Source organism: Quercus suber, unplaced genomic scaffold, assembly GCF_002906115.3.
Source record: "Quercus suber isolate HL8 unplaced genomic scaffold, Cork oak 2.0 scaffold_549, whole genome shotgun sequence".
Classification (NCBI taxonomy): domain Eukaryota; kingdom Viridiplantae; phylum Streptophyta; class Magnoliopsida; order Fagales; family Fagaceae; genus Quercus; species Quercus suber.
In genome coordinates this window covers 318,470-390,558 of record NW_027069997.1, presented here as the reverse complement: position 1 = coordinate 390,558, position 72,089 = coordinate 318,470, and the positions used below count along the sequence as shown (strand labels likewise).

Below are 72,089 nucleotides of genomic sequence, written 5' to 3'. Positions count from 1 at the left end.
TGTTCGAGGGATCTTTTCATGCGTGGGCCAGAGTTGATTGTATTCCTGGAGAGCTTCACAAGCCATGGAACTAATATGATCTAAAGGAGCCGTGTCTTCCTGCATGCGCAACTTGTTCCTACGCATCCAAATCAAGGATGACGTCCAAGCAAATAGAGGAAAGCAGGACCAGTCCTGTTGAGTGAGCTTAATAACTTCCAGAAAGCTAGAAACCGAGTTGGTGGCTTCTATTAAATCAGCAAAGCTGACCTTTTTCCCTTTTAGATTAAAGGTTTTACAATAGAGTCGCCACTTATTTAATTATTAGAATAAATAAGAAAACCAAAATTGAAAAATTGCTCATTTTATTAATCTGTAATTGAATTTACATTGATCATAGGAAAATTATGTGGCTTTGATCCTAGATACAATCTAAGATAAAGTACATGGCTTTATTTCCTAGTTACAATCTAAAAATTGAAATTTACAAGAATAAAACATTGGCCTATCAACCCTTGATCTAAGTGTGGAGGCTATGTTACAAGGTGGAAAGGTATTAGGCACCCAAAAACAATATCCAACACAGGCCCAAACTACAACAACAAAACTCAAATCTTACATAAAAACTTAAATCCAAAAAATTCAAAAAAAAAAAAAAATCCCAGCCAAACCCACAACAAAACCCAAATCTTACAACAAAACTCAAATCCAAAAAAATCATAGCAAACCAGTCACCACATCAGAAGTCACAACCACCCCCCACTGCAAATCGATCCATATCAAAAGTGGCTCTGGCCAATTCGGTTGATTCAAACACAAATTTAAAAGCTTTCGCACCAAGATTTTCCTAGATTTGTTTCAAGTTGGCTCAAGTTCAAACCCAGATCTAACGATTTTTAACCCAGATTTGGTTCGTGTCTCTGATCAGAGCACCGACAAACCACTGCCGAAAACCAGATGAAAACCACTGCCGTATATACTAAAAAAGGAACTCAGGCGATCTTGCTCGATGCCAGTCAAAGGAAAGTTGTCCCACAATGATTTAGTGGTACCTAATGATTCAACTGATGAACACCCCTGAGAGAAAGTGGGTCTGGTTGTAAAGAGAAGGGAAATCTGAGAAAGAAATTGTGGGACGAGAGAAAAGGGTAAAGTCTAAGGGAAAGAAAAATGACTTTGTCTTTGTCTTTGAGTTTTGTGTATGTTCCACAATTTTTAATGCCAGGCCAAAGTTTTTGTTGTGATTAAATTTTGTTGGATTTTGTGTATGTTCCACAATCATTACCAAATGCCTGGAAAGAAAAATTTGTGCTTGTGATTAAGTTTTTTGAATTTTTTGGATTTAAGTTTTGATGTAAGATTTGAGTTTTGTTGTTGTGGTTTGGGCCTGTGTTGGATATTGTTTTTGGTTTCAATTTCCTGTGATTTTTTAGATTTTTGGGTATGTTTTACATGTTCTTCATGTTCAAGATTTGAGTGAGAGTGTTTTGATCTGTTTGGGGTTTTGTTTTTTACATTTTCTGTGTTAGAGTAACGAAAAGTATAGAGGTGGGTTACGGTACAATAACGGTGAGAATCACTGTGGGCAAAGTGTCAGAATTGAAACCACGAGTAAACACATTGAATTAAAGGCAAACCACAGGTGGGTAAAGTGTAATTATCCTTTTATCTTTTTAACTATTTTATTAAATTTTGATTAATGTGAAAGTGTGCATCCAATTTTTTTTTTAAATAAAATATTTATTTCAACGATTATAAACTGTTGAAACTTATCTCAAGGTACCTTTTACCAATGGTTGGGTGCCTGTGGATAAAAGTAATAATCTATATTTATGTGTATATATTTCAATGGTTTATAATAATATTTTGACCTTTATTAATCGTTGATAAATGTGTTACACTTTTTTCAATGGTTATATAGGCTGTAGAAAAATATTCTCGACACAGTTTTTAATAACGGCTCTCTACAGTCATTCCAACCGTCAAAAATACTTTTTTTGACAATTTTTAGTACTCTTTTCGACGGTTTCAACCGTTGAAAATAACCAAATTTCTTGTAGTGAGGTCCACATGCATGTAACTCCTTAATCAATTCTTTTTTAATCTTCCATGTCACTTTATATTTATTTTTATTTTTTTCCCATTTTCTGGCCCCAGTCTTTGTCATTGTATCATGCAATTGAATACTCTCTCTTTCTTTTTCTTTTTTTTCTTTTTTTTTTTTAGAATTCTAATCATTTTTAACACACACACGGAAAAATAGGAGAACATAAAGAAACTAACAATGATATATATTCAAAAGAGTCTATGCAATTAAGTACTCCAATTTATCATAATAAGATTAAATACTCCAATTCTTTTTTAATCTTTCATGTCACTTTATTTTTTCATTTTCTATTTTATTTTATTTTTCATTTTCTACAGCTCCAGTCTTTGTCGTTGTATCATGCAATTGAATACTCCGATTTGTCATAATACGATTAATTGCACTCAGGCTTAAAATAAAATTTTAAAAAATTATTAATTGCAGTCCTACTCAACTTGGTTGCAGTTGGCTCCTAAAAAGAAAAGGAAAATAATGATTAATCTTATTTTATCTAAGAAGTTGGTATATATTCTAGAAACTGTCTATAATTAATCCCAGATACCCTAGTTTACACGGGGCCTAAAAGAAGTTTTGTTTTCTCTGACTAGGATATGAAGAAGAATAGGTAAAATTAAAATGAAACATTAAAATCAAAGAGAGACAGCTTTTTCTTTTTCTTTTAGTTTAAGCAACTCGGTCATAGGAGACGGCAAATACAATGTTGTATGATGGATTTTATTATTATATTTGTCTATCTAATTTGGTCGTAGTATTAACGTAAGGGAAAGTTTCTCCTTGTTTGTGATGGGCTGAAAATATCGAAGATCATTCGGATTTGAATATTATTCTTATAAGACGAATAGTCGACTCCTTTGGAAGTTTCTTTGCGCCTGTTTTAGTCTTTCTAGAAGGTGGATTTAGTTAATTTTGGAATGGGTTAAACAAAAAATTATGCATGTTTATAGAGTCATAATCTATAATGCAATTTAATAGTAAATTTGTCAAAATTTATGTCTAACTAAAAAAATATAGGGAAAATTTGTAGCCATTGCTACTAACTAGTTTGTAGGCAAACTTTATTAAATATTTGTTACTTAGTATATATATTTTATTGGGAGATATTTCAACTTTTTTTTTTTTAATGAACGAAAAATGAGTAGGGGATGACTTGAGTTGGTGTCTTCCATCTGGGCGCATATAATAACGCCTCTACCTGCTGGCTGAACATGTACGTTTTTTTTTTCTTTTTCTTTCTTTTCTTTCTCTTTTTGAAGTATCAAGATTTGCTGATTGAGCTAAGAAGCTCTTTAAAATATATTTTGTTTCAATATTTTTCATAACCATTCCTTTACTTTTTTTTTTTCCTTTTCCTTTTTTTTTTTTTTTTTTAGAATCTCGTAAAGAAAAATCCTTGGCGAAAATGAAAATTTATAAAAGCCAATTAGTTAAATAGTGTGAAGAATAAAGATAAATAATAATTGTAATACAAAGACGGAAAAAATATAAATTTAATTAGTTTAACTAATAAAAATTTTAATAGGTAAATAAAAATTTGAAAGTTTAATTCTGACGTACACTCAAAATTAGTTGACATTTTTATCTCAAACATTCCCAAGAAGAGTAGAGGACACGGTTCCTTCTCTTTATATTATGAACCAAACGCATACGTTCTCATTCACTTTCTTTTAACAGAGCCAAAGTCAATTCTTAAACCACTCCTGGGGCCCTCGCAACCTTAGATTTAAAAAGCTTAAAAACTCCATAGAAAGATAGACATAACCATCACTCTCTCTCAAATCCCCAGATGAAGGCATGCAATTACAATCTCTTTAATCACATTCTTATCCATTTTTCTTTCTTGGGTTATCATAAGCTCTAACACACAATTTTTTTTTTTTTTTGGATTAATTCAGAGAACAAACTTCATCATCATGAACATCAAAATCCAAGTTGTGTTCATCTTCATCACAGTTTGTCTCTTTGCCTGCTCCTCTGGTCTCCAGGTACACACGCATGTTTCCCTTTTTTTAGTTTTTCCCTTCAAATTCCCATTTTCAAGATTCATTCTTTTTATAAACCAAATATAGCAATACCAAGATAGAGTAAGTTGTGATGATGATGATTTTGATTTCCTTGCTGTACGTGCTGGTTCTCAAAACAGATTGGAGAGACTTGTTCAGCCAACACTCAATGTGACGCCGGCTTACTCTGCGAAACCTGCGCTGCAAATGGGACACCCGCTCCAGATGTGCTCGGATCCAACCACTCAGCCCCACATCAAAAGTTGGCTCTCTTTCTCTCTCTTCTTTTTTTTTTTTTTAACGATTAAAAATAGTACTAATATTACAGTTTTTTTTTTTTCTTAATTTTTTATGTTTTATGTTTTGTTTTGCATGTGGCATGTGGGTTTTGGTTTTTTTTTGAGAATGGGTTTTTGGTTTATGAATTTTATGATGAATATGAATAGGTGAAAGGTTTGGCATTTAACAACTATACCTGGCTGACCACACATAACTCGTACGCTCTCACGAGTGCAAAGTCGGCCACGGGTTCGACTCTAATCACTGAATTCAACCAGGAAGACACGGTTACCAATCAACTCAAAGTGAGTTTAGTTTCTCTATATATTAATTCATGTAATTTTCTAGCTCTGCATTTAGCTCACTTATTTTGATTGTTTTGTTTTTCCCAAACTCTAAAAATAAAATAGTTTCAAAGAAGCGTTTTTTTTTTTTTTAATTTAAATATAAAAAACTGTTTTTATAAAAAGGCAACTTAACAGCCTTTTCCCAATTAAAGATACCATCCATACTTAACTGATTGAAAATATGTTTGTTTTCTGACGTGGCACATGGTTATTGGCTGGAAGCCCAGACTTTTTCGTTGTTCTGGCCGGCTTGGCCAAAAATAGAACAGAAAGACTACAATGCCTCTGTTATAGTTTAGATTTAATTATGTTAGTAAATAGTAACATTTGTTTTGCTCTTGTGGATGGCTACCGCTACCATAGGAATAAAAAATCATTTGTCTCATTTTGAGTATTTCACTTCATACTTTAAATGGTTATTTTCTTATTTTAAGAATCTAAATTGCTCAAGGAATAAGATTGTGATCCAGTGTGTGTTGTTGTGTGAGTAACACCAAGTTACCAACTAGTCAATTAAAAATTAAACACACCAACTACCCACCAAAATCATGTAACTGCTTTCATTTAATTATGCTTGGTATCTTCTCAAAAAGAACAAAATTATGCTTGCTAAGAACTAAGAACCTACCAAATTATTTTAATGTTTAGGTTTGTGCTACAATTTATTTTGTTGTTTAGGTGAATTTTCAACTAACACGTGTGTACGCACTCTAATCCCCTTGTAGAATGGCGTTCGTGGGCTCATGCTAGATATGTATGACTTCGAGAATGACATCTGGTTATGTCACTCTATTAACGGCAAATGTTTCAATTTTACTGCATTTGTAAGTGCGTCTTGTAATGGTACTTAAATTACATTGTTCTTGCATTGTATACTTAATATTTGATACTTTGCTAAGGTTAATTTTTCCTCCTCTAATTGATTAATTGTGCACTTTGTTGATTTCCAGCAACCTGCCATTAACGTCCTCAAGAGATCCAAGTGTTTTTGGAGGCAAACCATCAGAGATTGTCACCATCTTTATTGAGGATTATGTGACATCTACACAGGGCTTGACAAAGATCTTTAATGCCTCTGGCCTGAGTAATTACTGGTTCCCAGTGTCCCGGATGCCCAAAAATGGCGGTGATTGGCCAACAGTGGATGATATGGTCCAGAAGAATCAGAGGTTGGTGTATTCACTTCAAAATCATCCAAGGAGGCCACTGAGGGCATTGCTTATCAGTGGAGATATGTTGTTGAAAATCAGTGTGAGTTTTACCTGTTAAAGTTGTTTACAGATGCTTACTGAAAAGAATGGTTAATGTCGCTTAGTTTTGTACCCTAAGCATTAGTTAGAATTTGAGCAATAGTGCTTAGTCAGGTAGATTAAGTTCTAAAAATCAAACATTCAGTAAGAGTATAATTTAATCTAGCATAAGGAAAAAAGAAACATCTTGTAAATTGCATATGGGAAAAAATCAGATGGTCCAAAATCATATAATTGTCCTCCTTTTTTTCCCTTTGGTTGATAGTTGATACTTGAGTTTGTTGCCAGTGTTTAAGTTTTAGCTTGCAAGCTAAATTAACATAGAATAGATATGTGCTTGCAAAGGTTTCCCTCTTAATAAAAATTTCTTGATTACTAGAGGGTAAGAATCAATTTTGATGGTGTACTTGAATTGCAGATGGAGATGATGGCATGAAAGCTGGTTCATGTCCAAAACGTGCTGAATCGCTACCCATGAACAATTAAATATATCCCTGGTTCTTCAGAATTATTTTCCTACCAGTCCAATGAATCCCAGTCTTGTGCAGATAATTCAGCTCCATTAATTAACATGACGGAAACTTGTTATCAAGCAGATGGCAAACGGTGGCCAAACTTCATTGCTGTAGATTTTTACCAGGTATTGGCTTATGTGGGGGTACATGCTTTCAATAAATCATATACCATAAACTAGCTTAGGAAAAGAACACATTTGAGGAATAATTTGCTAAATATATTGACTTCTTGTGGCAGAGGAGTGATGGTGGAGGAGCCCCTGAAGCTGTAGATGAAGCAAATGGTCATTTGACTTGTGGGTGTGACAACATTGCCTACTGCAAGGTTTGCAACCATTACTTTTTTCCTTAGTTTCTTCCATTTATCTTATACCATTACATGACTAGATAGATTAGCCTGTAGGGACTTTTCAAAAGATTGAATTTGAGGGGAGGCTAAAAGTTTAACCTGTGATTTGACCCTTGTTACATATGAGCAGGCAAATGCTACATTTGGAACGTGTGATGTACCTCCCATTTCTCCCCCTCCGCCTGCATCCGCGGTATCCGGAACACCAGGATCCACACAAAATCCAACTTCCAACGCTGCTTTCTTGGGTGGTAGACCATTGCAACTGCGGTGGTTGTTGGGGGCAATCTTGGCCTTATGGTTGTAAATTGCAATTTAGAGCATCTTGCTTGTTAACTATCCTCTCCTATTTTTTTGAACCACATGTGGGTAATTTTTGGATGAGATTGATGGCTCTTTCATTTGGGGTTTAGACTGAAAATGACATTAGAATTATATACGCACGGCACTACTTGTTCCCATCGTAATATACGTTGCTCAATTGAGTTTTTTTTTTTTTTTTTTTTTTTTTTTTTTTTTTTTTTTATATGCAGGACTTCATGTTCTTTTTTCTTTTTCTTCTTTTTAATCTAATCCTTTTTGTTGCGTATTTGACCCTCAAAAGCTAATCTCATGCGCAAAGTTGTCAAATATGCAGAATGGAGGAAAGTGGAGACATACTTTTATCCCCCAACGCACCTTTCTAAATTGTTCCTACTCTTTAGCCCATTTTGGTTTGGTACGCATCACAAGTTTCTAATCTTCACTTCTTTTACCATGATAATTTTCTTGGCAACCATAAGAGGATTTATAAAACCAAAATTATGTTTTTTTTTTTTTTTCTGGGATAAGATCCCTTCCATTTAAATCCTTAAATTCCCTACAATTTTTATTAACATGTAAAACTTGTGGCCTTTAAGAATCAAATAAATACCATATTTTTTATATCCTGCTAAAAATTGGAGGGAATTAGAGCGAATTAAGTTGAAGAAGTGGATCATTTATTGTCTAATAATTGTTTTAATTAATAGAACATTCTACACATTTCTTGACCAAATTGGTACTTTTAAGGTGAGAACTTTCTAAATTGTTTTTCTTATAAGCTAAGTACTTACTCAAAGCATTCACATTGGGTGATAAAACTCTAGAAAATGCAAAATGCATAACACCATTCACACAAATCCACTCCATCCCGTGAGGCATTTTGTATCTTAATTTTACAATTTGCTACAGTGTCATGTATAATTACATGACCACCTAAGGAACATGCAAATCGTTTTCATCTTTTTTATTCTCCATCATCCACTCTCTGTCTCTGCCCCTCTCCCTCCTTTCTTGCACTCTCTCTCCTCTTTTAATACTTTGCGAAACGCCAGCATTTCAGTTCTTGAGGTGGTCCTTGGCATCAATGAGTACTTTGTAGTAGTAGGTTCTTTTGATATGGCGTTGCATGTTGTTGTTGGTTGTTGGCATAGATGTGGATTATTGTTGGGTTGAGGTGGGTTTGGTTTTGGGTTTTGGTGCATAAACCAACCTAGGATTTCTAGCTAAGGGACTGAAGTATAAGTAAAAAATATGAAAATAACTCCAAACAAGTATTCATATGGTACTAAATAATAACAAACTATCAACCAAGACAAATACACAACTAACTCTCTCAGTCCCTCTCTAATTTTTTTTCTTTCTTTTTTTAGTTTGGTTTTTATTTTTATTTTTTTAAAATAAAATTTGTTATGTTTTGAACTGAGGATTTACATGGGTTTGGATTGGACTGGGTTGGGCACTTGGGCTAATGTTTTTGGAGAGGAGGGGGCCAAGCTACTTGGAAAAAGTGGCCTAAATATTTTTTTTTTTTTTTAGCTGAAAATATACCTACCATTTTTTTTTTCATAAGGCCAAGGGGACCCAAGCTCATTTTGGCCCACTCCTAGATCTGTCCCTGTTTTGGGGATAGCATTGGTGACTGATTTTGCAATGAGGCATGAGTTATTATTGGTGTGGGTAGAAAATGTATTAATCTAATGTGAGGGAATGCAAAATAAAGAATATAATGTAAGGTGTGTAGTAAAGGTGATCATGTAATATAGACAGTCGCTTTTTGATATATATATATATATATATATATATTCCATTTCTAATGAGAATGTTCTTATTATTTATGATTTTAGTTGTGGGTTTCAGTTAGCTCAACTGGTAAAATTTCTGATAGATAAATAAGAGATCTGGGGTTCAATCCTCGCCTAAACCCAAGAGCGATTGGTATCTTAAACCCAAAAAATTAAAAAAATCTATCATCAGAAGCGGACGCCTTAAATTGAAACTCTCTCAATATATATATATTTATATATGATTTTAGTTTATTTGACATAAACGTAGTGATTATTTGAGCCCAAATTGCTTGGCAAGTGTTTTAGAGCCAGATTTTTTAGTCCAGCATGAATTTGAAATAATCCTATTCTATGATTCAAGCACTTGCACAGATTAATTATATCAAGGATTCTTCCATTCCAGGTGAGAATTAGCATATCTAATAGGCCAAGAATGTATTGACCCCTTTGGTAACTTAATCAATTAATTTAGCCAAGTAAAATTAATTAGATTCAATTACATGCAATAAGCGTGGTAGCACAAACAAATCACCAACTAGTTAAATGCAGCGAAAAATAAATTTGACACATATAATTTGTTTACGAATGGGGAAAACCACTGAGACAAAACTCTATTAGGTGAATTTAGGTCATCACTCCTGAGAACCTATTATTATCAAAACAAGCAATTACAAGTAAAAGGAATCTCAGTACCTAATATCAACTTACAGTTGAACCCTTATCCTAATACTCAATTGAACTTGTAACGTAATGACAATCTCTCCTTTCAATGTACGGCTCCCAATACGGGACTAACACACCAATTTAAGGAAGATGTTGGCTGCAAAGTTCTTCAGTTCATCCAACAATGAAAATCAAGAAGCTCCTTGGTTATAAAACCTTTGGCGCAAAGACGCAGCAACTTCTACAATGAATATAATGAACTAGGGCAAATTCTATTTTCGCTCACAATTTGCATACATAATCAATTTGCCTTGAGTTGCGTCACTTTGCGTCTCTTTGATAACCCTTAATATAATTCTTATATATATTTAAGGTTGTGAGAAAAGAAATCCTACACAAACACACATGGATATGCTTGAAATCAGATCTAGAAATCTGAATTTCGTAATTCTTGACAAATATAGCTTCTGTCGAGTTATCTATCAATCTTTAATGAACAACACTTCTTCACTTGTTTCTTGGACAGATTTGCATGGCTTCAATACTAAATTTGAACTCTTGTTCCTTGAAGTAATAAACTCATCATAGATCTACCTAATTACAAGTAAAGTACATTTTGTCAAAAGAATAGCCAATTTATATAATATATGTCTCTGACAATATTCACATATGTCCTAACAATATCTACTATCATGTGTCGGGAAACTTGGGTCAGTACATAGATCAAAATTGCATCAATGAACATGTGCATGTGCCCGGTGGTCCAGACCCAGTGAGAGAGGAAATCCTAGTTTCTTTCTTAGGATGTGCGCTGTCCAAAGAATAACCTCTTTTCTCAATAACTTTTTGTTTTTTTTGTTTTTTTTTTTTTTCCTTCCTTTCTTTAGGTTCCATGAGATCTCACCCAAAAAAAATGTCATCATCATTGATATATCACTTACTAGATTGATTCACAAGAAAACCCTATTGATTTCAGTATCAGAGCAATTAGGACAGTGCCACATCAGTGCCCCTGCAAAGCTTTTTTTTTTTGTGTTTGCAAGTATTCACTCGATTAGTCAACCATTCAATCAAATGATTCATCACAAGTAGCTTCACCTTGTAGCTCTTGACAAGAAAACTACTGATTGGGATATTTCATTTATTCTCTTGTTAGTGGGTATAATAGGAATGAATGAAACGACTATGAGAGAATGTCCTTTCCACTCTGTTCATGAGTAAGCATTTCTCTCAAAAGTGGAAGACGCACTTCCTTTAATAACGTAGAGGTGAAATATCAATTATATTTATATTTGAGCGGGAAAAAATCTCAACAATAAAGAAAAGGGACATACACATCAATATCAATTCTTCTTTGCAGTCATGATCATTACATAGACCTATAGAAATTGAGGGCAAGTATAATCACATTTATGATATTCAAACCGTGAAAATTTTCCAAAGGGCCCATCTAGCTCTATGTTTAGGGTGTTAAAAGAGCTTTAAGACTCCTTGAAGTTTTTTAATCTATAAAATAATTCTAATCTAAATTTATATATGCTTTAGCATTAAAGCTCTTTTTTTTTTTTTTCTTTTTTTTTTATACAAAATAAAAATTTTACTCTAACTTAATCTAAGTATATATATATGTGAAACTCCTTCCTATAAACTTTAATCTCAGTCCTTGCCTCCCCCACACTCCACAAGCATAAGTGCTTGTGGAGTGAATATTGTACCAAAGATGTGCAGTGGTAGCATTAAAGCTCTTTAGTGTATCGTTACTGTATGGACTCAGTTTAGAAAGGTTCCCTAACAATACATTTCTAGAGAGTGGGACGAAGGGTTAGGCCCTAACAGACTAGCAACGGAACACAAGCCACTTTTCACCATTGAAGGGGAGTGAACCCAATTTACAACTAAGGGTAGCTCCTCGGCACTTGTCCGAGGAGGTTCCTCCCTCTTTGACTGCTTTGCTCGCCCTTCTTATATAGTTCTCCTCCTCATCTCCTATTCTTCCTTCTGTTGATTATCTATTTTCCTTCCCTCTAACCGTCCGTCCCATCAGAGGCCTTATCAGTACTCGAGTGATTCACAATGATCAATGTTACCCTATCAAGGGGTTACATCCCCATTAATGCGGTCAGGGGGGTTAGATGAGCGCATTTAGTGTGGAGGTGACAACCTGTTCTGGGCCTGTCCCCCACTTGAAATTAGCCTTGGTACGCCGGGGACAGGGATGTCCTCGGCGGGGTCCAAAAAAGCATAGGTCTTCATACACCAGCCTCAGACGATCATCCCTCCTCGGCATAGGTCTTGGGCCAAATGCAAGATGGGTCCAGGCTACCAGGCCTACGAGCCCCACAGTTACAATTTTTAATAGAATTAATAAATTACAAAATTCCATGTTTATTTTTCAAAATGAGTCCTGATGCCCACACATTGAAAGAGATGGAGAGAGTGTCCAATAAGTGCTAATAATATAGAGTAATACTAATAATAATTAAATAAACATTGTCATATACTTAAAATAATTGGATTTAATTATGACAATACAAACAATTTTAAAAAAAAAATTTACTCAATTTAATTACCAGATGGCTGTAAATCTTTTGAAACACTTTACCACTACAATTTGCCAAACATCTAAAATGTTGAAAAGCCTTTTAGTTATAACTCTTTATTACAAAATCTCTACAAATTAAAGTTTTACTTCCTATAGCAACCCAATGAGCCCTAAGCCTCGAGGAATCAACAAGATCTTGTGCATTGTGTAAGTATACAAGGGTGACTAAATCATACATAACTTGGTGCACCCTCATATGTACTTTATTCCACCCATAAAGAATTATTAGTTCCACAATATGGTTGTATTGTTTGGTGATGTTAGAATTAGAATTGTGACTTTATGGAAGGGTGCATAGGCACATCCATTTATAAATGGATTTAGCTTACCTCTAGTACTTTTTTAACTGAAATCTCATTTTGTTTTAATGAGAAATTGTCACATCACCCACAAACTAAATAAAAAAAATGGAAATTAAAATTCACTACCACTTGTCATTGTGTATTTAAAACAAAAGGAGACCTTTAGTTAAAAAAATACTAGAAGTAAATCAAACCCTTTATAAATAAGGTATACATCAAATCATTATTAATTAGACTATTTTATTTGTAATAATTATTTAAAATGAGATTTTTGTTCCCTTTTTGCTTAAGCATAAATAGAAGGGATCAAACCTTGGTACAAATCCCATAAAGGAGATGACGTGTCAAAGAGCCATTCTATTTGTAAAATAAGACCCAGAATTGGTCATTGACAGTCTTATGAATAAGGTAAATGTGAGATCATTATAGTCTTATGAATACAATTAAATGTCTTGGAAGATGTTTCTCCAAAAAAAAAAAAAAAAAAAAAGAGAGAAAGAGGAGGATGTCTTGGAAGATTGTCATTATAGTTGTATAAGTATTTCTTGAGATATTAATGAATATTTACCGATATATCATATAAATAGAAGAGTTTTATAACCCGCAATTTTCCTCCCTCACTTGTTGTAATTACTATCAAATAAATATATAAATAAATATTCAAATCAAGCCATTGATTTTGTAGCTTCATCCAGATAGTCCCTCATCAATACATTAGTAAAATAAATTCAAATTAGTTACTCCTCCCCTTGAACAAAAGAGAAATGTTATATTCATAACATTTTTACAACAAATCTTAAGTGGCGAATTATTATTGACTATTATAAGTTGACAAAAAGTAATTTAAATTGTGAATTCAAATTATAACTAATAATAATTTACTACTTATAATTTGTTGTGAAAGTGTTATAAAAATATTATGAATGTATCATTCTCTAAAATCTAAACAAAAAGTAAAGCAAAGCAAAGCAAAAAAAAAAAAACTTGTGTCCTTACATTGACCCACTGTGGGGCTGTAGCACATGTACCCAAAGACTCATAGTCGACCATTCCTGGACCCCTAAGGGCCCCAACCACCTACAAGCCGAAGACACAAATCCAAACTGACCCATTTCCGGAATGGGATCTTGAGTCCAACACCCAGAATCAAAAGACAGGAACTGCTTCCACGGTTCCACCCACGGAGGACAAGAGCATATGGGTCATGGGTGTAAGCATAGGATTCGTAGCCTGAATGATTCTTATTCACATGGAAGTGAGCAGGGTTGTGGCTTTGATGGTACCTGTTGTTCCACACTTTTGGGGGACAATACCCACTTTACTGACAAGAATTTGTTCAATAATAGGCGCTTCTTGCTACTTTCATCCATTTATTGCTATTAAAATTCACTGTTTTTGTTTAGATATTTTGTGGTACCTTTCTTTTTTTGGCTTACAACAAGACAGGTTTCGAACCCAACCAGGAATGCCATTGAGTCACAAGGCTCTTGGCATTTGTGGTACAATTTTTGGTGTAATAAGAATTTGAGGTTTAATTTAACTATAGACAACATGTGCAATCAACTATAAACAAGATCGGCATATCTTTACAGTTTGTCTTCTTGATGCTTACATCTTGCCTCATTTTGATGCACTACGCTTTCGCGTTCACTACTGTCTCCTGGTTCCATCACCTGCTTCTCTTTCAACATATCCTTTGCACTGTCACCATTTGCACGTCCTGCATCCCTTCCAGCTCTACGATCCTGAAACAGAACATGATCAGCAAATATCTACATGAAAGAAGTGGTAACATCAAATTGATATGTCTACTCTATTGACTAGAAAAACAAAGAAGTTGTTATATTCTTTGATATCTCATTCTAAAATTTACTCATTTCAAACTGACCTATAACTATAAAGGGTGGAGGAGATGAAAGGGAGTGATGTTAACCAGACCGTGAGGGATGGAGAGGGGGTAGAGAGAAATGAAATGCCATGAAAGGGAAATGGTAAACTAATTGTAGTATCATAAAGACCAAACCAAAGAAATGGAAGTTGTGGTAACAGTAATGGATTACAATTTCTGGTAAAAAGACCAAAAAAATAAAAAGGTATTAAAAATATACTGCCTCAGAAGTTATACATTAGCTGAAATTTATTAAATTATTGTTGCTGTTTGATCATATGCATTAGGAGTTATTGTTTCTGTTTGAGACATAAGAAGAGTTAACCAGCATTTAATACTTGTTTTTCAAACTAGATAATTGCTTACTAATTGTATAATTTATAGTGGTCCAAATGCCTTAAGCATCATTTCCTAATTACTCTGTTGAAAAATAGATTATTTGTTGAGAGGACTAATTGATGACATATAATATGATCTGATAAATTGTTTTTGAACAAATGAGAGTACATTGAACTTGAATTTTGAGCAGGACTGCGTACATACTTCTTTGAAGGGGGAGTCTTCAGCTTCCAGCATATGTATAACATGTCCCATTTTTGGCCGCTTCTGTGCATTGGGATCCACACAACGTAAACCAACAAGAAGAGCCCTCTTCAATGCCCTTGAAGTAGGCTTCTCAGGCAGCTTTGGATCCAATACTCCTTCTGCATTCCTGTTTGCGACCATCTTCTTAAGCCACTCAACTAAGTTGACCTGAAAATTCTAGGCTTTTTAGTTCAAAAAAGAAATCTAGACGAAAAATGATTTGAGTAATTCAAATATCTTCAAAGCAAATTGATATCAGTAATATTGTGCAAACCTCTTCTGGAGGTCGGCTATAATCAACCGGGTTCCTCCCAGTAATTATTTCCATTACAAGAATCCCAAAGCTGTACACGTCGCTTCTTTCATTAAGCATTCCCGTGCTTGCATATTCGGGAGCTACATAGCTACAAAAACAGAAACAAGATTGTCATTACCTCTTTTGCACACACAGAAACACAAACGCATAAAAATACACTTACACAGCCCTACATACCCAAATGTTCCCATGACACGAGTTGTAATGTAGCTGCTCTCTGAGCCTAGGAGCTTAGCAAGGCCAAAATCTGAAACCTTTGAATTCCACTGCTTGTCAAGTAAAATGTTGCTTGATTTTATATCTCGGTGAACAACTTTGGGTTCCAGCCCCTCATGAAGGTAAGTTAGCCTACATTATTAGTCCAGTTATGGTAAATAAGCATGCTTTAATCAAGCGACCAATAATTCAATGCCATGGATGAGATGCAGTGAAAGGAATGAATATCATAAAATAAAGCTCAAATGTGAGTGATTTGGATCATACCCTTTTGCTGTTCCAAGGATGATATTCATCCGAAGCTCCCAAGTAAGAGGGCTGCAAGGCCCTACATCCCCATGAAGCCATTGTTCCAAATTCCCATTGTTTACATACTCATATACAAGCATCCTATCATTTAAGGGAACAATCAATTATCTCTAAGGACTTAAAGATGATATATTTAACACCCTTTACAAAAGTAAATAATCAACTTAAAATCGTTTTCAATTGGGCATTAATAAACTCTAGCCAGCAAATGCAATAACATAGAACAAAGTCCAAAGAAGGAAGTTGAGGTAATTAGGCAAGAACAAAGTAAGTACCTATGAGCTCCTTCAGCACAGTAACCAAGCAATCTCACCAAATTCTTATGCCGAACCCGACCAATTGCCTCAACTTCAACCTTAAACTCCTTCTCAGCTTGTCCCCTACCAAATACCAAATATCTAATTCATCAATTCTTTAACACTAACCAATTGGTTTAATAATAATCTAACACGAATTAAACAGCAAGTTGCACCACAATTAATATCTCAAGAACAGAGTAAATTCTAATGGCAATAAATAAATAAACAAAAAGCTAGCAAGAAAGCACCTATTATTGAGCAAATTCTTGACAGCAATCTGACTATTGTCCTGCAAAACACCATGATATACAATCCCATACCCACCTTCACCAATTACATTATCGTCAGCAAAACCATTTGTGGCAGCCTCAAGCTCTCTCAGAGTATACCAATGCCCCCACCCCAAGTGTGAAACTTCAGGAACCACTATAGCTACCTGATCAACACCGCCACGAGCTTCCCCACTGCCATGCGAAGAAGAAGACCTGCAGAAACGCTCAGGGTAAGAAATCCTATGATCCTTCCCAATCTCAATGTGAATCCTTTGGTGGTACCCCATTGGGCTCTCTTCCTCTGGAGGTGGAAGCAGTGCTTGTCTTTCAACTATTCCGGAAACTGGGTTGGATTCGGGAAATGGGTCGGGTTCAAGTTGAGACCTTGTTGTTGGCTTCGGCTCTTGATGGTGGTTTCGACCGTGGTCGACTCTGATCTCCTGGATCTCTTTGGAGACAAGTGGGATTGTGGGTCTTCGAGAGTTCTTGGATTTGGAGCGCTTTGAGACCAGCCATAGAGAAATGAGGAAGAGAAGGAGCACAAACCCAGCTCCAACACAAACACCAAGAATCACCCACAGTTTAAGCCCGAAGATTGATGTCGGTTTGGAGAGCTGGTCGTTTGCTTTGTGATCAGACATTAAAATGTTATCCTTTTGTTTGTGTTTCAATGGAAGCTAAGATAATGAAGGTAGCTTTAACTTATAAATATACTAAATGCACTGCACAGTGCTCTGCACTGAGAGTGGAATCAGTTGGTGCACATACAGTTACATTAAAAAAAGGGCAAGAAAGAGTGAGAGAGATAGACAGAGAGTGAAAGAGAGAGAGAACAATGGACGGCATGGCAGCTGGCAATGATGGGACTTCTTAAGGGATCGTTTGGGAATACGTGGGACCTTTTTTGAAGAAAAGAAAATAGTTTATGTAAAGTATTCCATAAGCTTCGTCCAAAAAAATTTGTTAATTACTTTTCAATCAAAACATTTAGAGGGTGTTTGCATGCACTTAATAAATTGAAATATTGTGTTTGAAAATATGTGTAAAAATATGTATAAAGAAAAAAATATGTGAAAATATATGTAATATTATTTAAAAATTGAAAACATATATTTAAGTTGGTGTACCAAACAAGACCTGGTCGTATTACCTATTTTAGACTATATTTAATTAAAATATTAACTTTTTTTAATTGTTTATTTTTCTTCACAATAAATAATTATTATCCATTTTCTTCTTCTATTTATGCAAAACGTTGATAAAGAATAAAAAATTAAATGTAAAATAATTTGTACAAGTAAAAGTTATTATAGTAAAAATTATTGTCTTGTCTACCTTATAAAAATGTATAATTTATAAAATTACTCTTAAATAAATTTATTAGCTTTTTAAAAAATAATTATTCCTAATGAGGCGACTAAAAAGGTGCCCCAATTAATTTGATTTTTTTTTAAATATTAGTTATTTTCTTTTCAAATAGTTTTGAAAATAAAGTAAGGATATAATAGAAACATTAGTAAATTAATAATTTTTATTTTTAGACACAGGACAATATTTTGGAACATCTCAAAATGTAACAAAGGACAAATAAACTAGAATAAAGGTAGTATAAATTATATTTTTTTTAGAGAGTTTCAACATATGGCGTTCGCTTCTGATGATAGCTGTTTATCATTGGACCAAGACACCTATAAGTTTTTTGGTGTAGGCGGGGATTGAACTCCAGATCTTTTATATAACCATCAGAGACTTTACCAATTGAGCTAACTAGAACCCACAAAAAATAAAAAAATACCTATACTTTATCCATCCTTCTCCTACTCTTTTCTTACTTAAAAAAATTATAATAAAATAATTTTTTCTTAAAAAATAAATAAATAAAATAATAATAAAGTATGTTGTACATATGCTATAATTCTTGAAGTTTGTCTTATAGAGCATCTTCTTTGGCATCGTTGTCAGCAGAAACAAACACTTGTAGATGCTTTATAATGTTTGTTTTTTGGACTGAGATTGAAAAAGACCACTGACCTAGTAAAACCTTCAGCTACGCATTGGGTAAGGCCGGCGTGTGATTATGGGAAAAATAATGGCTATGTTTGGTTTAGTGAAAGGGGAGGGAAGAGAAGAGAAAGGAAACGAAAAAAGAGTGGGGAATGAAAGTATTTCTTCAAGTGTGTTTGGATATAAAGAGGAAGTGAAAGTAAAGATGTGAGATATTTTACATTTTTATCTTTTTAAATTATAAATTAATAAGGATATAAATGTCATTTCACAAAAATAAACAAGACCTTTTAAGGGTATAAGAGTAATTTTAAGAGGAAAAAAAAATAATGAATTCCACAAAAACTTTTTCCCTCCCATTCTTCCTTCTTTTTGTTTTCCTTTCTAACCAAACAAAGGGAAGTCTTTCATTTATTTTCTTTTCCTTCCTCTTCCATCAAACCAAACAAAGCCTAAAGGCTGCAAAATAGATGCATGAGGACCATGTATCAAACCACCAACCCAACTCAATTTAACTCAACCTGACATTTTGGGTCAATTTTCTTGAGTTGGGTTGAAATTTTCTTTTAAGGCTGTGTTTGGCAACTTGTAAAATGATTTTCGAGTGTAAAATATTTTCAGTTAAAAGTATTTTTGGTATTTGGTTCTCCAATGTAAAACATTTTCCAAAAAAAAAAAATGTCAAAAAATACCTATAATACAAGTAGATTTCTCAAACTACCTATACACATCACACATGCACATCCATTAATTCCAATCTCAAAATATTAACACACACACACATGTATATATATGTATATATATATATATATATCTCCAAGTTTTGTGTACATAACAATTACACATGTATCCACATACAAAAATCCCAGCACAACACAAAATAAAATCAACTACCACAGCTTTCATGGTCATTCACCCAAATTTAGATGTGTCATTTGACTGAGTTCATTGTTCTTCTGGACTTGGGATGTAACTGCATTTAGCATTTTTGGCATTCATCTTTGAAGGAGTACTAGAACTTGAGCAAGAATGAGTAGGATATGTGCAGGATGAAGATCCTTCGTGCACATTTCCACCATCAATCTACCAAAATTTCATAAAAGCAACTTCCACATCCCTTTTATTCTTGAATGTCCTGTGATTGGCTCTAGAAAATTGATGAACTTGGACATGGGCTTCTTCCCATGTGTCATACACACCAGGCACACGGCCAATGAATACCATATATGTCTTGCCCTTTAGGTGGTCAATAGGATAAACAATTTAAAATCCAAAATTGGCTTATGACATACATATTTGGCATAGGAAATTATTTGACATACCATTCAATCAAATGTGTAAGCAACAATATAATATACAAGAAACGTGCCTGCAATACAAGACACTGTGGAAAAGTTTAGCAATCCCAGCACAACACAAATACAGTACAAAATAATTGAACATCACAACTGCACAATAATTATACAACCAAATAGAACAAATATATCTCATTTGAACAAAAAATACCAAAATTCACAATTTTTGAAATGAGCAAGTATATAAATTTCAACCCAAGCAAATAAAACAAGACGTTACAAATATTCGTGGATATTCTTATATACTTATAGAAATTCATTTACATATTGATTGATCAATTCAATGGATCAGTTGTAATTTTCAATTTTTGATATACTAAAATAAATAAATCTCAACCCAAGAACAAATCATTGTTATTACCTCAACCAAATCATGAAAGCAACCAAAAAAAAAAAAAAAACTACCTTATAAATGGGAAAAACCCCATAAAAGCCTAGACCTCAATTAGAGGATGTGTGTCTTGAGGGAAAAGAAAGGAGGAAGATGGGTCGAGGGAGGAAGAGGAATGGGTCGAGAGGAAGAGGGATGGATTAAGGGAGTGAAAAGAGAAAGGAGGGAGAGAGAAATGCCGAAACTACCTTCACTGGAGGTGGGGCTTGCAAACACAACAGCAGGACCTTGGGTTAGGGGCTAGTTTTGGGCTTCACCGGCGGTACCTCCCTCATTCCTTCGGCTTGGGCTTGGTGTGAGTGATGAGAGTGTGAGTGAGTAGAGCATTTTTGTGAGGATTGGAAATGCTTTGAAGCTAATTTCAAAGTGTAAAATATTTTACACTTTAAGGGGGTATTTTATGGCCAACTGAATGGATTTTCAGTTTAACTGTAATTTCTTGAGATGCCAAACACCATCAATGGTATAAAACATTTTCCAAAGATCAATTACTATCGAATCGAACACAACCTAAGTCTTTGGTCGGATGGGTTGATAATTTTTTCAACCTATTTTACTCAACTTGACCCATCATGAATATAAATTTATTCTATTATTCTTATTTTAGAAATATAGTTTAATTGATTTTGGTATTTCAATGAATTTAGAAAATTTGAATATAATTTAAGCATATTATATAAATTGAAATAATTTATTGGAAAAAGTTTTTAAATAATTGATGAATGTCCTTTGTTTTACAAAGCATAAATATATATGCACAACCCACTGACCCAATCCAATCCAACCTGGCCAATGTGAGTTGAGTTGAGTTAAGAATTAAATATATATATATATATATATTAGGCAATTAAAGCAAATGTCAACTCCTTTGATAATTTTAATATTATTGACAAAAAAGATTATGTTTCAACATCATTTTTTTCTTCTTAGAAATATTTCATAATAATTAAAATATTGTTAATATGTAGATTGCAAAATTATTATTTATTATTATCATTCAAAGCAAAATTATTAAAAAGTCATTTTGTAGATTGCAGATTTGTGTGGGTGTGCAGATCTAATATTAATAGTGTAGCGCGTTGTTTTCCCATTCCCTTTTAAGAGGGATTTTTTCAAATAGTTTTTTTTTTTTTAATTAATTTTATTTGATTTTTTCAAATAGCTGAGAGAAGGGAAATTTAACCCTACAAGAATCTTGACCGGAGATTGTGTTAATTGCTCTGGATAAAGACCTCTGTACTTAATTTTGGTTTGAATGAAATGCTTTTTCAGATAGCAATAACATTAGCAATAATAAGCTGTATAAGATAGCAATAAAAATAACAACAACAACAACGTGTTATAAGCTGTATAGGGCTTTATTATTAGACAACGAATCAATAGCGAGTTTATTGAATGGTCATCTGGTAACTGCAACGAGTTGTTAAACTCAATGGTATTATTATATCTTCCCTATTAGCTGAATTTTGGTTCAAACCCACTAGGGGGAAAAAAAAAAACAGAATTATTAATATGTTGTGTTAAAAATGCATTGGTGTTAGATAATATATCCACGAAGGGATACACATCAAAAGGGTCATCAATTTGCACATCCATTATACCACAATATGAGATTCAATTCTAATAATCCATCCATATATAAGTAAGTCATGTGACTATGCCACTACAATTAATCATTAAACCTAACCTTGATTTTTGTCCATTTGTAATTATGATGGGCAGGGCATGAAGAGCTAGCTCTATAAGAAGATAAATGAGTGGGGGATGAAAAGCTAGTGGCTGCTATTTAAGAAGTAGCATTGACGTTTGACATTTGTTAATGATCATAGATGTCTTAATTTGTTTATCGTGTGCTTTCAATGAAGGTACTCATTAAAATGCAAATCATGCAACCTAATAATTAAGAACAAACAATAAGAGGCATGAAAAAAATAGTGTGAGCCATGCGAGGTGGGGTGTACAAGCCATACCGGCCAACAGTGGTAACCAGTTGGTGCGCAACAGCTATCAAACAAATAGGCAGGTTTTAATTAGCTGCATTTTATGAAATTTATGGTCATTAATATAGGTCATTTATGTGATTTCTAGTTAGCTCGACTGGTAAAATCTCTTATATATACTAGATCTAGAGTTTAAACATTGGCTATATAAAAAACCAATTAGTGTCTTGGATTTTATGATAAAGAGAGATTATTATAATTCATACGGCGAGAAATTCTATTATGTGTGTGTGTATATATATATATATATATCATCTATTATAATTTGCTTTTCACAATTTCTAAATAATATCTGATTTCTTTTAATGGCCAAGGCATTTGTTGAGTGTCATAGCATTTTGATATTTCATACTGCCTTGGCACCGTATAGCATAACTTGTAGTATGGTGGTGGTTAGATTTTGGAGTAATGGATTACTTCAACTTGTTAGTTGTTGTACGTCCAAAAATAAATTGCATTGTCCCTAGTGTCTTGTTTGTCGATAGATCTTGGAACCCTGCTTTTGTTCTATACGTTATGTGGTAAATGAATCCAGCAAAGGGTGTTTCTGTGTTCATGCTATAATATAAATTCATAGTGGGGTCAAACTGCCGACCTTTTGTATTTTTTTATTTGTTTGTTTGAAGTGAATGTGTTTGTAATAAATAATGTCGAATGCTACCTTTTGTATTAGTATCATCATGATTTCCATTTCAACGGGCTATATCATGATTCGTCCATATCAATTATCGTATCCCTTTTATTTCCTTGTGAAAAAGTGTATATTATATTAACCCAAAAGCTAAAGTCAAGGAGTTTGGTGTTAAGTATGTATGTGTAGATGAAGTCTCCTGTTAGATAATAATGACAAGAGTGACTGATTAAATAACATAATAAGGTCAAAACTCATAGGTTTAAGCTTGGATCAAGCGGTATCACAATATGGTAGCAAAGTTTACAAGGGTCTTTTTTGCAGTAGGAGTGAGAACAAGACAAGCCCATAAAGCCTGCATGGAGATGATCTAGGAAAAAAGGTTCAATATTGCATTTCTATATGTTATATTAATTACTCAATAAGGTATGGCATGAGGTTCCTATGGATGAGTGTGCAAGGTTTAAATGCAACATGTTCTCATAGATGGCGTACTAGAGGTCATGGATAATGCATTGGTGAAGGAAAAATCTCATAGGCCAGTAGAATATAATAAGATTTGTTAGAGGCCCACAGAGAGGCAATGACTCAACTGTGAGGGGGAAGACTTAGTGTGGAATTTCATTCATTTCCCAGCATTTGTTTTTTCATTGAATAACAAGGCTGGTTTAATTTTCATGGCGATGGAGTACCCTCTTCCCCACCCCCATCCCTTTTCTTCAGGGCAAGGGTAGCTTATGATTGATTATTTAACAACTATTCACCGCAGGATTAATACTTAAAACTAAAACTAAATATCATATTAATATATCTTTCTCAATCTCAGCAGCCAGGAGTGTGCCTAAATCAACACCCATATTTTATGATGGAGTATCCCTTGGTGGCATTTTAAAGATTAGAGCATGTAAGATATTAATTAGCCCTTTACTTTGTTGCCAGACCAATTATAGCTGCTTTATCAACCTTTATTAGATGCTTTCTTAGTAAGATTGGTACTGCTTTTTTATAATCTTCTTTGCGAAATGGCTTGGAAGAAATTATAGGGAAAAAAGGTTCAAAATAAGCATGAAGTATTCCAAAATTCACAATTGTTTAATTGTATGAACACGGGACGTGTATTCTTGTTTCAATTATGGATACAGCAGGCATTGAAAGGATTGGAATCTAATCCAATTATTCAAGTGAACTGTCGTATTGATTACCAAGTCAGAAGTTTGTTTGTTTGTTTTTTTTTTTTTTTTTTTTTTGGGTGTTGCTAAATGCTAATACGTATTAATGGAATTTGCATGCAGATAAGATATTGGAAATACGTATTGGAATTTGCATGTAGAGAATATATTGGTACATGCAAATTAATTCCAATACGATCTATGCAAGATTAATTAAACACCAAGCCACCAAGGTTGATCATAATTTAATTAGCACGTAACTGATCTGTTTGACTGTTTGAACTGGATGCTTAAGCTAAAGGCTTGCATGGAATTAAGAGGATTTAACTATAAATACAAAAATGTAGAAACCAATATCTTATACATGTTTAGCGATTACTGCCTGTCTACTTGTTATAAACTGCTATTTATCTGTAAAAGTCTACAGTAAACAAAACCAAACAGATTAAGCAATTTTTGCTCTTAGTCTATTGCAAATTTCTCATCTCCTGAGGCACTCAAGAAATGACATGTAAATCAATTCCCTTATAATAAAACATTAGAAACAAACCATGAGATCATCCAACTAAAACACATTTGGCAGCTTGTTTGGGAGAACTTGGTTCTGAATATCTTTCTCTTTAGTTGATTATGGTGAGTATGAGTTCTTAGCAATCAATTTAGTCTCCTCTTTTTTTTTTTCTCCAGATATTGGATCCGGCCTATCCCAAAAAAAATTCTTTAGCCATTTTATTTTTAATAAATCGTGTCCAAAATAATTATTCAAATTTATTGCATTTGCTTCCTTTGATATCTAATGGGTCCTGTCACTTTTTGGGTCAGATGACATTGATTTTCAAGTGTAAATACTTCATTTTACAACTTTAGAAAAACCATTTTCATTAAAAAGGGGTAAAATGATCACTTAACATACCCAAGGGAAAAAAACATATCCTACATGTTTTTAAAATTTTCAAATTTGACATATGACAAAATTTACATGAAAATAGATCACCTTGGAATCTAAAGGTAAAGTTGTTATTATTTGGATAAAATTTGAATGTTGTCATCAAGTAAGTAGTGACTTTAAAAGTGGACATTAATATTAATGAATATGATCAATGTTAATTGATTTTGATTGGTCATTGAAAATAATAATTATAATCAATTAATGTCATGATTTTCAATGATTCAGTTCAAAATGATGGTGAACATGCATACATTTGATAAGCTTTACAATATAATTATGATTTTTTACAAAATGGTATTTACGGCTAAAATTAATTAGTTGTTTTCAAAACATGTATAACTTTCGAACTTATTATTAAAAGAAACATATATCACTAATTCGATTTTTTATAAGATAAATATATTTTTTATCGTTTAAAAAAAAATGAAGTTCCGTAACTTAAAGCCTACGAACTCTAAGAAAATTTTCTCTATAATTAAGAAACCCACACCCACGTGAGTCTTTTTATCTTTCCCTCAATTATAGCCACCTTGCAAAACATTCATTCATTCTCTAAATTAATTAAGCTAGCTAAAACATGAAAATTCATGGTCAAAACCTAATTTTCAAGGCATCAACATATCAATCCATTACAGATCACCACATTAATACACATCAACTCAATGTTGAAGCTCAAACGCTACATTTCTAGGTACTTGTTGTCACAAGCTTCATACCAACATGCATTAATGGCCACAACACATAAGCCCAGTACAATTTTTATTTTTTTTAGTAATTTGATAGTTAAAACGGGAATTATGAATTTGAATCCTGAATGTCTTATTTGAAAATATTAAGAGATATCAATCAATTAAGTTACAAAGTTTTTGACATATCTTACACAAACTAATGGAGAAAAACTCGTAAATCTCCATATTGTGCTATGCTTGTTTGAGTTTTATGGTTCTTGGCATGATGATAGAGTTTTTTCACAAATTTATAAAATGAAACTATGCATGGAAGTAGTTAACCAAATTGAGATGGGCAAGTCGATTTGTATAATTCTAAAATCTTAGGAGTCAATAAATAAAAAATTGGCAAATTACAATTTACTCACCTGTAATTTGACTAAAATTTAAACTGTTTACTTGTGATTTGAAATTTGACACTTTACCCACCTGAAGTTAACTCAATTAGAGTTCCGTAACTCATTTATGTTAAAAATAGGGTTGACTATGTAATTTTACTCATCTTTTATGTCTCTTTCTTCCAAAAAAAAACACCCAAAAACAAGACAAAACAAGATAAAAAATGGAGGGTTTTGTAAAAATTAAGAACCATCATAATCTATTCTCCTCCACATCCCATTCATTAAAGCTCTGGCCAAAAGAAATTCTTTCTTTATGTTGGAGATGAATCTTTCTACAAGCACTATTCTCCACTGCCAAGCCTTCCACTCCAAATTAAAAAACAAACAAATAAAGGCACACAAATCCCACCAAAACAAAGGGGAGATAAAGTCAAGCTTTAGTCAAAAGTTGCTAATCAACCTTAAACAAATAACCTCAAATCAGATAAACCCACAACTGGAAACCTCAAACAAAGAAAAAAGTCAACATTCAAATCTTTTGAATAAAGGGCATCCTACATATGGAAGACAACAATTTAAGTTAATATTCCTAACGAAAATAAATTATGAAAAATAGCTAAGGCAACAGCACTAATTTAAGGAGCAAGCAATTTAAACAGGATGCAAGGGATCGATTAGGTGAAAATGCACATGTCTTAGCATTAAAAAATAATAAGAGTTACTATGACTTACTTAATACCGGTCACCACCATTTGCTACACTACGCTCTATTAAAAACACCTTAATCCATGGCAAAAGGAGCTAATTTACATACTCCAAGCATGGATTCAATTCCACAATCTTTGGAGGTCAATAAGCTTTCTTTGTCTTCAAATCCACTTCAACCATCCAAAGACAAAGAAGGGTAATATGAGATTTGTGGAGTTGTATTGGGTTTTATTTTTTTGGGTATATGCTCTTCTTGTTCAACATCTACGTGAGTTAAGAGAGAGACTAATACCACATTTTTATTGCTAAGTGCTCAGATTTATTGTTGGTTTTTTTTTGTTTGATTTGTTACATTTTTGCAATTGTTGTTAGGAGTTTTGAATATAGGTTCCAAATATTAATTTTTACGAAACCCTCCATTTCTGAGATTGTTTTGTCTTGTTTTTGTATGTGTTTTTTTTTTTTTTTTTGGGGAATAGAGAGACATAAAATTGGGGCAAAATTACATATTTAACTCTATTTTTAACAGAGGTAGGTTACGGAACTCTAATTGAGTTCAGGTGGGTAAAGTATTAAATTTCAAATCACAAGTAGGCAGCTTAAATTTTTGTCAAACCACAGATAAGTAAGTTGTAATTTGCCCATAAAAAATTGATACCCTAACCGGTTCTACTTGAGGGTCTTTTCACATTTTTGGGGGGGGGGGGGGGGGAGGAGGGATTAGACTCCAAATATTTTTGGTAATTGTGTGTGAAGTTATTACATACAAAAATATTGTTACACACAACTTATCACACACTATTAGTATACACTCACTTAAAATGTTATAATCGTGTTTTGAAAACATAGTTTCAATTTGTGAGAGACCGCGCCCCAGCTTGTTTTAATGAATGTTAGGTCAAACCCATGTGAATAGGTGGAGTCGTGTTATTGCCTCTCAAAATGGAGGTTCAATTAGTTATATTTTTTCATTTAGATTAAGGGTTTAACAATGGAGTCGCCACTTATTTAATTATTGGAATAAATAAAAAAACCAAAATTGAAAAATTCATCATTTTATTAATTTGAAATTGAATTTACATTAATCATAAGAAATTACATGACTTTGGTCCTAGATATAATCTAAGATAAAGTATACGACTTTGTTTCCTAGTTACAATCTAAAATTTGAAAATTACAAGGATAAACATTGGTCTATCAACTTTTGATCTAAGTTCGAAGGCTATGTTACAAAGTGGGAAGGTGTTAGGCACTCACCTTGCCCGGTGAAACCGGTCTTCTAGACTATGGTGGCCAACATTCATATCATATCATCAAATATGTCAATCAATTTGCATGTTGAATTTAATGTATGTGCATGTGATAAACCCTAATTCAATTTATTAAATATTGCATTTGGATTGAAAAATAAATTCTAGTGAATGTGTGTGTATGGTGATATTCTAAATTCAAGGAAGAAATAATTATAAAACATACATGTTTTTCATATTTTTTATGTGGATTTAAGATCAAAACTAGTGTTTATGCGTGAACATGTAATGAACAACCAAGAACATGCGAAGAACACATAAGAACATTTAAAAACATTCAAACATATTCAAGAGAATTTAAATAATTACTATCATGCTTTAATCTTAAATTCTCATCATGACAATATAAAAAACAAGTTAGGGAAAGAGATTATACTTTCATGCAAGATCCATGCGGTGGAGAAGGAGACTCTTTGTAGAGGTTCTAAGGGTGGAGGAGAAAAGAAGAACTAGGAGATGGAGAGTAAGTCTCACTCAATACTTTAAGTCTCAGGAAGAATAATATATGACAAAACTACTCAACTTCACTATAACTAAAGAGAGGAGAAGAGAGATGATTTTTTCGTGTCTTGGAATGAAGGAGAATGATGGTTTATATAGTAGTGGTGGAAGAAATATAAATGGAAGACCATTTAATCAGGGTTGACAAAAAATCATGAACCTAAACCTTATCTTAGCCTTGGGGAAAATCTGGTGCATTAAATAGAAAGATTGGTAGGAGTGGGGAGCAAGCCAAAATTTGGTTTTCCTATAGCTGCTGTAAAAGTTTGTAGAGCCAATTTCGAAAAATCATATCTGACTCAATTCTGATTGGAATTGTCTCGTTCTTGTGCTCAAATTGAAACCCCGGATGTCTAATTTATGGAAAAATTAAGCTCATTCACGGATTCAAAATATTCTGAGAGATATCAATGAAATGATGAGTAGAGGTCATTTGTTAGAAAATGGTTTCAGCACAACTAACATCAATAAGTCCCAAATTAGCTCTCAATTAACATTAAATGGCTTCAATCACCCCAATTTCATACTTAATTGGTTCCAAATTTACTCTAATTAAAAGATAATTGTACAAATTACTCATTGAATAATTAATACTTAACTATCTAATTAATTAGATGTATGCAACCTCACCATAAAATGTAGTTCTAACCAATCAGATTATGCCACATCATTGATCTCCAATTGATTACACTTATAACCAATTGAAATCAATTGTTCATAATCACATATAGTCGGACTTAATTTGTGATAGTGCATTTTAGCCATTAAAATTTGATTTGATGATAACTTTCAATCTGGTGGTTCGATTAGGCCTTATGACCAATCGATTTAATCATTACAATATCAAGATTATTTTGGTGAAATGAGATTAAGGATCTAATGGCTATAGTCAAGATGCATATTTCCAATGTGAAAGTACAATTTTACCCTTCATGTGAGGTTAAATGCGAGTTGCAAAATAGGGTGTCAACACAATTAAAATTGTGAATGGTGAAATTGAGTTTTGAAAGAAACAAATTTATAATTTTTTCAAAACACAATTTCAACCTGTGTGCCATAGTATGTATGTACATGCTAGTATACTATGTGTGATAATCATTATCCTATTACATATATCAAAAGGGTTAATAGATGTTCAATTATGAGTTATAATACATTTTTTTAGAAAAAAAAATTACAGTTTTTTATTAATAATTTATTGCTTATATGCAAAAATTTCATTGTGCTTGTGTGTGTGTGTGTGTGTTTTTATTTTTTTACTTTTACTTTTTTATGTGTATAGTTTGACTTTATTTTTAAAAATATTATTTGACAAAGTATTAAATGCATCTTAACCACTACTATTATTAGTGTTTCATTTGTGTTAAAGTAAAATATTTTACAATTAAAAAATTTGACATGTAAACATTTTTAGTGAAACAAATTCCAGGTGTAGTATAACAAGTAAAATTGTTCAAGCAAACTACTAGAGTTGCTAGTGCTGGAGGTTTTGGTGACCAAATTGTCGGAACAATGGCTCCTATGATTGCTGCCTAAGCGGTGTCTCCAATGACCAAATCGGCAATACTAATCACCAGAATGGTGTCTTAGATAATTGGAACTACAACTTAAGTTAGACCTCTAATACTAATTGTTGAGATAGTGTTTCAAGTGACAATATCACTACAATGGTCGTCAGAATGATGACTCCAATGACTAGGCCCTTGGCACTGATTGCTAGAGCAGCAATTCCGACCACCAGACTACCCAGTCCATGAGGTCATTAACCTAGTGACCAGATGGAGTGAAGGAAGTCACTTTTTTTTTTTTTGGTAAAATGTTCTTATTAAATTTGTAATAGTAATTTTATAACTTTATTAAGGTCAAAATGCAAAACTCACCCTCTAAGTTTCTCTACTTTTCATTTTAGTCCTTTAAATTTGTATTTTGTCATTTCAATCCTCTAAGTTTCAATATTCCTCAATTCAATCATTCGTTAACATCCCATCTATTTTTGCTGTTAACCTACCCTTAATTTAATATTTAATTTTTATTTTATTATTTATTTCTTAATAAAAAACATTAATTAAAAAAACACCTAGAAATTAAAATAGCAGACATCTTGTCCCACCCCATCTGAAGAACACGAATAAAAACCCCACCCACCCCTAGCTTAACCCATTGATAACTGAGCAACAGATTTCCAATTGGCACTCCACCTTGTAAGACTTAGTTTTGTTCTAATTATATAATAATAGTATAAGAAAATGTTTGGGAATAATAGAGAAAAAACTAGCATTGAGAATCACCAATCATAATCATCAAGAAAAAGAGATACAAAAGTAATACAGTTTGTCAGCATTGGCCATCGACTTGTTGGGATTGGAAGCGGCCATGGCTGTGGGCTATGAGCTATGGCTAATTCCGTGGTTTTAGACCCAAATCCCTGATGCAGTTGCAGCTTGCACTTTCCACTTTCCAAATTCTAGCCTGTTTTACTTTTTATTAATACTATGCAAAATTTGCTCAACATTACATTTTTTGGAAAAAATTTGGTGGCTAGCACGCGTTTGAAGTTATTTAGTAAGTTGGACTGTTTTTTGAAAATCAAGTTTGTGAAACTCAAGTTACAACCCAAAATCGAGTTTCTCAAACTCGATTTATGATTGGACTTGATTTAAAAAAGAAAAAAGAAAAAAAGTGGAACTCGAGTTTACTAAACTCGAGTTCCATTTAAAAAAAAAAACAACAGAACTCGTGTTTCCTACACTTGAGTTCCATTTGGGTTTTTCTTTTTTAAAAGCATGGAACTTGAGTTTACTAAACTCAAGTTCCACATTTTTTTTTTAATCAAGGTTACGCATAAATCGAGTTTGAGAAACTTGATTTTGGGTTGGAACTCAAGTTTCACAAACTCGATTTTCAGAAAATAGTCAAACTTACTAAATAACTTCAAACACATGCTCTCTATCTAATATTTTTTTGAAAAAATGCTGTTGAGCAAATTTTTCCCTTTTTCCGCCCTTAACCTAGATTTCTCTCTCTGTCTCTTTTATTCTCCATTTAGTCTCAGTTATCAATGGGTGGGTGGGGTTTCTATTCTTGTTCTTTAGATGGGGAGTGACGAGTTTTTAATTTTTGGTTTTTTTTTTATTAATGTTTCTTAAATTAAGAAATAAATAATAAAATAAAAATTAAGTATTAAATTAAGGGTAGGTTAATGGCAAGAATGGATGGAATGTTAATGGAAAACTAAATTGAGGAGGATTGAAACTTAAGAGGACTGAAATGACGGAATACAAATTTAGAGGACTGAAAAAAGTGGTAAAATTTAAAGGATGAATTTTACATTTTGGCCCTTTATTTAAGAGATGTATGGTTTTAAATTTTTTCTTATAAATTTAATCATATTTTACTTACAAATAAACACATAAAAATGATTTTTTTTAAAAATATTTTGATTCCAACCAAAAAAGGTTGACAAAATCATATAAAAATCCCGTAAGTTTGAGTTTAAATAGTAGGGTTGACCTCAAATTGAGAGGGTACTATCAATGTGAGTCCAATTCCCAATGTCAGCCATTGTTTTAGCCCAAAAGCAAAGAAAAAAAAACACGAAAAAAGTCATCCATTGGCCATTAAATCATTCGCGCCCAAAACCACAAAATTTTCCCGCCATTTACACCCATTGAAGTCCATTTCCCATTTCGCCCTAACGATTTCACAAAGAAAGAAAGAAAGAGAGTGAGAAAAGGAAAAGAAAGTGCCTCTCAGTCTCAGATTCGAAGAGAGAAACACACTCACACTCACAAAACCAGAGTAGACAATGGCGGACGAGCAATCCGCAGCTTCCGCTCGACGCCGGGCCCGAGGCCCAGAGGCGACGGCGCGCCACGAGGCTCTAGAGCGTCTGAAAGCCCTTCGTCAGGGCGGATCCCGCCGATCAGAGTCCGGCGCCGGCGTAGGGTTCCAGATCAAGCTGGAGGACCGGATTTACGACACCGTCGAAGAGGACGAGTACGATGCACTCGTGGCCAAGCGGCGAGAGGAGGCTAGGGATTTTATTGTCGACGACGACGGCCTCGGCTACGGCGACGAGGGCGAGGAAGAGGACTGGTCCAAGTCCAGCCTCCCTTTATCGTCCGGTGAGTCGGATGGCGAACCGGAGAGGCCGAAGCGGAAGAAGGCAGAGAAGAAGGAGCCACAGCCGAAGAAGCCCTCCGCTTCTTCCGCTTCTTTATCGGCCGCCGCAGCTATGATGGGGAAACAGAGGCTCTCGTCGATGTTCACATCGTCAGTGTTCAAAAAGGGCAAGGACGAGAAGGCGAAAGGGTTTTCAGGTTGTGATAGTATTGTTGACGATGTGATTGCAGAGTTTGCACCGGATGAGAACGATAGAGAGAGGCGTAGAAGGTCGCAACCGCAACCGCAACCGCAATTGCAATTGCATTCGGGTTCGGTGCCGGTTTCCAAGAGTTTTGCTCCGGTTAGTGGTGTTAAGAGCGAAAATTTATACGTTGGAGGAGCTGATTTTGTAGATAGGAGTGAATTGGCAAGTGGGGTTGTTGCCAATGGTGATTCGGTGTTGAATTTGGAGCGAAATCGTGAGGAGGATGAGAAGGTGGGTTTGATTGAGGAATCTGAAGGTGGGGGAGGATTGAAATGTGAGGGCCTAATTGTGGAATTGGATAAATTTTCAAGTAAAGAAGGTTTAACTGAGGAGAAGATGGAGAATGGTGTTGAAATGAATGCGGAAACGGTGGCGAAGAAGGAAGAGAATAAGGGTTATGCTTTGAATGCAAAGATTAAAAAAGAAGAGAACAATCCGGCCTTGAGCGCGACTGCAGGATGGCAGGCAGTGAGGAGTGGAGGAAATGGGAGCATTGATGGTGATGTTGCAAAGGAGGTCAGTAATGGTTCAAGCTGTGAAGAGAAGACGGATTTCGATCTGGACTCAGATGGTTCAATGCCTTTCTACATTCTTGATGCGCATGAGGAGTTTTATGGTGCTAATATGGGCGTCGTATATCTGTTTGGGAAGGTAACACAATGGTGATATTGGTATTTTGTCATATAATATTGAAAGCATTCTATGTGAATTATATCATTGTGCATTGCATGAAATTATGGTGATAGAAGATTGTGACTTTTTTGATGTTGATCAAAGTGAGCAAAACAAAGGCAATGACTTGGGGTTTTTTTTTTTTTTTTTTTATATATATTTTATTTTGGGTGTATTTATTGTTACTTAGCTTTGTTAAAAGTCTTTGCTTGATTACTATCCCTCAGGATTGATGAGTTCTTTTCTGAGGCAAGTGATGCATATTTAAATACTTCAGTTTGCTGATTTTTTTGGTCCCATGGCTTTTTGTAGAATTTGAAAATTGTGTAAGTTCAGTATTGCACAATTCAAAATTGGAGTGATGTTTGCACTTTTTTATGGAATATTTCTCTTTTTTATTCCCTAGTTTGTGACTCAGCATGTTCCATCCATTTGGTGTTTGCTCTATCATGCTATTGTTGCAGATTGGGATGTCTTCTGTAAGCTTGAATTTTGGCATATGTTATTTCATTAAGCTCTAAGGTCAATGGAGACTGCTGTTCATTTGTTGAAGAACATGAAGGAATGTAATCATACATTTTCATTTGGTTCCTAGTTTTGTATTTATTTGGTAATAAAGCTTGAAAAGTTGATACTTTAGCCTGTCATGTGTGTCATTTGAGATTTCTAGTGCTTGTTGGTTTACTTTGCCTTTTTCTCATTCAAGCATCTTTCATCATGGACTTTATATATATAGATGAGCTTTCTTGCTTCAATGTATGACTCTTATAAATATAGATGAAGCAATGAACTAGACTGTAAATACCTTTTGCTGCCATTTAGGTCAAAGCAGGAAGTACATACCATAGTTGCTGTGTTGTTGTTAAGAACATGCAAAGATGTGTCTATGCAATTCCAAATGGCTCTTTGTTTCACAGTGAAGAGATGATAAAGCTTGAGAAAGATTTGGCAGAATCTCGGGTTTCTCCCACAGTTTTCCATACAAGGCTGCAAGTAAGATATATTTTTGTAAATAATATAGAATTGTATATATATTTGTTTTCCTCTTTGGTCCTTTATGATTTCTTTTTATTTTCCTTGTTTGCTACCATTGATGTCGTTATTTATTCAAGTTTTTTTTTCTTCATATTTGTAGCATTTGGCTTCAGGATTAAAGAGTGAAATTGCAAAGAAGTTGTTAGATATCAATGTCTCAACTTTTAGCATGGCACCGGTTAAGGTCTGCAAATTGAGTCATTCTGACGTGCATTGTCAAATTTATATACAACAATTGTCTTACAAAAAAAAAATTTCTTTCCTTTTCTTCATTCTGCTTTGTCGCTTGTTTTGTGTCATGTGTACATGTTACAGAGGAAATATGCATTTGAGCGATCTGACATACCTATGGGGGAGAATTATGTACTTAAGATCAATTATCCATTCAAGGTATATTACTCAAAACCTTTGAATCAAATCAGCAATATGGTTTAGAACATTGACATGCATGTTGGTTTTTTCATATGTCAATGGTATATGTCTTGTTTTCTTTCTTTCTTTAGATAAATTTTTAATTTATTTTGTGATTCTTTCTAATTAGTCATGAGTTTGGGAGATTATTGCTGTATTTTACAAAGTAACACTTATCTTTTATTCTTCCAGGACCCGCCACTTCCAGTGGATTTAAAAGGGGAATCTTTCTCTACTCTGCTAGGAACTCATTGCAGGTATAATATAAGTATGCTGAACTGGTTCCTCATTCCTAGTGTCTCATGTATGCTTCTCAGATGGATTTTGATGTAGGCAGCAAACTTTTTTTTTTTTTTTTTTCCCAAATCAGCAATTTGATTCCTCATGTCTGTCCGTTTGGCTTTAGCTTGTAAGGTCAGTTTTTAGCTTTTAGTTTTTATGTACAGCTTTTTAAAACCTCACTTTTTCGAAGTACAAATATACTTTAGCATACTTTTAGCAAAAAGTCTTAATTAAAAAGCTAGAGAAGCTGACGCAGGACAACCAGAACGAAAACTAAACAATAGAAAAATAAAGGGATATGACCTAGGAGTCAGCACCTAGGCCTTGCTTGGAGTCAACACCAAGCAGGAAAACCACTAGGAGTCAGCACCTAGGGTAGACCTGGAGTCAGCACCAGGCCAAAGAAAGACTAAACGGCCATTGTTTTCATTCATCAAAATATCAACTATCTCCTCAAGGAGTACAATAGGTTGTTTATATAGGATTGCTAAACCCTAGTTCTAATTGGCTAGGAAACCCTAATTGCCTTATTACAAAAATAACCTTGCTAATTGGCTAGGAAACCCTAATTGCCTTATTACAAAAATAACCTTACTTTTAAATTAAAATACTAAAAGTCCAATAAACTAATAGACCTAAAACATAAAAATACAATGGACTTGCAAACATAAATAATACTAAATAATAATCTTCTTGTGTCTCCCGCATCAGAAGCTGTTCCCAAACAGACCCTGGTGTCTCATGTATGCTTCTTAGATGATTTTGATGCTTATTATTTTAGTGCATGATGGTTATGTTAGAAGCATTTTACTTTTGATGGATGTCAAGATCCATTGATCTTCAGTGATTGGTTATATGAGATAGACCGATTCTTTGAGCAAGTAGGTTTATCGGATGATAAGAAGGTTAGGTTTGCTATAATGAAACTCATAGGTTGAGCTAACTATTACTGGTATTGCATTGAGAGCTTTAAATTTAGAAAAAATAAGCCTACCATAACTGATTGGGTAGAAATGAATGAAAAAGTTAGAGAGAAATATGTTTTTAATCCCATAAAGAGAAATACATGTCCCGATTCTATTAGGGCGATTTTTCAAATCAATGAAGCAGTCAAAGTCAGGGGAACATGCCTTTTATTGGCTATGTCACTCAATTTGAAAAAGACAGTTTCTAGTCTTAAGCCCACTTTGGTATCAATGGAAGCCATACTGAAAGTCATCCAAGACTTGACTGAAAATATCAAGTCAGTGGCTCCTTCCTTCTAAAGTATGACCTTCAGCAATGAAACCACAACCTCACATATGGGAGACAATACAATAGTGTTGGTAATGAAATTCCGGTGATAAAGGAACATTAAGAACCACCAAAACTTATTGCTGAAAAAGAAATATAAATGCCAACAAATTAGACTTAAGAAAACCTAGACCAAGTGTGGCAGACCTAATACAGCCTGTTGAAGAATCACTACTTGATGAGGAGAAAATAAAACAAGAAAGCCAATAATTATAGGGTGCACAGGTTGTGAATAATGAGTTTGGTGCATTTGCTTCTCATCTTTCCTCCGTGGCGTGTGAAGTGCAAAGGCCTGATACTAACAGTGCGTTTGGTTGGAGTTTTTTAAGCGAGGATGGAAAATGGAGGAGGGAAAAGAGGAGAGAAAATGCTATTTCCTCTTGTTTGGTAAGTGGAGAAAATAGGGTGAATGGAAAATGGGGGTAGGGGAGATTTCTCTCCTAACCCACAAATGTTCTCTCCAAAATGGAGAGAAAACTTGAGGAAGGTAAAATGTCAAGATTACCTGCATTCTTTAAAAATAATATGGGTATAATAGTAATTAACTTGCCATGCTTCCACTTTTTTATTGTCTCTACTAAACACACATGGTAGAAAACACAAATATTTTCTATCCTCTTTCTCCCAACCAAGCATATTGTAATAGAGGATCAAGATAAGGTTCTGACATTTGCAATACTAACGCCACACATTGACTTCATTATTCTGGATGAATTTAATGAGTTGGCGGAGTAGAAGGTTTCTTTCTTTTTAGTGCTGTCATAAGTGTTTCAAGAGTTGGTGAAGGTGTCAAGTGCAAAGTTTTTATCCTTAAGCATTTCAAAACTCAAGGTCGAGTTTTCTCTAACAAGGGGAGAATGACACAGAGCACTACCAAAATTATTTTAGAGTTTGTTATATTGAGATACCATATTTTATTTTAGAAATTTGAAGCAAATTTCTCTTTAAATTTTGAATTTGGCTTTTACTTTGACTGAGAATTTCTTCAGATGTAATTGTGCTTTAATGTAATCCCTGAAGCCTATTTAAAATTTAATAGGCTTCAAAAATGGTTTGAGATAGTACATTTAATAAAAAATTTGATTAGAGATGTTCCTCTATAGCTTGGTGGTGATTCCATGCAACCTTAGGTGGTGAAACCTTGGGTTCTCTGTTTCTTTCTGTTGTTTCTTGTTGTTGCAAACCTATTCTATGACAGATTTTCTTTCTTTTGTTTATAGTTCACAAGTTAACTTGAAGTTCACTACTAATGTTGAATTATCTTAATTATCATCAAAATTCATTATTTTTGGTAAAATTTTTATATAATTATATTTTTATTATAGTTGTGGTCTACTTAAGAATTAATGCACCCATGAAATAGTGAACTGACTATATCCCCATATGCAGTGCTTTGGAGCTTTTTCTTATTAAAAGGAAGATTAAGGGGCCTTCCTGGTTATCAGTTTCAAAATTTTCCAGTTGTCCAACTCCTCAACGGGTGAGATTTCTAAGTTGCGGTACTTAATGTTTAAGTTGTTTAGTTAATGCTTATTAAGTCTGTCTGCCTGTCTCTATGTCTCTCTCATGCATATGTGTGTGTGTGTGCTCTCATTTTCAGCTGTAACAGCTTGGTTATATTTACACAGGTGAGCTGGTGCAAATTTGAGGTGACTGTTGACTCTCCAAAAGACATACAGGTGTCATCTTCATCAAAGGAGATTCCTCCAGTGGTTGTTACAGCAATAAATTTGAAAACTATAATCAATGAAAAGCAGAACATAAATGAAATTGTCTCTGCATCTGTTGTTTGCTGTCACAAGGCCAAGGTTTGTTCTAGAGCCTTTGTTTGTAAGCAGTACTATTGTTGATGTTAGTTGATGTGCTAAATTGAGTCAGAATTTGGGCTCACAGAGATGATGAAATATTAATTACTTTTTGCACTTGTATTTCTGGTAATATGGTCTTACACATGGCCAAGAACCTCATGGCTCAATTGGCATATATTGAAGTCCTCTCACCCCCAACTGTCGATATGTCAACAAAAAAAAAGTCTTACACATTATAAACAAATAATAATCACTTATGTGTCATGGAGTAGTCAGTATTTTATGTTTAGTTGAGTGGTGCAATTTTTGTACGAAAAAGTTGACACGTTGATGCTTGAGTTTACTTATCCACAAAAAAAGAAAAAGGATAAAAGTATTGGTGGTTTTTTGGTTAAGGCCATTGAGTAATATTTATGAAGAGTTACACTTAGAGCTTGAAAAATAAATTTCACTATCAGAAAGACCAAAATTTTGGAGGAAATTTCTTTATAATTGGATGTTCATAAAGTTCCATTGACATGTTCCTCTTCTATTGTCAGCAAAATTTTGACTGAAGTTGAGGTTCAGGTTTCAATTATTCTTATACTCAAACTGCTAATAGTATTGTGAAGTTACTGAGTATGTTGATTCTAATATTCTTAAATAAGCTGTTGCAATGTGAGAATATAATCCACTACTTGTGCTGTTGGACCACACAGATTGACACTCCAATGTTGGCCTCAGAATGGAAGAGACCTGGTATGCTTAGCCATTTTACTGTTGTCCGCAAGCTTGATGGGGACATATTTCCAATGGGATTTGCTAAAGAGGCTACTGATAGAAACTCAAAGGCTGGATCAAATGTTATAAGCTCTGAAAGCAGGTAGGTTTTACCTACATGATGTGTTTTCAATTAATTTCTCTGTGTCCTCTTAAAAGGTATGGTTTTTTGCTACTAAAATTAAATTTTAGTTCCTGTAGTTATGGTATTTTCATTTTTCTGTTGTGCAGTGAAAGGGCTTTGTTAAATAGGCTGATGATTGAATTATACAAGTTGGATAGTGATGTTCTGGTTGGACATAATATATCGGGGTTTGACCTGGATGTACTTCTCCACAGATCTCAGGTAGGAACTTTTTTTCAATGTTTTTTTTTTTCCTTAAATGAAAAGAATTTAATCATATCCATAATACATGTCTTATATTAGTGTTCAAATAAGTATAGGAGAAATGATGACCATGTCATTTTTGTAGTTTATAACTAGGACTATGATATTTACCGTCCTATTGCATCTTCAAGAATGCCCAGTGAAACCAACCACTGGCCAGATGCAGTTTCATTGAAATATTAAGTTTCTTATATCATAATTTTTTGATTGGTAATTCACACATTCACCCAAAGGGGTTTGAACCCACAACCTTACCCTCCATCCCATAACATTATCGAGGAAGTGTCATTTGAGCTAGAGCTCACTGGTTTGCATGTATCATAATTTTACCATCATGTAAAGATGCCCTTACGAGTTTCTTTAGAATGAAAATTCTGCTGCTATGTCCATATGATACATATAATGAGCTGCCATTTTCAAAAAAGCTCATATTTGAATTACAGACTTGCAGAGTACCTAGCAGTATGTGGTCCAGAATAGGTCGCCTCAAGCGTTCTGTGATGCCTAGGCTTGTAAAAAGAAGCAACATGTTTGGGTCTGGGGCAAGTCCAGGGATCATGTCTTGCATTGCTGGTCGTCTATTATGTGATACATATTTGAATTCCCGTGACCTATTAAAAGAGGTATGATGCTTGTCTTGGAAATCATAACATGTGGTAATGCTGGTTATTATTTCATGCATGCAACCTTGATTCTTCCAGGTCAGTTATTCTTTGACACAACTTGCAAAGACTCAGCTGAACAAAGATCGGAAGGAGATCACTCCACATGATATTCCTAGAATGCTTCAAACTTCAGAATCTCTCATGGAACTCGTAGGTTCTAAATTTTTACTTTAAATACTTGTTCTTTTTGTCATGTTTGATTAAAGACCAATATTGATTGCTTTTTTTTTTTCCTTGGAATAAAGATCAGGGTTGTTAGTAACAGGCAACTCAGGTCCGTAGTTTGACCTTCTTGCATGGTGCTTGGTCACCTTGTTTTGCAAATGAGAGAGGTTTTGTGGTTATGTGATTCACTAAATAACTATTATCTGATAAGCTTGATTGCAGTTCCTGTTCCTGTATCTTTTTGTTAACCACTATAGGACTTTGACAGATCATAATGTTTGTTAGTGATGTTAGAGCCTTGTCTCTTGGTGGGTGTGCAATCCACTTGTTCAATTGAGGATCTAGCCTAGCTAAGTGAGATGAGTTCTTAGAATCCAGATAATGGTTCTACAGTAGCTTTGTCTAACTGGAAAATTTTGATCCCTTTCTGCTGGTTCTCATAGTATTAGGTCTCTCTATTTTAACTTTTAATTATTTTATTTAAATACATACAGATTGAATATGGTGAGACAGATGCTTGGCTGTCTATGGAACTCATGTTTCACTTGAGTGTTCTGCCCCTCACACGTCAGCTGACTAGTATCAGTGGTAACCTCTGGGGAAAAAATCTTCAGGTGAGTCCTCACAATGTGTTTCCTTACACAATCTGACCAATGACATTTTCTGACAATACATTTTCTTTACACCTCAATTGTACTTTTTTCAGGGTGCTAGAGCACAGAGAGTAGAATATCTTTTATTGCATGCATTTCATGCAAAGAAATATATTGTCCCGGACAAGATGTCATATCCTATGAAGGAGACAAAATTAACAAAACGAAGAATTAACCATGGTGTTGAGGAGGGAAATTTTGATGAATTGGAAGTGGATGATGCAAATATTGATAATGATGTCCCCCATAGTGATCATGGAAAAGGCAAAAAAGGTCCAGCCTATGCAGGTGGCTTGGTCTTGGAGCCAAAGAAGGGTTTATATGACAAGTATATATTACTTCTGGATTTCAATAGTCTTTACCCTTCTATCATTCAGGTTTGCATCCATTCCCCCACTTTATGCCTTCCACTTGTCTACTATAATATGTTCTCTCTCTCTCTCTCTCTCTCTCTCTAAGTGATGAAAATTGTTTCTGATCTGTGTTATTTTGTTATCTTTCACTTATTTAATAGGAATACAATATCTGCTTCACAACAGTTGAGAGATCTTTGGATGGATTAGTTCCCCGCTTACCATCTAGTAAAACGACAGGAGTGCTACCTGAGGTACAATCACATCAGACACAATGAATCATCAGTCTGTTTATTATTTTCTCAGCATAGTTGAACTTTGTGATATGATGATTCACTCACTAGATGTGGTTTCGTGCTATCATGATTTGGATGTCAATATGATTTTAAACTGAATTTCCCAATTTCTGCATATGATGGTACTTACAAGCACATCTAGTGACTAGTTTCTCTCTTGATTTGTTCTTTCACATTTCTTCGTGTACTTTCTAAGATTTAGACCACTTACATCAATGGGTGTATAATAGAAAAATGGGTAAAATTTGCATAGTTTTGCCTAAAAATGACCCACATTAGTTAGTGTATAATTGTGTAAATTTACATTTATACTATTTATTTTGCATTTAGTTGTTTATTCTTTCTTTACGTATCTTGAGGACGAAGGAAGTGAGTGGATGGTGGTTGTTATGTGTGAAGAAAAAGAAACAATTTTAAAAATCAAGAAAAATTGATATTTTAATGAAATGTAATGTAAAATAGATAATCTGATATAAGGTGTTTTGAAAAGTGAGTATGTAAAATAGAAAAAGTAAGTTCTTATGCTAATATATACAAATTTTTTTGCACGAGCTAGTGCAAATGCTCTTAATGGGACTAGAATAATTGTTATTCGGCTTATTTTGAGAGGCTCAATATGCATTGGTGGAACAATATAATGTGATTAGCATGTGACCTGCCTGATTTAAGGAGTGAAGGAACCTGTTTTACCATCATTTGAGGTTTGTATTATATTAGAATGAATTTGGAGTATCTAGAATATTAGAATGGATTTTTGAACTTCTGATGCTGTGAACAGGAGGGTAAGTAAAGAGTATTTGGGACCCTTTTTTAGAACTTATGTCCTGCTGTACCAAATGCAGTCATTGATATTGTGGAAAACAAATCCTTTTGAATATTGTTGATAGATATGATATTTTCTGGATTTCTAGTGTGGATTTATCCTTTTTTAAAGATACATTCTTAAATAATTATCATGATGCTTGTTTATAAGAATTTGCGTGTGTAAACAGTTGAATAAAGCAAGGGGACTTTATTCTGGTTCATTAACAGTTACACTGTAACCAAGCTCTCTGTTTGTAGTGGCATTGGACTTTGATATAGTATGGAGTGGAAGTGTACTGTACTTTGCTTCCTTTTATCATCTAAAATAGTAGGTGCAGATTGTTTATCTCATTTGCATTTTTGTAGTTGCTGAAATATCTGGTAGGAAGGAGGAAAAGGGTGAAGCAATTGATGAGGACTGAATCTGGTCTCAAAGTCCAGCAACTAGACATTCTGCAACAAGCATTAAAGCTCACTGCAAACAGGTTTGTATTTTTATGTTGCACCTTTCATGTTCTAATTCTCCCATTAATAACTTCAAGACTTGACTCTCTTATTCATTCTTTTTCACTTTATTTGGTCAACTATGTTCGGCAGTATGTATGGGTGCCTGGGGTTTTCCAATTCACGATTTTATGCGAAGCCACTGGCAGAGCTTATAACACTACAAGTAAGAGAGATACTTGTAGCAAATACATAAATTGCAACTTCTCTCAATTAAACAGAGATTTTATCTTCTATATTTAGCGCTTCTATTAAGTATTGAGCAATTCAAATAATTGTTGTGCAGGGAAGGGAGATTCTGCAGAGTACAGTTGATCTTGTTCAGAATAATTTGAACTTGGAGGTCATTTCTTGTATTGAAATTTAGAAGTTGACTGTTGTCGTCTAATGTTCAGATCTGCATTTTATCAATTAAATGTTAAACATAGCTCTTAAAAGATGTTTTGCTTTGTATCTGTCAGGTAATATATGGTGATACAGATTCCATTATGATTTACAGTGGGCTTGATGATATTCCAAAAGCGAAAGCAATTGCAGAGAAAGTCATCCAAGAGGTGAAAATTTATTTTTGAACCTGGAACCAGTAGGATATTAGCTTAGTATCTTATGGTTAAAAGCTTATACTTGTGGCCCACTTGATATATTCTTGATGATACTAGATTCAATATAATTACCCTTTTGCTATCCTGTGCTATAAACATGTTGGAGCAGGATAGGAGACCTACAATTTAAATATTTCTTTGGGAAATGTTCGCTCTCCAAATGACTTGGATAGAGAATTAGAAACTGAATATAAGAGAATTATTTTCATTTTTTTTTTCCTGTCTGTTTTTTTCTTGTGTTCTATTAAGGTGTGTTTTCTGTCTCTTTTTCTCTAGGTTAACAAGAAGTATAGGTGTTTAGAAATTGATCTTGATGGTTTGTACAAGAGAATGCTGCTTCTCAAGAAAAAGAAATATGCAGCTGTCAAAGTGCAGCAGCTTAAGGATGGGTCTCCATACGAGGTTATAAAACAATGCCCTTTGGGTTTTAGTTGTTCCGTTTAGGAAAACGTGGCAATGGGTTTATATTGTCGGTGCAGGTTATTGAACGCAAGGGTCTTGATATGGTTCGTCGTGACTGGAGCTTACTATCAAAGGAGTTGGGGGATTTTTGCCTAAGTCAAATTTTGTCGGGAGGGTAAAATTAAATTATGATTATTATTTTTTAAATTGTTCTGAGCTAGCAATCCAAGATAATATCTGGTTTACTTATCTGTTTTGTTACATGTTTTGGCTCTTACGCTCCCAGGTCGTGTGAGGATGTTGTTGAATCAATACATAACTCTCTAATGAAGGTATAGTCATTTTTATTCTCCCATTGCAATGACTATTTTTTTCTGGTGAACTTCTTGGGAGAGGTGGAATGTAGAGTCAATGATTGCACTTCTATGATACTTGAGCCCAAGCCTAGATTATGTCATTTGACTACCAGAACCCAAATCTTAAGACTGCCACAAATTGTTGACGAACCAATTTAAATTCTTTAATTGGACAGGCTTATCCCAGTAAGCTTGTGACATGTCAATCATTGATTGTATTTGGAATAGAAGAACTTTGATATGGCATTTTATTTTCGAACTTATCTCTTCCCTTAGGAATTGTAACTGTCCATCCTTTGACATTTTGGCTGATGTGGGTTTGATTGTAGCTGAGGTGCTCGAAGTTTTTAAGGGATCTTACACAAGTGAAGTTATCATTAACTCAAACTTCTTTGGAAGATGGAAATACCCTCTAATTTCACGTTGAGATGATCATTGGGTTGAACTGACTAGTGTCTTCATGCTTTAAAACCATTGTCTTTCTTAAATTGATCATATAGTCTATGTTAAACAGGTACAAGAAGATATGAGAAATGGACAAGTGTCACTTGAGAAATACATCATCACAAAGACATTGACTAAACCCCCTGAAGCCTACCCAGATGCCAAAAACCAACCACATGTTCAAGTGAGTTCAGTCCCACATTCCACAATTAATTGAAATTTTCTTATCCTATTTATTTAATGCATTCCATCTATCTAGGTGGCACAACGGTTGAAGCAAAGTGGTTACACTGCAGGCTGCAGTGTTGGTGATACAGTCCCTTATATAATATGCTGTGAGCAGGTTTGAGATGCATTGATTTGTGATTTTTGTTGTTGAATGAGCAGTAGCTGACCTCTGAGAAAATACTGCTCTTGCGTTTTAGATGTCATTTTTCTATAATTTCTCCTTCTGTGTGGACAGGGGACTAGTTCAGGTAGTTCAACAGGGATTGCTCAGCGTGCTAGACATCCTGATGAACTGAAAAGAGAAGATGGGAAATGGATGATTGACATTGATTACTACTTATCACAGCAGGTTTTGTTTTCTTTGGCAGATTCCCATGTCAAACAATTATGGTCATTTTTCACTTCCATTCTAAGGTTTGATTGAAGGCTTGGTTTCCCCTTGCAGATTCATCCTGTGGTATCACGGCTTTGTGCTTCAATTCAAGGTACAAGCCCAGAACGCTTGGCTGACTGCTTAGGGCTGGACTCATCTAAGGTAAACCATTCAGCTTGACATCTGGTGGCCAGATATGTTTTATTTTCTCTTCATTGTATTCCTGACATGTGAACTATGCTTTCTTCTAGTTTCAAAACAAATCAAGTGAAGCTGTCAACAATGATCCTTCCAGCTCACTCTTATTCGCCATAGATGATGAGGAGAGGTGTGTCATGTGTCATTATTCTCAATTTGTTGAACTACTTATTTTAATGCTTATATTTTGTTCAAGATCGTGCTTGTTACCATGTCCATCACATAAAGTTGGGAATTATTCTTGAATATTGCAGATGTAATACATCATTAGAGAACATGCATTAGTTTTACCCCATTCTGGTTCATCCTTATTTCTTCTCCTCCTAATTTTGAATATTTCCATTTTCATTATTTAAAGTTGTCTGCTGTCTCCCCGACCTTTCATGATGTTTACTAATTTCTAGGTCACGAATCAAAACCGAGCTGAACTTCTGAAAATGAAACTATTGAATGTATGCTTATGGTGAATTTAATTTAATTGACTTGCAGATATCAGGGTTGTGAGCCTTTGATCTTGTCATGTCCCAGTTGCTCTGGTACTTTTGACTGTCCAGCTGTCTTCAGTTCCATTTGTATGTCAATCAGTGATAAGCCAGCAAAGCCACAAGTAGAGGACCCCCCCTGCAATTTTTGGCAAAGGTTGCACTGTCCCAAATGCCCAGAAGAAGGCACAGTGGGTAGAATATCTCCTGCACTGATTGCCAACCAGGTATTTACGTTAACTGTAGAATCTTGACCTAAAAATTAATGAGAACCTCATATCTTGTGCACGTGCTTTGAAACTCAAGATTGCTTTATTTTAGTTTAACCTTGGAGTGATGTTTATCTGTACACATCAGATTGTATAAATTTATTTTTGTCCAATATTTACACTGCCTGAGAGCCCATGTGGAATATTTACTGAAAATATGCTTAACTGCCAGGTCAAAAGGCAAGCAGAGGGGTTTGTGTCAAAGTACTACAAGGGCGTAATGACAGTAAGCTACTGCTTGCAGATGACTACGGAAAACATTGGACTATGTAGTAGTGATAGTTTTTGTTATTGCTAATGAGCTCTTATTATAGGTTAATTTTTTTCTTTTTTAGTGTGATGATGAAACTTGCAAATACACCACACGCAGTCTCAACCTCCAGCTGGTTGGTGATTCTGAGAAAGGAACAGTTTGTCCAAACTATCCTCGCTGTAATGGACGTCTCATTAGAAAGGTATCTATCCATCACAAACTTAGTGAACAATGTTAAGGGCATATTTTGTTATGGCCACGACAATGTAAAACATTGCATGCCTGAAGTTGCTCTGGGCAATAACAAAAAATGCTCTAGCAATAATCTCCTCTTTTTTTTTTTTTTTTCCTATCTAATGATTAGACAACACCATTACTAATTTCTACTGTATTTTTGGGTGTAAAATATACCTTCACTAGTACACTGAAGCAGATTTGTACAAGCAGCTGGCATATTTCTGCCATTTGTTAGATACCGTACGCTGCATAGAAAAGGTTATTTCCTTTTGCACTCCATTTTTATAATTTCACTATTATTAATTTATGCGTCAAGTAATTTTTTTGCTGTTTGGCCTTGCAGATGGAGGGTAGCACTAGACTACCGCTTGAGAGAGAGTTGGCCAAAATTCGGCCGATGGTCCAGTTGGCTGCATCAACTGTTCAAGGGATACGGGATCGTTGTGCCTATGGGTGGGTACAGCTGCAGGATTTTATCATCACAGTCTGAATTTCTAAATGATGCAGATTTTGGCGTGTTAATGTTAGTTTAGATTAGTCTTCTTTTACCTTCTGCTTTGTATATATTGGATATACATTTATACAATATAGGGCCTGGAAAATCAAAGAGAGCTTGTAAAACTCAACAAGTTTGGTGAATTAAAAATCATTTGTATACTGTTGATATTAATAAGCACATGGCACATAGTTTTAATCGTAGTGACACTTTTTATTAAATATCGTTGATAGTAAAGGAAGTTCTGAGCTGCAATATAATCTTATGACTATTAGCTCAAGCCATAAACCTGAACTAGGCGCAGAGCTGCTCGATTTTTGGATAAATTTTATGATTTGTTATTTTTAGTTAAGTGAAAAATAAAAATAGTAGATGAGATGAGACTTGTAAATGTTAGTTCCAACCTCCAAACTATTCTTAAAATGATGTGATTATTTTTTAATAAATTATAGTTGATACAATATATTAGATATTCTATATTAAGTTATTTATATTGGTTATTTGAAACTGTTTTTAAAATTTGTTTGTTTGTTTTTTTAAAGAAACTTAAGGCATTTACATTCAATTATCTATCATGCATTTCATTGTAGCACCAAATGTATAAAAAGATCCCCACACCCGGTAACGCACATTGTTAATACTTATGCATTTTGCTACAGTAACATCTAAAAATAATTATCCACGGTAGCAACATCTATATCTTAAATAAATACTAGTATTATTTATTCTACCCTCAATTATTTTAATCTCATAAAACATTCTCTCTTTAGACTTTTCATGTTCCCTCCACTATAGCAATCTCTCATTTTTCTCTTTCAGAATAAGAATGATAATATTTTGGAAAAATTACAATTTACTCCTCTAAACTATACTCATTTTTACACTTACCCTTTTGAATTATGAGAATGCACATATTACCCCTTAAACTATACCTCTTTTATACTTATTCTCTTAAACTATGAGAATGCATATTTACTTTCCTAAATTATTATCCATAGGATGGGGTGCAAAGTGTTACACGAGTAATAATTTAGAGGGGAAGTGTGCACTCTCATAGTTTAATGGGACAAGTGTTGCATGGGTAATAGTTTAGGAAATAAGTGTGTATTCTCTTAGTTTAGGAAGTAAGCATAAAAAATGGTATAGGTTAGGGGGGGGGGGAGTGGTATGGTGTATTTTCTTCTAATATTTAAATAAAATAGTAAGATAATGAAGTAGAGTAATGTAGGGTGTATTGTTAATATGATAATGTAAAATAGATAAAGTAGTTTTTTTTTTTTTTATATAATTTTTTTTTTGGATATCTCTGGATGTCTTAGGCAATCTCTCCCTCTTATTTTTTGGGATTCAGAGTTCGGCCACATCAAGAATGAAACCGAAGTTCACACTTCAGCCTACCAAGTTTCCGGGCCACATCCACTTTGAATTATAGTTCCCACTTGCAATGGTTTGGGTTAACGAGGAGGCTCACAAAGTGCTCTTTGTATGGGAGAGATGGAAGCTAGAAAACAATTATTTTAGTAACTTTTCTCTTACAAGCAAGAAAGAAAGAAAGAAAAAAACCCAATTATTTTATTAAATAAAACAAAAGAACAGAGAATTGTTTCTCAATCTCATGTACATATGTGATATGGACATGTGTATGGGCTGACTATTTGAAATTCCTCCAAACTTATTGGAATAATTAGTTTCCCTGCAATTGTAACCTACTTCATGCAATCCATCTTGATATCCTTACTGTAGCTCCCCAACAGGTGCCTCGTTGAGCCATAGGAAGTGAATGAAGTCATACAATTTTGCACTTACACTCACCTGCTAAGCAGCAAAAGTCAAAAGTTTCAAATCGTTTTTTGAAGGAGCAGTTAATAGTAGCAATAGTATAAAAATTGATATATGAGAAAAATCTAAGTATGTACTACCTTGTATGGTGTTGGGTTCAGTCTCCTCATGTGGTCAGGACGCATTTGCTCAAGTTGTTCCATGCACCGTTTCCTGATGTCCTTAAGAGGTGGTAAATCTTCTTTTGCTTTATCTTCAAGAAACAAAACTTTGAGTTTATAAATTGTTTAGACACTAAACAAAATGCATTATCAGTCACAGGCTGCATCCAAAGTATGTAGCTGATAAAATACTGACGACCCTTTCTTGTCCTCCAAAGACAATTTGCAAGTCACTAAATACCAAGACTACAGACCTAAATATTTTGATGAAGTCCTGAAGATGTAAAACATTATTTGCACAAGAAAAGTGGTTTTGGACCAGTTGGATGTCGGAGCAAGATCAGTGGGTGGGTACAATTCTAGGAAACTTTCCCAATAAAAAGATGCACATGTGCATGCACACAAGTTTGTGAAGAAAAATAGGGTAAGGACTCAAAAGTCAAAATCATTTATTTGATGCTGTTTATCATTAAAGATCATCACATATTCCTAGGCACCCACCTGACGTTCCAGGCCAGTAACACTTCAGAAGCTCCTCAACACGCTGTGGCACCACATATGCTCTCTTAGATTCATTGAAAGGGTGACGACAAAGGATCCTTTCTCCAACCTGTATGTTAGAAAAGACACAACATGAAACCTTCCTGCTTACAAGATTCAATATGGGGTGAGCTGTAAACTCTTACATAGAATTGAAAGGGCAAGCAATAAAGAGGGTACATAAGAAAACAAGTTGCAATCAGGCTATATAGTAGTCAATGCGTAGGTAACTCTGACCAAATAACTCAATTAGTTGAGCATTAAATCTAAATTAATTGAACATGGCTATATGTCAATCCTATACAAGGACATATACTCAGGAACATCTTCAAAATGATTCAAGATCATAAGATGTGACTATGCATACATTTTCCATCAACCTACTGCAACCCTTCTCTATCCCAGATTGGAGCTAGCAGTTTAAAAATTAAGATACAAAGCATGACACAAGTGGAGTCAAGATTGAGTTTTATACTTTTGATTGCCACCAGGAGAGAAGTTCAAAAAGGGAAAAAAAATCAGTGAAAATATTTATTATTAGAACAGATTTAAAAATGAGGCAGCCATAGAACATTTTCATTATTCCATCCCCTGTTATATACCAGCTCTTTCATTTGGAAGTCCATGTGTTTGTTTCTGGGTACATGTATATCTCCTGAACTACTAACCTCTCAATTCTTCTTAAGGTCTTCGCCACCCCAAACACTGCTGGGCGCCGAGACACTACCAGATTGTCTACTTAATACAAATGAAGCAGAGGTAGCAGGTTGCGATTTTTCTTCCCTTTTTTTAACAGTTTTTTTTCCTACTTGTATAAACTAGAGAGTAGAGACTACTATACAATGCGAGAAATTTTAATTACAGATTAAAAAGAGTAAAAGAATAAAAGCAAAGAAATGCTTCGTCTATAGGTAACACTAATGCTTCATAAAGGAAAGTGTAGTTGGATGCAGTATTCCTCATCAAAAGTTCAAAATTATTTATATTTGATAAAAGGATTCAGATCATAAAATATGCATGAGGGTGTATTTTAGCCACCCTTATCAGGAGGAGAATCAAGATAAAACACATATTTAAGCACCATCAGAACAACTACCCCAGAGCATGGCATGGTAGATTAATTCTTCCAATTTTTTTTCCACACCAAAATAAAAAATTGAATTACTTGTTTGAAAAGGAAATGAAAAAGAGGCCTTTCTTATTGCATTCCATTCTGTTACTCCATGACACCCAATGCAGCCAAAATCCGCAAGTTGACATGGTGATTAAAAAATATTCTCAGGCTGCCTAATCCTAATTACAGCTCATATGAATCATGATAAAAGAGTACATGTATATGCATGGAAAAACCAACATCTATTTACCAAGAAGAGTTGGAATGTATAAAATATAATTGATAGGATAAAAACACACACACACACACACACACACAGGATGATTAATGGGAAGACCAAGTTGACAAGATACCTGTGGGGATGGTTCATTTTCCCCCGTCATTATGTCTACTAGGGGATAACCTTCTTTCCCATACAACCTGAAACACCGTTTCTTACATGGAATAGAGACCTAGAACCAAATAAGAAAAACATTAAGGGATGAAGTAGATGTTCTCTTGAGATTTCTTGACAGCATAATCAAACCTTTGAGACATCTTCAGAAAGTTTGATGCGTGGTTGATCATTTATCTCAACGAGCTTGAAAACACAACCTAAAGCAGGTTGAGCAAAGCATGTAACCAGATGGGTTCCTATTCCAAACGCATCAACCTCATGACCCTGCACAGGGAACACAATTCAATTTTGATATAATTTGAATCTAGATATAACATCCTAATTCAGCAAACACTAAGGATGCATAAACTTTTGGGAAAATATTTTATTCTTTTTATTTATGAGAAAGGAGGTGAAAAGAAAATATAGACAAGAAGAAACGTAAGAGATAGAAAGGAGTAGAATCTGAGATAAAAATAAATAGAGATATCCTGGGAAAGATTGAGACATGAGAAAGAAATATACAACATACTAAGCTGAATTACATGACACTCACTTGAGCAAGCTATGAACTATTGAAAGAAATTACATGTGGAATGTGGGAGTATCAAGTTACTACCTTCTCAGGTGAATATCATGAATACTCGCATTATGAGCAGTTAAATAAACTCTCCCTGCAATGTTTTTCTATGGGAATCAAGCTTTTTGAGAAAGTATAGAAGTGATCAATTTGTCAGGTAACTACAAACTTGGTTTAAAAAGAGATTACAACTGTAACATTTCTCTAGGACTTTCAGGATCTAAGACAGCTTTCTGCATACTTATAACATAATGGGATAAATAAGACAATCCAGAAATACCAGAGCTATGGGTGAGTATATTATAATGAAATCAGCAGAGGACAACAGCTAAATGTATCATTTACTCAGCATGCTAGCTGAATGAGATAACTGCCTTGCAACTCTCTTGTCAATGGAGAGATCTCTGTTGCTTAGTAGCATATCATAATCTAATTTGGTCATCCTACTTGGAGCAAAGATGAAATACAGAAAATTCTAAACAGTTGAAGACTTCTATTATACAAACTCTCTCAGGGTTTTGCATGCATTTGGTACAGATCTGAGACAATAAGTGAATATAATTTACTTAAACCAAATTGTTTTAAAATCAATACCTGTTTGTTTAAAGCGTCTAAAGTTTCCTCATTGAGGTCATTACTAGCTGTTATAGCCGTCTTTCCAAAACCAGGCACTCCAAAGTCGTTCTCAATGGCAACAAAAAACTTCCGGGCCTCGCAAGACAAATATGCTAGGTCACCAGAGTCCAACCTAATCCCTGTTGCTTTGTACCTGCACAGCACATCATCCAAATTCATACTGGAAATAGAAATATTTTACTATTCACAAGGATCAAATCACTGAAGCAAAGAGTCTTCAAGATTTTATGCACATGAAGTCCTTAAAACTGCAAAACAATACAATGTCTGGAAAAAAAAAAAAAAAAAAAAAGAAGAAGAAGAAGAAGAAGAAGAGAAGAGAGAGAGAGAGAGAGACAGATAATAGCAATATGGAAAAAAAACACATGATATGAAAACAAATTGGCTCATCAGAAGCATAAGTATAGGCAGCTCGCTTGAAGGAAAACTGTAATTTGCAATGGACAAGCAAAAGTGCATTACTTTCATCCCAAAAAAATTGTTAATCAAAGCCTACACAATGGTTAAGAATGACAAATGGTGAACCAGTAACCATTTGTTTAATGGTACTGCCAATAAAGTACACCCAAAAACAAAGTAGTCTTTTCCTGGGGGAGTCTAGCTCTTTCTGAGGAGAGGAAGGGTGCCATGGTTTGGTGGCCTCCAGGATACTGTTGAATCACACCCAAGGCATGTTTGGAAATAAAGTTGTAAACTAGACAGTTAACTCACCTTGAGATAAAAGGAATGAACAGTTTTTACATGCTTAATGTTTTCAGCACTACATTTTGTCTTTAACCCCTTGGAAGGATATGCACTACCACAATGTCTTCTAAGATTAAGCCATTTTGTTTCCTTCCTCATTTTGCTTTGAAACGAGATTACACAAAAAATTCAACATTTATTTCTTTGTAATTACCCACCCACCTAGAGGGTCTTGAATCCATGACCTTACCCTCCACCGTACTCATATAAGAGGAGGAGGTGTCATTTGTGCTAGATCTCACTGGCCAAACTTTACATTTGAACTATGGAAGTCTGACCATAATCTTTGAAACAATTATTGTAGTTGTAGTCATCATCATCTTTTGTTATTGTTCTCATTGCTGTTACTACTATTTAATCTCATTTTTTATTGAACTGATGGTTCCAGTTCACCAATTGATTTGTTCAATTTTTAAAGCAACAAAAACATTACTCCTCAACTAAAAGGGGATGGATGGAGTGACAACTGAAAAATGAAAGATATTGTTCATTGATCATGCTCACATCAAGAGATTTAATATGTGAATGCGCATCAAAACCTTTCAGACATACCCCAGATCACTTAGTGCTAAAGCAACTGCACAAAAGTTTGGGATCCCACTCCTGATAACCTGGCACAATGAATGTCAATGACATGCATTAAATAATGGAATTTTAAACAAGTATATACAGGTTGCAACTAAATGAAGTACAGTTGATAAAAGAGTGGAAATCGTAGTCTTTTGACATGAAAAACAAAAGAAATATTGACCAGTATTACTATCCACAAACAATAGTACAACCGAGAACTGAGAAGTAGCACTTTATAGCATTGTAACATTCAAAGATTCAATGTAGTGATTTTTTTGAAAAATAAGTTAGAAAAAAAAAAAACTTAAATATTAACAAATATATAATTGTCCATGCAAAACTTGGTGAACCATTAGAGTCCATTTAGTTGGGAGGATTTTAGAGGATGGAAAATGGGAAAGAGATTAAAATTTTTGTAGGTTCTGTATGAAGGAAAACTTGGAGAATGGAAAAGGAATGGGAGGAATTTTCCATGTGGGCCCAAAAAATTTAATCCCCCCAAAAATGGAGAGAAAAGAAGAAGGAAAATAGGGAGAGGGAAAATTACAGTTTTCCCCTCATGTGAATACAATATATTGTTGTAATAAATTTTAAATACCATGAAAATAATATAAAAAATAGTTTCTTACATAATAGGGGTATTATAGTAATCAACTCAATTATTATTTCTTTCATTCATCCCCCCCCCCAAAAAAAAAAAAAAACAAAACAATGGAAAGTTTTGTGCATTTTCTCTCCTCCAGCTTTTCTATCCCCTCTACCCAACACTCATGAAGGAAAACAACAATCTTTACTTTCCTTCTAGTTTCCGATCCTCCCTAACAAACATGACCTTAAGATTTCACACACCATAGTCATCAGACTAGTGTGTGGGACACAAAAAGTTCAAGATCTCCTTCAAAAGATTGGGACAAGTTATAGAGCTGCCTTTGTTTTTTTTTTTTTTTTTTTTTTTTTAAAGAAGAAGGTTTTTTTTTTTTTGGGGGGGGGGGGGGGGAATGATTTAGCTCTTACAGACAAATGCAACATAGTCCATATCTTTAAACAAAAATGACCAGCCTGAGCACCCAGTCCAGCCAAATTTGATAATGAGAGAGAGATGGAATGAGGAAGGTTAAGATTCTAGGTCGAGCATCATCTACAACAAAAAAACTTTGAAAGCAGATGCTAAAACATGATGAGGAAACAAGGCAAGATAGGTAGATCTCATCCACATTATCTAAACATCTGAAGGTAATTAGCAAAATTTTCACTTACATCATATGTGTCTACAAGAGCTAAAAAGTTATTAGGGAATGCCAAGGCATATGATGTGAAAGCTGCTAGCTCACTTTGATTTGTCTCACCAAATGAACCATGTGATGAACCTGACCACTGCAAAGCAAGCACAGATTTTAGTGTTATCATGATTTTAATGAATTCATAAGGGCAAAACAAAAACATTACTAGCAATATAAGTTGGTATAAAATTCATGCATTACAAACTATACATGCATGCATGTGCAAATATGGGGCATCATCTAAAAGAAAAACCATTGCATATACTTTTTCTAATAAGTAAAGAGAAATAAAAAGAAAAGAATCATAAAACCAAAGTTTATACACCCTAAACTCAACAAAGCATTACATCCCAGCTGCACTAATCCTATTTTTGCCACACAACTCTTTCAAGTTCACATCCTTTACTCAACCAAATCTCATCAGCGTTTTCTCATCCCCTCAAGGGCTCAACCGATGTCCCCACCCCCCCCCCCTCTCCTTTCACTAGTCTACAAATTGCATCTTAACCTAAATCTATTAGACGCAATTGGTATGTATTGAAAAGTAAATGATCATACCCAAGTTTAATGCTCTTACAAGTAATAGCTTAGGTGGTAGTTCAAAATAGTAGTATATAAACTAAGCTCTTCCTAACTAAGCAAGAATAACATGGACACATATTGATAAACCATATAATACACAACAATGAAATTTGATGGCCAAAAACAATACCTGAATTTTGCTTAACCATTTCTGGACTAGACTTACAAAATCCTCACAGATACTTGACCCATCACTGCTATGAAGTGATTTATCTATGATCTCATCAGGGCTCTGCAAATCACTGAATTAATCAGACAAATAATGGCTTCATGTGCAAAGGTAGACATAAATCTACGGCAAAGTAATATCATTTTTAATTGGGAAAAATAAATCTACCGCAAAGTAAACATATTTCTCAAAGCATAAACTTAGTATAATCAAGTTTATGTACATCACATCAAAGTTTACTCTTTGCAAATGGCATAAAAAGATGTAATGAAATCCACTGCAAGAAATACAAACCATAAATGAGCTAACAAAGGCATGGGAATGTGTTCCACGAAGTGGAATTCCAAATAACTTCCCAGCTGCAACATTGCTGTCAATAAACAATACAGAAACAGAGAAAAGCTGTATCAAACATTAACTCAGGTCAACAGCAAAAGCACTGAAGAAAATAAAGAGAATGAAGCTCTAGTAATCCCCAAACTGAGCAAAAAAGGGGACAGTTATATCTTTTCTTTTCTTCATGTCAATCTAGCCAGATGAGATTTAACGGTCAAATAAAAAAATTTAGTGAGCTAACTCAAAAAACACGACGATTCAAAGAGATTACTGTTATCCCTTATTCAACTCTATGAATTTCAGTGAACAATTTACAACAACACATTTTACTTGTGAGTTTACATGGATGCATTAATTTCGGGATCAATTAAATTTAATTATACAAATGCACTTCATCATTTGAAGAAATGCAAACACTGTTAAAATAAACACAAAAATTATGATGTTTGAGACATGCATTGTTTAGCCAAATTTATCATCCAAAAATTTAGGAGTTGATTTGGAATACAGAGGTGCTACATCAAATGAAACTTAGCATAGACAAGCAACACTAAAACAGTGTATCATTTGACATATACCATAGAAAGTATGTAAATTCTGCCGAACTCCAGCTATAGGAAACATATATTGATGAAAAATATTGCAGTTAAAATGCAAGTAGTGATAATTTCGTCTGATACTACCTTGTTGCATCAAACCCTCCAAGGTAGCAATATTTTGATGCCCCTATTCCACCATCAGGTCCCTACATACAAAATTTTGACATCCTTCTGATTAACATAAACACAGATAAGCACTTCAAAACAAATAAAAACAAATCAGCAACCTGAGCTCGTCGAAGCCCAAACTCAAGAAGTATTTTTGATTTTCCAGCAACAAATCGATGCCTTGCAGCATTGGTAGCAACTAATGATGCATAATTAATAAGATTTAAAAATGGAGTTTCCAGCAATTGAACCACCTGAAAAAGAAGTATTATGTAAGACATATGTTGTCTTGAGAAAAAATTAGCATTGGAACATTTTTTAACTAGCAAAAATTCCTATTTTATCCTTGTGAAATTAGCATTGAAACATGACATGAATTTTATGAAAAATGTAAAAATGTGGAGAAAACCAGTTTCATGGTACTTACAGCAACAGGCCCTTCAACTCTTAGCAATGGTACTTTTGGGAAAACAACTGATCCCTCTGAAACAGCATATACTTCAACATCAGAACAGTCAATTTCTCTAAGATAGTCGAAGAATCCATCCTATAGTTTATAAAATAGAAATGGATTAGTCAGCCACTTATGATGTTGCTAGGATTCATGGACTAAACACAGCACCAAAATATCTCAAAATTGCATTTTGAGACTACCGCCAAAAAGAGATCATGAGTTTCAAATCTTCATTTTGAGTTCTTTCTTATCAATCTGGAGATTCACCTGATTTTATATTACTACTGAGGGGAACAAAAAATGTAATAAAATGATGTGCAAAGGTGAGGAACTAAAAACAATTGGAAAACTAAGATAATGCATGGTAAAGCTCCTCCCAACCATTGTTCACATCCAAAGCACTTATAATCTCCAGATAGCGGCACCTATTAGGTATTATGCAATTAACATGCTTCACAAACTATGATAGCCTAGTAGCACAATCCAATAACATTTATGTTGAATGATGCACTGCTTTGCATGCTTTCAAAACTTTTAGCACTACCAGGAAGACACTGTTGTTCTTTCTTGCAACGATTCTGGGAGAAACATTAACTAACAATTATGTTGTTCTACACAATTATAATTATGCATAACTTTTGGCATTTCTCCTTTATCTACACATAAATATACGTAAGACCCACCTGTTGTTCTTAGTATGTCAATAACATGAAAAAGAGAAAAGATTAACTCAGCTCATTTCATACGTATTGGAAAGGTCAAAAATGCCAGTCTTATATTTATAGTCTATAATACTAATAACAGATTGATATATTATTGAAAGACCCATATAGTTACCCCTACTGAATTAAAATCAGAATATTATACCACCAAGGAGTTAAATAATGTAGTTTACCTCACATGAAGGAGGTAAGGATTCCCGGACAAAAGCAATCTCCTCCTCTGTGAATTTGAAAGTAGAAATGAATCTTATGCATTCTTCTAAACCAGCAAAGATCGTATATTCACCGCCAAAGGGGTTTCTCCGAAAATATAAGTCAAACCTGAAGGCGATAGCCACACCATATGGAAACAACAACAGAATTATCGGCTTAGGGACAAAGAATTTGAGATGCTAATAGTAAAGTGGGGCTTCTTGAAAGCTCCCAATAACTAACTGATTAAAAATCCATTTTTCAGTTGGAAAAAACCCTTCTTTGAAAATCAATCTGGAATCCAGTCAAGTGGGGTAAATACAAACCATTGATTTTAGCAAGAAATTAGACATGTGTTATTCAACTGGAAAAGAAAGATTCGTTACGTAACGATAATTGACAAATTTTCCACACCCAAAAACCAAACAATTAAGTTACTATGTACATGGTTAAATTATAAGACTTTTCATCATAGCAGTGGAAATGCTCAGTGTCTCTCATTCTAAATAGTCAACCCGCAACTTAAATTTAAATAATCAATTAATAAAATCTCTATCTTAAAAAAATTATTTAAAAAAAAAAAAAAAAAAAAAACACTAAAGCAAGCAAGGTTTAAAAATGATGGATTAACTAACGGCGAATTTCAAATTTATAAATTAGTTTGTACAATACTGAATAGAATTAATCCACTCAAACAAACACATTAACAACTTTTTCTCTCCGTTTGGCGGCTTAAGCAGTTCAAGAATTCAAAATTTCAAATCTTGGAACCTAAACTTAATAAATATGTCTTCTTCTTTTTTCCTAGGAACCAAACAGAGCATAAGGAAAGAAAGAACTTACACGGCTCGCTCGTTGTGTTTCCCGGCTTTCCAATAAGCGTAGAACATGGTGAACTGGTATTGATCTGTGAGAAGAGGCGTGACCATCGGGTTGGTGGGTCCAACCCGACCCGAGTGCGCTCCGTTCGGACCGTTTTCTGTCGCTTTCTCCATTTCTCTCTCTCTTAACGATTCCTGGGGCTTCTTCTTCTCCTTCTTCGTAGTTGTTGTCGTCGTTTCTTGCTCCTTGGTCTTGGTTTTTTTTTTTTTTTTTGTGGGCTTTAAGGTTTATGCGATTTATCTATGTATTTATATACATGGGACTTTGTGAACGACTTAGACTGTGAAACGCGAACGTGAAAATCACGGAGACACGAACCATAGAATAGACGAAAAGAAAAACATGGGTTTGTGCCTTGAGGTTCACGGTGCGAGTTGTTGGGAGAGACAGTTAAGAACCAAAAATATAAATTAAAGTTTTTTTTATTTTTTTTTCCTCAAATTTTGTTTTCCTTAAATTTTGTTTGGTAAGCACAAAAAAGGTAGTACAAGGTCTCTGATGTGGCTGAGAGTGATCCTAGTCGCTCACGTCATCTTCTGCGTGTGATGCACAGCCTGCGGTATCTCTCACGTGGGCCATACATTGCATAGAGTAAGTATCTTGTGAGACAGGCACATGTGTTCATCGCTCGTATAAAATTTTCGCTCATCGCATTATTGTTTTTAATCATTTATTGCCTTTACTTGTTTTCTTTTTTCCTTTTTTGAAAAGTACAAAAAGTATATTTATTTAGCCATAAGTTCAATGTACATCAACTTGCTTTTAAACCAACTTCCTTAACCAATGATGATAATTTATAATATCACTCTTGACTATTCTTAGCTTACTAACTAGTAGTGAGTCAATGCGGTGTACAAATTAATTAAAGATTTTAATATAAAGAAAAATAATTTTTGCAAATCTTTTTGAAAGGCTCATAATTTTATTAAGATGAAGATAAATTGAATACATTACAAATCAATGCTGATCCAATAATAATTAGATCCTCCTCTAATTAAGCTACCTTACTATCTAATTATTTGGCATATTAACCTAAAATATGCGCGGGTTTATATTCTTCTCTCCTCACATGGGGCACTTGACACATAAGACTATAGGAGTTTTATCCTATTAAAATTAAAAAAAAAATTGATAAAAAAATTCATTAAAATAAATAATTTTTTAAAATTATTGAAATTTGTTGTAATATAATGTGTGGAATTTTAAATTTCTTGAAACTCTAATAATATAATTCCAATTAAAATTTTATTTTATATTTAAAGTCTCTAATATTATTTTGTCATAATTAAAATAAAAACTATTAATAACTACCTCAATTACGTATTAATAACTACCATGATAATTAAATTTCATATTTAGAAAATAAATAAAAGACTATTAATAAATAATAACTATCATAATTATCACATTTTATATATAAAAAATAATAATAATAAAAAGGAGAGAAAATTTATACCAAAATACGTGAGTACGTGACTAACGGGCTTACATTTCAAAATGCGTATCAAACGGATACAAAGAACAAAAATGCCAATGGTACCGAGCCAGGATTTGACACACAAAATATCAAAAAAATAATAATAAAAAAATGCTGAAACACAATTTACCAATTCTTTGCTTCCACTCAAAAAAAAAAAAAAAATCGATAAGTTAATTCTGTAATACTGGTATGAAAGCCTCTTCCGAAATTTATAGTTGTATTGTGCCCATTCAAATATCATCCCAAAAAATAATGATTAGAAACATGATTGAGAAAATTAGAGACACGACAAAATTTTCACAACAACATTGTTTTTGAGCTGCGGTGGATTTTGGTATAAATTTTCTCTCCTTTTTATTATTATTATTTTTTATATATAAAATGTGATAATTATGATAGTTATTATTTATTAATAGTCTTTTATTTATTTTCTAAATATGAAATTTAATTATCATGGTAGTTATTAATACGTAATTGAGGTAGTTATTAATAGTTTTTATTTTAATTATGACAAAATAATATTAGAGACTTTAAATATAAAATAAAATTTTAATTGGAATTATATTATTAGAGTTTCAAGAAATTTAAAATTCCACACATTATATTACAACAAATTTCAATAATTTTAAAAAATTATTTATTTTAATGAATTTTTTTATCAATTTTTTTTTTAATTTTAATAGGATAAAACTCCTATAGTCTTATGTGTCAAGTGCCCCATGTGAGGAGAGAAGAATATAAACCCGCGCATATTTTAGGTTAATATGCCAAATAATTAGATAGTAAGGTAGCTTAATTAGAGGAGGATCTAATTATTATTGGATCAGCATTGATTTGTAATGTATTCAATTTATCTTCATCTTAATAAAATTATGAGCCTTTCAAAAAGATTTGCAAAAATTATTTTTCTTTATATTAAAATCTTTAATTAATTTGTACACCGCATTGACTCACTACTAGTTAGTAAGCTAAGAATAGTCAAGAGTGATATTATAAATTATCATCATTGGTTAAGGAAGTTGGTTTAAAAGCAAGTTGATGTACATTGAACTTATGGCTAAATAAATATACTTTTTGTACTTTTCAAAAAAGGAAAAAAGAAAACAAGTAAAGGCAATAAATGATTAAAAACAATAATGCGATGAGCGAAAATTTTATACGAGCGATGAACACATGTGCCTGTCTCACAAGATACTTACTCTATGCAATGTATGGCCCACGTGAGAGATACCGCAGGCTGTGCATCACACGCAGAAGATGACGTGAGCGACTAGGATCACTCTCAGCCACATCAGAGACCTTGTACTACCTTTTTTGTGCTTACCAAACAAAATTTAAGGAAAACAAAATTTGAGGAAAAAAAAATAAAAAAAACTTTAATTTATATTTTTGGTTCTTAACTGTCTCTCCCAACAACTCGCACCGTGAACCTCAAGGCACAAACCCATGTTTTTCTTTTCGTCTATTCTATGGTTCGTGTCTCCGTGATTTTCACGTTCGCGTTTCACAGTCTAAGTCGTTCACAAAGTCCCATGTATATAAATACATAGATAAATCGCATAAACCTTAAAGCCCACAAAAAAAAAAAAAAAAACCAAGACCAAGGAGCAAGAAACGACGACAACAACTACGAAGAAGGAGAAGAAGAAGCCCCAGGAATCGTTAAGAGAGAGAGAANCCGTGATGTTGGGCCCAGCATCCCTTTAGCGCAGCTGTTCTTCCAGATCGTGATTCTGCTTGGTAAGGCGTTCAACATTTGTGCTAGGGTTTGTACATGTCTTTCGAGGGCAGCAATGCATGGTTCTTCTCCGGTATGGTTATTGGTTGCCATCAAGTGAGTGAGCACCATACAACTCTTTGTCTAAAAAGTGGTAATATGGTTGTTACTGTTTACTCTCTACGTTTCCCACAGATGGCGCCAACTGATGATGTCAAAAATCATTAGTGAACCGCACGTCCTCACATGCTCTAGACAGAACTTGCGAAACAAAACAAAAAAAACCTTGTAGAGAGTACTAGTGTGGTACTGACCAAATATCCACCGAATGTTAAGTTAGAAAACTTTCACAACTCTAAAGTGCCAAAGTTGGAGTAAATTATGCATACCTTGATTTGTGAGGGTTTTGGGATTTTTATAGTGGTGTAGATCTAACCTTCGTTTCTTAGTGGAGAAGATCTTTCCTTGTAAAAAAGATCCTTATTAATGCACATACTTTGCTGGATCCTTTCCTTGTAGGGATTCCTTCGATTAAGGTTAACTGTGAGATACAAGAAATTTCCTTACATAGATATCCGTGGGGGTCAAGTTAAGCCAGGTTGGACTCGTCGGCCTCTCCATATCCGTCAGCCATCCGCTATATCCTAGCATTCCTGTCGGCTTATAGAGATGCCTGTCGAGTCTCCTTGTGGGTCATCCCGTATGGTGTCGTCAGCTTGACTCTTCCATTAGTTTCCGTGAAGCTAATAGGTATGTGGGTGCCAACAATCTTCTTGTGCGATGTTTAGGGGGTATTAAATTTATGGCTAAAATATCCCTATCAGAAAGGAAATCAATCTAAACGTCCTAATTTGAATTCAACTTCAACTAAGACTCTTAATCAACAAAAATACTAGTGTTTGAAGTGCAAACCAATTTTAAGGATGTTGTTCTTGTTTGGAAATTGCTCAAGAACAATTATACTTCAATCAAAATGGTTGGGTTCGGTAGTTGTTGCCTAATTTAATAGGGTTTAAACATGCACAAAAGCTATCAAAGGTAGTGAGAGAATTAAACCAAATCAAGTGCACAAATGATCAAACAAGAAATATTAAATAGGCTCAAATGCAAATTGCACTCTCTAAATTTGAATAAAAATCATTTATTTCCTTTAAACTTTACTGTCATTCAATTAAGTCATCTCTAAGTTTTAAATTTTTTCAATTGAAGCTTTTCATTCAATTCCGTTAAAAAAATGTTGTTAAGTATGCAATTAACTAATGAAAATATATTTTATGGAAAAAAATTCTCACATAAAAAACTATAAAATATTTTTATTATATTTTTTTATAGTTTTGTTTTTTAATGGCAATTTTTTAACAAAATTGGATGAAAGACCTTAATTGAATAAATTTGAAACTTAGAAAGAACTCAATTAAATAAAAGTAAAGTTAGAGAACTTAAATAAATTTCAGTCAAACATAAAGAATGCAATATGCATTTTAGTCTTTTTTTTGGGGGGGGGGGGGGGAGCAAGAGGGCACCAACGCCGAAAGGAGGGACTGAGAAAGATCAGAAGGCAGTCATGCCCTAAGTAGGCAGGAGCGATAAGATACCAGCCATCCGTCGATCACAGATATGGCACCACCACATATGGTTGCAGAGATGCAAATGATGAAGGAAAGGATGGACTTCATGATGAACGCATTTAAGGGGCGGGTGTCAAACAACCTTGACAAGTTGGTTCATCGGATGGACTCGCCTTTCACAGTACCCGTCACTTCGTTCCCTTTTCTTGCAAAATTCCGTACGCCGTAGATAGAAGCATATGATGGGTTAAAGGATCCCTTGGATCACCTAGAGTCATTCAAAACCCTCATGAATTTACAAGGTGTGGTAGATGAGATCATGTGCCAAACCTTCCTAACTACGCTAAAGGGTCCCGTGAGCAGGGACGGACGCAGGATTTTAAGTTGGGGGGGGAGGGTCGGAGATAAGTGAAAAAAAAAAATTCTAAACCAAGAAGCTTGAAAGCTACGATTTCGTTTTCCACTTTTTTTGAATGTCCTTAGAGCCTAGAGGAGGTTGGTGTGGACCTTTTTTAATGTAAGCCCATTGAATTTCATCACGTTGATTAACATGATATACCCATATTTGTTTGCGTGTTCCGAGATCATAATCCAAAGAATCAAGGTCAATTCTTTGAAATTGTGTTTGAGAGATTGGAACATCGACATTTTCCAGAATTGGAACATTGACATTTTCTAGAATTGGAACATCCACATTTTCCAAAATTAGAATAACAACATTAGTTGTTGGCAATTCCACATTGACTTCGGAAGAATTTGAAGTTGAACCTTTTTTTTTTTGAAAAAAATCAAGTATTGTAGTTGATTTTTTCATGATCTACAAATAAAATAAGAATCACCATTATTTTCTTAAATTTGTGTGACAATTTTCTATAATATATGATTTGTTTTTTTCTTTTGATTGTGATTTGCCTTTATTTATACCTTTGTGTTTGTCTGCTTTTATTTATTTCTTTGTGTTGTCTGATTGTCTCCCTCTTTCTAACACTGACCCACTAACCCACACTAATTGACCTTACAAGAAAAAAAAAGGGTAAAGTTAAATACTTTAACTTTACCTTTTGTCCCTTGCCCAACTCCTAACTCCACTTGTCCAGTTGTATTATGCCCAACTACCAGTCAACAAAGAAAAAAAAATAATTTCTACGACTACAAGGTACAAACTCTACTCTCTCTCTCTCTAGAGAGTCACAAACACAAAGTCCCAGAGACACAGCCAAAAAGCCAAAAAAAAAAAACACCACAGGTAGCAGCCGCAGCACAAATTCAACATTTCAACTCATTAACTCAGTCAATCACCAATATTAGTTCAGTTCATCAGTAAAAACACAAACATGAAACAACATGAAAAGCACAGTTTCTGTGAATCTCAGATTATCAGATCATATCACAAAGACACAAACATTTTATATTTATTAAGTTTTGAAGAAATACTTGTGAGCGGCGGCAGCAAGTGGGTTTGAAGTGGGCGGCGACAAGTGGGTCTCGTCGGTGTGGGTCTCTGGTAGCACTGTAGCAAGATCAACTGTACATATGGGTCTCGCTCTCGCAAGCGTCATAGCGACACGGCGTGGGCGTCGGCGGTGGCGGCAGCGTCACAGGGTGGGTCTCTCTCTCTCTATCTCGCCTCTCTATCTCTGATCTCTCAGTCTTCCTTTCCTTTCTTTTCTTTTTTTGTTCTCAGTTCTCAGTCTCCGTTTGGGTTAGTTTTGGACTGCTGAGTTTGTTTTGTTTTGTTTGTTTGTTTTTTTTTTTTTTTCACATGGGTCATGGGCTGGCCGGAATCTGATGGGCTCTCAAGTCTCTGTCTTACTTCCTTTCTTTTCTTTTTTGTTCTTTTTTTTTTCCTTCGTTTTTTTGCTTTCTCTGTTTGGGTTGGTTTTAGACTACTGAGTTTGTTTGTTTGTTTTTTTTTTTTTTTTTTTNAAATTGTGTTTGAGAGATTGGAACATCGACATTTTCCAGAATTGGAACATTGACATTTTCTAGAATTGGAACATCCACATTTTCCAAAATTAGAATAACAACATTAGTTGTTGGCAATTCCACATTGACTTCGGAAGAATTTGAAGTTGAACCTTTTTTTTTTTGAAAAAAATCAAGTATTGTAGTTGATTTTTTCATGATCTACAAATAAAATAAGAATCACCATTATTTTCTTAAATTTGTGTGACAATTTTCTATAATATATGATTTGTTTTTTTCTTTTGATTGTGATTTGCCTTTATTTATACCTTTGTGTTTGTCTGCTTTTATTTATTTCTTTGTGTTGTCTGATTGTCTCCCTCTTTCTAACACTGACCCACTAACCCACACTAATTGACCTTACAAGAAAAAAAAAGGGTAAAGTTAAATACTTTAACTTTACCTTTTGTCCCTTGCCCAACTCCTAACTCCACTTGTCCAGTTGTATTATGCCCAACTACCAGTCAACAAAGAAAAAAAAATAATTTCTACGACTACAAGGTACAAACTCTACTCTCTCTCTCTCTAGAGAGTCACAAACACAAAGTCCCAGAGACACAGCCAAAAAGCCAAAAAAAAAAAACACCACAGGTAGCAGCCGCAGCACAAATTCAACATTTCAACTCATTAACTCAGTCAATCACCAATATTAGTTCAGTTCATCAGTAAAAACACAAACATGAAACAACATGAAAAGCACAGTTTCTGTGAATCTCAGATTATCAGATCATATCACAAAGACACAAACATTTTATATTTATTAAGTTTTGAAGAAATACTTGTGAGCGGCGGCAGCAAGTGGGTTTGAAGTGGGCGGCGACAAGTGGGTCTCGTCGGTGTGGGTCTCTGGTAGCACTGTAGCAAGATCAACTGTACATATGGGTCTCGCTCTCGCAAGCGTCATAGCGACACGGCGTGGGCGTCGGCGGTGGCGGCAGCGTCACAGGGTGGGTCTCTCTCTCTCTATCTCGCCTCTCTATCTCTGATCTCTCAGTCTTCCTTTCCTTTCTTTTCTTTTTTTGTTCTCAGTTCTCAGTCTCCGTTTGGGTTAGTTTTGGACTGCTGAGTTTGTTTTGTTTTGTTTGTTTGTTTTTTTTTTTTTTTCACATGGGTCATGGGCTGGCCGGAATCTGATGGGCTCTCAAGTCTCTGTCTTACTTCCTTTCTTTTCTTTTTTGTTCTTTTTTTTTCCTTCGTTTTTTTGCTTTCTCTGTTTGGGTTGGTTTTAGACTACTGAGTTTGTTTGTTTGTTTTTTTTTTTTTTTTTTTTACATGGGTTATGGGCTGGCCGGAATCTGATGGGCAGCCAAGCAGGGTTCATATTTTTGGAAGGGGGCCCGAGCTAAAATTAAGGGGGGGCCAAGCTTTTTTTTTTCTTTTATTTTTAGAAAATTTTAGCTGCTAAAATTTTTTCTTTTGGGCCCGAGGGGGCCCGGGCCCCTTTGCCCCCTTCTAGGTCCATCCCTACCCATGAGGATGTGGTTTAGTAGATTGACGCCTAACTCCATCGATACCTTCAAGGAGCTGAGTGCGCAATTTGCCTCGCACTTTATCAAGGGACACAGGTATAAGAGTTCATTGCATGCCTGATGAGCATCAAGCAACGGGAGGACGAGACACTAAGGTCTTACATAACCCGTTTCAACAAGGAAGCTCTCTCGATAGACGAAGCTTATGACAAGATACTAGTTGCTTCATTCACCAATAGTTTGCGGAAGGGGAAGTTTATGTTCTTTTTATACAAGAAAGACCAAAAACTATGACAGATGTGTTTTATCAAGCTACTAAATACATGAATGCAGAGGACGCGTTGCTAGCTCGAGAGGAGAAACCCAAGAAGAGGGAATGGCAATAAGATACCTAGCAGGAAAGAGGACAGAAGATGACTAGAACTAAAGACCAATGGAAGGATAAGCGTTCCAAACCCCCACTGAAGGTTCACCAACTTCACCCACTGACTGCCCCGATTGATTATGTGTTGATGCATATCAAGGATGACACGGCCTTGACATGGCTTGGTAAGTAAAAGGGAGATCCTAGCAAGAGGTCTAGGGAAAAATATTGTCGTTTTCATTGGGACCACAGTCACGACATGTCTGAATGCCATGACCTGAAGCAGCAGATTGAAACCTTATTAGACAAGGAAAACTATAGCGATTCATTAACAAAGAAATGGCATATCCACCACAGGAACAGGTTGCTAGAAGGGATAACGAATGCCCTAGGCCACCTATAGGGGACATAAGGATGATTGCAGGGGGCACGACGACTTTAGGTTCATCGAAGAAGGCCCGTAAGACTTACCTTAGGATGGTTTAGAACGTCCAGCTAATAGGCTTTGACAACCTTATAATTGGATTCTCGGAAGAAGACACTTGACGCCGCCACCGCCCAAACGACGATGCACTTGTTGTTAGTATTCGGGTAAGGGACTACAACACTCACCGAGTCCTAGTTGATAATGGAAGTTGTGTTGATATCCTATACTACCCAAAAACTGTTTCTCTACTTGGTTGTATCCCCAGTTGCCCATGTACTACACTAGCTGGGCACTCTGTGGCGTAGAGGAGAGGTATCCCACAATGGAAAAGCTCGCCTTTGCTTTAGTTATAGCAACCTGTAAGCTCAAACCATACTTCCAGGGGAAAAACTGTTTCTCTACTTGGTTGTATCCCCAGTTGCCCATGTACTACACTAGCTGGGCACTCTGTGGCGTAGAGGAGAGGTATCCCACAATGGAAAAGCTCGCCTTTGCTTTAGTTATAGCAACCTGTAAGCTCAAACCATACTTCCAGGCCCATATTATGGTCGTTCTGACAGACAAGCCCTTACGGCGGGTAATAAGTATCCCTGAAGCAGTTGGACGGATGACACTATAGGCAATAGAGTTGAGCAAATTTGACATGCAGTATTACCTACGTACTGCCATAAAGGTACAGGTGGTCGCTGACTTCATTGCGAAATTCACCAACATGGAAGGCCAGGGGGCAGGAGAACATCCCCAATGGAGTATTCACACTGATGGATCGTCTAACAGGCAGGCTGGTGGAATAGGTATAGTGTTTCATTCTGCAGAAGGCGACGAGATCGAGTGTATGGTTCGTCTCGACTTTCCTGCGACCAATAATGAAGCGCAATACAAGGCCCTAGTGGCAAGACTAGATCTCACCAAAGCCGCAGGGGCCACGAATGTGGTTATATACTATGATTCTTAGGTGGTCACAAGTCAGGTGAACGGTGACTACGAATACAAAGGGGAAAAAAATGAAGAAATACTTGGAGCAAGTAAGGAAACAGATAGGCGAGTTTCAGACCAAGTTGGTTCAAATCCTCAGGGAAGAGAACGAGCAAGTCGACCATCTTGCGAAAGCCGCATTAGTAGAACACATGATCATCTCTAGTAAGGTACTTTCTTTTGTTTAGCTCTTACCTTTGATAGATGGCGTCGAAGTGCAGGAAATAGACTCAGGAAGCAATTGGACCACATCAATAGTTTCTTATTTGAAAGACGACACACTACCTGACGGTAAGGAGGCTGCAAGAAAGCTAAAGGTCCAGGCAGCACATTTCGTCCTGATATAGGATTTCTTGTACAAAAGAGGCTTCTCCCGCCCGTACCTAAAGTGCTTAGGCCTCAAAGAAGTAGACTATGTCATGAAAGAAGTTCATGAGGGGATCTGCGGGAACCATTCTGGGTCATGGTCGTTAGTGCACAAGTTGATTTGGGCTGGATATTATTGGCTTACCATGCAAAAGGATGCCCAAGCCTATGTCAAAGTATGCAATAAATGTCAAAGGTTCAGCCACGTCATCAAACAGCCCTTAGAAGAGCTCACTCCAATGACGGCCTCGTGACCTTTTGCTCAATGGGGTTTAGACATCATGGGCCCATTCTCAATAGCGATGAGACTGCTGAAGTTCCTAATGGTCTGCATAGATTACTTTACCAAATTAGTGGAAACTAAAGTCTCAGCCACTATCACAGAGAAGAACATACGAAGTTTTGTATGGAGGATTATCATCTGCAGGTACGACATACCTAGAGTACTGATCTCAGACAATGGGAAGTAATTTGACAATGACTCGTTCAAATATTTTTGCTCGCAGCTGGGAATTAAGAATCACTATTCTTCACCCGCCCTCCTTTAGGCCAACGGACAGGTTGAGGTAATGAACCGATCCTTGCTCAAAATCATCAAGACTCAGCTTGACAGGGCAAAGCGTATATGGCCGGAAGAATTGCCAAGCGTTCTATAGGTGTACAAGACGACGATGCGGCCGCCTACGGGAGAGACACCATTTCGACTAGCATACGAAAGCGAGGCTGTCATCCCAACCAAGGTCAGACTCACAAGCTACAGAGTGGAAAACCATGACAAAAGCAAGAACGATGAAGCTATGTGTTTGCAACTTAACTTGGTGGATGAGGTTAGAGTAGCGGTTGAACAAAGATTAGCGCGGTACCAAAATCTCATGGCCAAGCACTACAACTTGAGAGTCAAGCATAGAGACTTTCAGGTTGGAGATCTCGTCTTGAGAAAGGTGACAGGCGCTACAAGAGATCTCTCATAGGGAAAGGTAAGACCTAATTGGGAAGGACCTTATAGAATCGTTCCATGGCAAAGGAAAGGAACCTACCACCTGAAGACGCTAAACGAACAAAAGTTGCACCATCCGTGGAACACAAAGCACTTAAAGAAATACTACTAGTAGATAATGACACAAAGAACAACACTCCTCATTTCCAGTTTACTTCTTTTCAGTTAATTTTTACTATCTATAGTACTTTCTAAGCCCAAAAGGCAGTTTTTTATTCTTTCAAGAACAATTTCTCACTTATGCACACATCTATCATAATAGAAGGAGTTATTCAGATATGACCTGTGTGTATGTGTATATGAAACTACATCTGTGACTAAAGTCCACAAATGGACAAGCTCATCCCATAGGGATACCTTGTAATTATTAAGTACACAAGTTGATGAGTTTATTATTAAGTGCACAAGTGGACAAGTTCATCTCATATGGATATCTTGAAATTATTAAGTCCTCAAGTTTATTATTAAGCCCACAAGTGGACAAGTTCATCCCATAGGGATACCTTAAAATTATTAAGTCCTTAAATAGACGAGTTTATTATTAAGTTCACAAGTGGACGAGTTTATGATTAAATCCACAAGTGGACAAGTTCGAACTATAGGGATACCTTGAATTATTAAGTTCACAAATGGACAAGTTTATTATTAAATCCACAAGTGGACGAGTTCATCCCATAGGGATACCTTGAAATTATCAAGTTTACAACTGGACGAGTTCATTATTAAGTCCACAAGGGGACGAGTTCATCCTATGGGGATGTCTTGAAATTATTAAGTCCACAAGTAGACGAGTTTATGATTAAGTCCACAAGTGGACAAGTTCGGCCTATAGGGATACCTTGAATTATTAAGTTCACAAATGGACGAGTTTATTATTAAGTCCACAAGTGGACGAGTTCATTATTAAGTCCACAAGGGGAAGAGTTCATCCTATGGGGATGCCTTGAAATTATTAAGTCTACAAGTGGACGAGTTTGTCCTATAGGGATACCTTGAATTATTAAGTTCACCAGTGGACGAGTTTATTATTAAATCCACAAGTGGACGAGTTCATCCCATAGGGATCTTAACATTATCAAGTCTACAAATGGACAAGTTCATTATTAAGTCCACAAGAGGACGAGTTCATCCTATGGGGATACCTTGAAATTATTAAGTCCACAAGTGGACGAATTTATTATAAAGTCCACCAAATGATGAATTCATTATTAAGTCCACAAGTAGACGAGTTTATTATAAAGTCCACCAAAGGACGAGTTCATTATTAAGTCCACAAGTGGACGTGTTTATTATTAAGTCCACCAAAGGATGAATTTATCATCAAGTCCCCAAGTGGACAAGTCCATCATTAGATGCCCAAGTGGACGGGTTTATCATTAGGTCTACAAGTGGACGAATTCATCGTTAAGTCTATAGGTGGACAAGTACGCCAAAGTAGACGAGTTCATCCTAATTATTCACCAAGTCCTTTAGGGGATAAGTACATCCTAAAAGATGAACGGACATACGCATATGTCAAAGTAAAGATCAACACATAGTAAAAAAAATACTAAAAGTGACAAATGTAAAATGTTAAATAGACACCACAAATAAAAAGTGTTTACAACAAAGCCCAAAAACAAGGGCATTTACTATTGTTTGGAAATAAGAGTGGATACATAAAAAACTAAGAATTAAAGCTAAACATT

General features: G+C 34.7%; 4 protein-coding genes across 5 annotated transcripts; 2 read left to right on the top strand and 2 right to left on the bottom strand.

Moving 5' to 3' along the window:
• The first annotated feature begins 3,738 nt into the window (after window positions 1-3,738).
• LOC112026631 (PI-PLC X domain-containing protein At5g67130) lies at window positions 3,739-7,293 on the top strand. The gene is given in 14 exon segments (XM_024059321.2): window positions 3,739-3,875; window positions 3,979-4,068; window positions 4,227-4,293; window positions 4,296-4,348; window positions 4,533-4,670; window positions 5,438-5,536; window positions 5,663-5,712; window positions 5,714-5,883; window positions 5,886-5,963; window positions 6,381-6,443; window positions 6,446-6,478; window positions 6,481-6,602; window positions 6,716-6,802; window positions 6,957-7,293. Coding segments are annotated over 14 exon segments (1,233 nt in total). The 5' UTR covers window positions 3,739-3,869; the 3' UTR covers window positions 7,134-7,293.
• Window positions 7,294-13,811: 6,518 nt separating this feature from the next.
• Window positions 13,812-17,155, bottom strand: LOC112026629 (probable serine/threonine-protein kinase At1g01540). The gene is made up of 7 exons (XM_024059319.2): window positions 16,342-17,155; window positions 16,070-16,174; window positions 15,753-15,875; window positions 15,447-15,617; window positions 15,228-15,357; window positions 14,912-15,121; window positions 13,812-14,225 (listed from the first exon to the last, which is right to left on the bottom strand). The coding sequence occupies exons 1-7, from the start codon at window positions 17,004-17,006 to the stop codon at window positions 14,067-14,069; spliced, it is 1,563 nt and encodes a 520-aa protein (XP_023915087.1). The 5' UTR covers window positions 17,007-17,155; the 3' UTR covers window positions 13,812-14,066.
• A 14,857-nt stretch (window positions 17,156-32,012) lies between these two features.
• LOC112026634 (DNA polymerase alpha catalytic subunit) lies at window positions 32,013-47,452 on the top strand. Its single transcript, XM_024059323.2, has 31 exons — window positions 32,013-33,472; window positions 34,316-34,486; window positions 34,629-34,712; window positions 34,844-34,918; window positions 35,132-35,196; window positions 37,904-37,994; window positions 38,143-38,322; window positions 39,021-39,184; window positions 39,313-39,427; window positions 39,913-40,092; window positions 40,171-40,284; window positions 40,794-40,913; window positions 41,006-41,329; window positions 41,467-41,559; window positions 42,772-42,890; window positions 43,003-43,075; window positions 43,196-43,252; window positions 43,371-43,463; window positions 43,788-43,913; window positions 43,991-44,088; window positions 44,200-44,245; window positions 44,784-44,897; window positions 44,973-45,056; window positions 45,177-45,290; window positions 45,387-45,476; window positions 45,566-45,642; window positions 46,002-46,221; window positions 46,436-46,489; window positions 46,599-46,718; window positions 46,937-47,011; window positions 47,097-47,452. The coding sequence occupies exons 1-31, from the start codon at window positions 32,258-32,260 to the stop codon at window positions 47,241-47,243; spliced, it is 4,698 nt and encodes a 1,565-aa protein (XP_023915091.1). The 5' UTR covers window positions 32,013-32,257; the 3' UTR covers window positions 47,244-47,452.
• A 1,347-nt stretch (window positions 47,453-48,799) lies between these two features.
• Window positions 48,800-59,488, bottom strand: LOC112026630 (nicotinate phosphoribosyltransferase 1). 2 transcript variants are annotated; one of them, XM_065764285.1, is made up of 15 exons: window positions 59,035-59,488; window positions 58,173-58,320; window positions 57,251-57,370; window positions 56,943-57,077; window positions 56,800-56,861; window positions 56,075-56,150; window positions 55,742-55,843; window positions 55,007-55,123; window positions 53,732-53,790; window positions 52,394-52,568; window positions 51,370-51,504; window positions 51,197-51,295; window positions 49,691-49,799; window positions 49,169-49,281; window positions 48,800-49,064 (listed from the first exon to the last, which is right to left on the bottom strand). In XM_065764285.1, the coding sequence occupies exons 1-15, from the start codon at window positions 59,184-59,186 to the stop codon at window positions 48,984-48,986; spliced, it is 1,683 nt and encodes a 560-aa protein (XP_065620357.1). In that variant the 5' UTR covers window positions 59,187-59,488; the 3' UTR covers window positions 48,800-48,983. The 2 variants fall into 2 exon arrangements, with proteins under 2 accessions (XP_065620357.1, XP_065620358.1); XM_065764286.1 differs by having other exon boundaries at window positions 48,800-49,061; window positions 59,035-59,485.
• Between the last annotated feature and the right edge of the window lie 12,601 nt (window positions 59,489-72,089).

Bases quoted from the DNA above. Each gene is read 5' to 3' on its own strand.
- LOC112026634 (XM_024059323.2), top strand. From the start codon at position 32,258: ATGGCGGACGAGCAATCCGCAGCTTCCGCTCGACGCCGGGCCCGAGGC. The intron at 34,919-35,131 runs GTATATTACTCA...TTATTCTTCCAG, and splicing joins AGATCAATTATCCATTCAAG to GACCCGCCACTTCCAGTGGA. The intron at 42,891-43,002 runs GTTTGTATTTTT...TATGTTCGGCAG, and splicing joins TTAAAGCTCACTGCAAACAG to TATGTATGGGTGCCTGGGGT.
- LOC112026630 (XM_065764285.1), bottom strand. From the start codon at position 59,186: ATGGAGAAAGCGACAGAAAACGGTCCGAACGGAGCGCACTCGGGTCGG. The intron at 55,844-56,074 runs GTTTGTATTTCT...AGTGATTTGCAG, and splicing joins CCTTTGTTAGCTCATTTATG to AGCCCTGATGAGATCATAGA. The intron at 49,282-49,690 runs GTGGGTGCCTAG...TGTTTCTTGAAG, and splicing joins TTACTGGCCTGGAACGTCAG to ATAAAGCAAAAGAAGATTTA.
- LOC112026629 (XM_024059319.2), bottom strand. From the start codon at position 17,006: ATGTCTGATCACAAAGCAAACGACCAGCTCTCCAAACCGACATCAATC. The intron at 15,122-15,227 runs GTTTGCACAATA...TAGAATTTTCAG, and splicing joins ATAGCCGACCTCCAGAAGAG to GTCAACTTAGTTGAGTGGCT. The intron at 14,226-14,911 runs GTATGTACGCAG...GTTCTGTTTCAG, and splicing joins AAGACTCCCCCTTCAAAGAA to GATCGTAGAGCTGGAAGGGA.